At 41.4% G+C, this 72,089-nt stretch overlaps 1 protein-coding gene across 1 annotated transcript; it reads left to right on the plus strand.

The window, feature by feature from the left end:
• The first annotated feature begins 31,943 nt into the window (after positions 1-31,943).
• NDUFS6 (NADH:ubiquinone oxidoreductase subunit S6) lies at positions 31,944-40,988 on the plus strand. The gene is made up of 4 exons (XM_060774616.2): positions 31,944-32,151; positions 35,861-35,914; positions 37,408-37,530; positions 40,844-40,988. The coding sequence occupies exons 1-4, from the start codon at positions 32,014-32,016 to the stop codon at positions 40,910-40,912; spliced, it is 384 nt and encodes a 127-aa protein (XP_060630599.1). The 5' UTR covers positions 31,944-32,013; the 3' UTR covers positions 40,913-40,988.
• Positions 40,989-72,089: the final 31,101 nt, after the last annotated feature.

Below are 72,089 nucleotides of genomic sequence, written 5' to 3' on the forward strand. Positions count from 1 at the left end.
GATATTTCAGATGGAGTTCTGTGGATCTGTAGTGCTGTCTTCCCTCAGAGAATTCTTTGAGAACTTCAGGGCTGTTTTCCCTCTGATTGCTGTGAGGCTGAGAGGCTGTGAGCTCTCAGCCAAAGCCTTGGGATCTTTTCCCTGGAATGTCTGTTTCTGTTTCCCTGGATGTTCTTGAGAAAAGAAGCTTTTCTACAGGACGAGCTGGTCTACGTCCTATAGTTTAGCTTACTTATGTGAGACTGCCCCAAAAATGGCTCCTTTCCCTCTCAGAGCCCTGAACAATGGGCGGAACCAAAGCTTAATTATGATGGACAGGAGGCTTGCCCTATGACTGCAAACAGATAACAGAAAGAAAATAAAGTTGGAGTTCCTGGTACAGCCCTACCAGCAGTCACATTTCTGACAAAGAGATGACTTTTCACTCCACAATAACTAAGTTCCTAGGAGGAATTTTGTACTTTGGTTGGCCAACTTGGGGGCTAGAAACAACTGAATTCAACTATAGTAAATTTGCATGCATAGACACAGAGACAGTTGCCCATGTTTGCAAAAGAATACAAAATAATCATTACTCTTGGAGTAAGGCAACAAGATTTCAGAAGTAGGATGTGATATGTTTAGAATTAATATAGTAGAATTACCCAGCTTCACTATGCATATAAGACTTACACCCCTTACACACAGCTAAATAAAATCCCATAGTATCTTCTTTGAACTGAAATATATGGCAGTGTGGACTCAGATAACCCAGTTCAAAGTAGATATTGTGGAATTTTCTGCCTTGATATTCTGGGTTATGTGACTGTGTGGAAGGACCCTTTGTTTGATGTATCAAAGCCTTCAAGCAATGTGATACAGCTGTCAGAGTTGGATATATTGTGCACATCCCACCTGTATGAACCCATAGCTTTTGGGACCCATAGACACACCTTTGCATCTCTTTAGGGAGCTCTGGATTCCCTCCATACCTATATGGAGTGGATCCTTTTGGAGAGTAGTTTTTGGAGAATAGTCACATAATCTTATGCTATTGCTCCCCTCAACGTTCTTGTCCTAGGAGTCCACCCCCCCTCCCCTTTGTACAAATGTCAGTCTATCACCCTGTCTCACTCATAAATAATTCTGCTCCTTTATCTCACCCTGAGTTTTTATGTACTGTTATTATGTTTGGTTTACTGTGCTTTTTTGTATATTGTTTATTATATTCTTATGTTTTGTACTTCATTGTGATGTTATTTTATTGTAACTTGTATTTTATTTTATTGTAATTTGTTATTTGGGCTTGGCCTCATGTAAGCCACCCCGAGTCCCCGTTGGGGGAGATGGTGGTGGGGTATAAATAAAGATTATTATTATTATTATTATTATTATTATTATTATTATTACTAGCTGTCCCCTGCCACGCATTGCTGTGGCCCAGTCTAGTGATCTCGAAAATAAAGTAATGGTTTCTAATCTATGTAATTTCTTTACACTTGTGGGTAAACAGTATTTCTTGTTGTTTCTTTGTCAGTGTTGATGTGGAAAGTGTCTGGTTTGCCTACTCTGGAACATGCAACATATCATTGTCTTTCTTTAGGGGTCCCTTTCAAATCTATGATATTATATCTCTCTGTGTGTGAATCATATATATCTATCTCTATCTATGGGTGGATGGTTCTTTGTCAGAAGGGCTTTGATTAGATTTTCTTGCCCTGGTGAAGAGATTTGGACTGGATGGCCTTAAGTATGGAGGGGTTGCGAGGGGGTGTCAAAAGCGTTGCCAAAGACCACCAGAAAACACAGTATTTTCTGTTGGTTGTGGGGGTTCTGTGTGGGAAATTTGCCCCAATTCTGTCGTTTGCGGGGTTCAGAATATTCTTTGATTGTAGGTGGAGCTATAAATCCCAGTAACTATAAATCCCAAATGTCAAGGTCTATTTCCCCCAAACTCAATCTGTGTTCATATTTGGGCATATGGAATATTTGTGCCAAGTTTGGTCCAGATCCATTTTGTTTGAGTCCACAGTGGTCTCTGGATGTAGGTGAACTGCAACTACCAAACTCAAGGTTAATGCCCACCAAACCCTTTCAGTGTTTTCTGTTGGTCATGGGAGTCCTGTGTGCCATGTTTGGTTCAATGCCATCATTAGTAGAGTTCAGAATGCTCTTTGATTGTAGGTGAACTATAAATCCCAAGAACTACAATTCCCAAATGACAAAATCAAAAAATGTTGAGTGAAGGACATACATTGGGTTGTTAGGTGTATGCTGTCCAAATTTGGTGTCAATTCGCCCAGTGGTATTTGAATTCTGTTCATCCCACAAACAAACATTACATTTTTATTTATATAGATATGGGCAGTAGCTGGAGGTCTGACAGTAGCTGGAGGTAGGGGTAGGGGTTCCAGGAGTTGGAGGCCTAAACATCTGGAGGACCATAGTTTTAAGATGGCTTGGAATAACTTAAACTTTTAATTTGGATGATTACTCATTCACTTGCAATGGTATGAGATGCAAAACTATGTGCTAGTTATGGTAGTCTTCCATCTAGTGACTGATAAAGATACTGCAGACATCACACAATAGCAGTTTATTTGTATAGCATCTCCAATGTATATGGCACTTTACAAGTAAAACAGCAAATAACAGCCAGCTCTGCCAGAGCTTTACAATCGAAAATACATGGATGCAGAGGGGAAGACCAAAAAACTTTGATGGCTGAAAGCGAGGAAGAGCTGAGGAGCCTTCTAACCAAGGTGAAAGAAGAAAGCGCAAAAGCTGGGTTGGAGCTAAACATAAAAAAAAACAAACAGGATTATGGCAACCCGACTGATCAATAACTGGCAAATAGAGGGAGAAAATGTGGAGCTAGTGTCAGATTTTGTCTTTCTAGGTACAAAGATCACTGCAGATGCAGACTGCAGCCAGGAAAAGCAATGGCAGATGCTTACTTCTTGGGAGGAGAGCAATGACCAATCTAGATAAAATAGTGAAGAGTAGAGACATCACACTGGCATTGAAGATCCGCATAGTTAAAGCAATGGTATTCCCCGTAGTAACCTATGGATGTGAGAGCTGAACCATAGGGAAGGCTGAGCAAAGGAAGATAGATGCTTTTGAACTGTGGTGCTGGAGGAAAATTCTGAGAGTGCCTTGGACTGTGAGAAGATCCAATCAGCCCATGCTTCAGGAAACAAAGCCTGACTGCTCATTGGAGGGAAGGATAGTAGAGGCAAAGATGAAGTACTTTGGCCACATCATGAGAAGACAGGAAAGCTTAGAGAAGACAATTATGCTGGGGAAAATGAAAGGAAAAAGGAAGAGAGGCTGACCAAGGGCAAGTTGGATGGATGGCACCCTTAAAGTGACTGGCTTGACTCTGAAGGAGCTGGGGGTGGTGACGGCCAACAGGGAGCTCTGGCATGGGCTGGTCCATGAGGTCACAAAGAGTTAGAAGCGACTGGACGAATAAACAACTGTCTTGAATGAAGAGGCCTGATCTGAAGAAACTAGTTTGTATTCTTCCACTGGTTTTTGATACTTGCTATCATAAGAATATAAAAAGTTGGGTTTGTGAAATGTAACAGGTTTTTTTTCTTTACGAAGTAAGAGTTTGGATAACATTTCTTGTTTGGTCTTGATTGAACTTTGTCTTACAGCCTTTGCTGAATAGTTATCAAGAACTAATCAGTAGCAGCTTCCTCCCACTTCCTTTTTATACCTGGCATGTATCATAAATGAAAAGACAAGTGGTGGGATTATTGTGCTAAACATAACACCAAGGTATACAAATAACAAACATTAAATAAGGAAACACTGCACCTTTCGAAGATTAACTAAGAGAATAATGCTGACGGTGCCGGCAGTTAAGATCTCTTCAACCGAGAATAATCTTTCTCTCTGGAGACGGAGGTGCAAGATAACCTCATTCTCGGAGCTGTAGATGGAAGAAGTCCAGGCACTCCTTCACAATTTATTACTTGGGATGCTCTCAAAGTCTGCTGCAGCAATTGCTCCCTACAGGATCACAGTCACTCAAACAAGCTCAGGGGGAAACTTGTGTAGCGAAACTGAATGAAACTTGATTAAAGACCTTGGAGGCTTTGGGCAGAACCAGGCTAGATACTTCTAGTGGTGAGAAGTTTCTCCATTAGTGAAAGATCCCTCAAAATGGTGAACTAAATAAGTTCTTGCTTTTAATCCAGATTTATTTTAATGTATAGCTTTATCATTTAACAACTATCTGCAGTATGTTCTAATGGGAAAAGCAATCTCTTTATATTTATTTATTTTATTTATTTGTCGTGTCAGGAGCGACTTGAGAAACTGCAAGTCGCTTCTGGTGTGAGAGAATTGGCCGTCTGCAAGGACGTTGCCCAGGGGACACCTGGATGATTTGATGTTTTTGTCATCTTTGTGGGGGGCTTCCCTCATGTCCCCGTATGAGGAGCTGAAGCTGGTAGAGGGAGCTCATCTGCATCTCCCCGGATTCAAACCTGCGACCTGTTGGTCTTCAGTCCTGCTAGCACAGGGGTTTAATCCACTGCGTCACCGGGGGCTCCATCTCTTTATATTAAGTATGGGAAAATGTTGTACATGGGGTCTACTGAGTAGTCCCCCATTCTCTAGATAATCTTTCACACTCACATCTTGAAAGTATCTGGATAATTTTCTGGAATATATATATATATATATATATATATATATATATATATATACACACACACACACACACACACACGAGGGATATTTTTTAAGTAAGTTCAGTTTGAACATAAGTACACAACGAAAGATTATTTCAAAAAAGTAAATTTATTTTCAGAAAGTACATACTTTACTCTATTTTTCGACATAGTTGCCAAGTTTGTTCAAACACTTATCATACCTCTGAACCAATTTTAAAATACCCTCTTCATAAAAACTTGCCGCCTGCTCCGATAACCAAGAGTTCACTCAATTCTTTGGTTTTTGTGGTCCTCTGTTAGGGGTTTTGGGACCCAATGGGAGCACAGTTTCCTAAACTTTAGGTGTTCAGAAACAATGTTGTAAAGCACTGATCTCGACATGTCAGGAAATTCGTTTGAGAGACCTGTTATTGTGAAGTGCCTGTTCTCACGAATCCTCGCTTCAACTGAAGCCACCAAATCATCTGTAATCAAAGAAGGGCGACTGGAGCGGTCCTCATCATGGACGTTGTCACGGCCATCTTTGAACTGTCGTACCCACTTACGCATTTTGCTTTCACTCATAACAGTATCACCGTACACTTCACAAATCTGTTGCTGACAAAAACCATATCACTGAGCGAACCTCACATGCGGAGGGTGAGTTGATAGTCTTAAACATTTTAAAGCACAGAACACAACCGTACAGGTTAGCTACAGAGCGGAAACTGAGCACAGTTGTTCCCGAGGCATGCCGATACATGACGCATGCGCTCTTTGTAGTATGCACGCGAACTACTCGTGTCTACAACAAAACGGACCTTACTTAAAAAATACCCCTCGTATATTCCAGAAAATGATCCGAAATGCAAGAAAACTGCTTGCAGATGCAGTGATACCCCAAAACTATGAGTGATGTCTGAAGTCCCTTCTAAATTTCCATACATTTCCATAAATTTCCATAAAAAGAGAGAAGTGGCCAGGAGGGCAGTTCCATCTTGTCTCCTGCATATGCCATCAGTTGGGGACCTCTCCACCCCAGCGCCAACTGCTGCTCTGGGCCAGAGTGAAGGGTGGGGTGGGGGGGGGGGCAGGAGGACAGTTCCATCTTGTCTCCTGTGCTATGCTAATAATATAATATATTGTATATTCATATAATATTTATAATATTAAAATGTAATACAATATAATACTGATAATAATACAATATTACAATTATATATTTTATATTACATGTAATATTACTAATAATATTACTATATAATGGTATAGTACAATATAGTAATATATAATATTGATATTGTGCTATGCTAATGATAAAATATATTGTGTGTATATATATATCTTGGAAGCTGCTCTGAGTCCCCTTTGTGTTGAGAAGAGCAGCATATAAATGGCATAAATAAATAAATAAATAAATAAATAAAATAAAATATAATCCAGATGATCAAATCAGTCAATTCTAACTCTGGGGATTGGTGCTCATCTCTATTTCCAACTCCCAGAACCCTGGCCAGCTTGTCCAATTTTCAGGAATTCTGGGAACTGAAATCCAAAACACCTGCAAGACCAAAGGCTGGACACCACTGGTCTAAGCAACCAGAGAAATATATTATTTGGATGACAGAGTTCTGGGCACAGATGGAAGAGCTGAAGTGTCATGCAAAGGACAGAGGACATATCTTTGTTGTTGTTGTCCATTTGTTCAGTTGCTTCCGACTCTTCATGACCTCATGAACCAGCCCACGCCAGAGCTCCCTGTCGGCCGTCACCACCCCCAGCTCCTTCAAGGTCAATCCAGTCACTTCAAGGATGCCATCCATCCATTTTGCCCTTGGTTGGCCCCTCTTCCTTTTTCCTTCAATTTTCCCCAACATAATTGTTTCCTCTAAGCTTTCCTGCCTTCTCATGTGGCCAAATGCTTTATCTTTGCCTCTAATATCCTTCCCTCCAGTGAGCAGTCGGGCTTTATTTCCGGAAGTATGGACTGGTTGGATCTTCTCATAGTCCAAGGCACTCTCAGAACTTTCCTCCAACACCACAATCCAAAAGCATTTATCTTCCTGCATTCAGCCTTCCTTATGGTCCAGCTCTCACATCCGTAAGTGACTACGGGGAATACCATTGCTTTTATTATGCGGATCTTCATTGCCAGTGTGATGTCTCTACTCGTCACTATTTTATCGAGATTGGCCATTGCTCTCCTCCCAAGAAGGAAGCGTCTTCTGATTTCCTGGCTGCAGTTTGCGTCTGCAGTAATCTTTGCACCTAGAAATAGAAGCCTGTCACTGCTTCCACGCTTTCTCCCTCTATTGGCCAGTTATCAATCATTCCTGTTGCCATAATCTTGGTTTTTTAATGTTTAGATGCAACCCAGCTTTTACACTTTCTTCTTTCACCTTGATTAGAAGGCTCCTCAGCTCCTCCTCACTTTCAGCCATCAAAGTGGTATCATCTGCATATCTAAGGTTGTTAATGTTTCTTCCAGCAATTTTTACCCCAGCCTTGCATTCATCAAGCCCCACACATTGCATAGAGGACATCTCTAGATGGGGAAAAGCTTAGCAGCAAGCAACCTCTGTTGAGTCTCCTTTGGGGAGATATAGTGGGGTATAAATAATCCCCTTTTTATACACATACACACACACCTTTCTCTCTCTCTCTCTCTCTTTCTTTTCTTCTCTTCCTTTCCTCTATTCCGATCCCTTTCTTTCCCCCACTGGATCCCTCCCAAGGATTTTATATACATTGTTGCTTTTAATGAAAACTCTTAAGGACATGATCCTTAGGACAAATTCATGACACTCAGTGTTGTCTTCTCTAACTAGAAGTGGTTCCTCAAGGCTGCAGTTCAATGTGTTCTCCATCACCAGCTACCTGATCCTTTCTTAGCTGGAGATGCCAAGGTTGGAAAACGGAAACATCTGAATGCAAAGTATGCCTGAAAAACTGGGCTCTGAACAACCTGAAAAGGTGTTCTCATCATCTCCTTCCCTGTTTTACCCCATGTCCTTCCAGATCAGGGGTCCTCAAACTTTTTAAGCTGAGGGCTGGTTCACGGTCCCTCAAACTGTTGGGGGACAGACTATAGTTTGAAAAAAACAACACACAAACAAATTCCTATGCACTCTGCACATATATTATTTGTACTACAAAACCCCCATAAAGGAACAATACAATATTTAAAATGAAGAACAATTTTAACCAATATAAACTTATTAGTGTTTCAATGGGAAGTGTGGGCCTGCTTTTGGCTGACACCTTTTGGCTGCTTGTGCAGGTACAGCTGTACCAGGAGCTCCAATTTTATTTGCTTTGCATTGAATGTTTGTTGTAGTCCTAAGTTTCAGGGACTCTGCAGATGGGTGGCTTCTTTTGGCTGCAATCATAGGGCAAGCCACCTGTCAATTGTGGTTAGGTTCCCTGGTCCAGCCCCCTTTGGGTTTTGGAAGGAGTGGGAGCCAGTTTGGGTTCAGTCCACACAGAGAAGCTTTCCATGCAGGACATAATACCAAGAGCTCCTGTAGAAAGCTTTGTCTTTTGTAAACCTTTCCCAGCTGTGCCCTCCAGGTTTTGGAGTGCATCAACAGGCCAGACAAGGGGGGCGGGGAGGAGGGGTCGCAGTGGTCTTCCGGCAATCCATCGCCGTGACCAGATGCGTTGTCCCGCAAGCTTCTGGGTTTGAGTGCGTCCACTTGAAGGTGGGGAGCCGTGACAGTGTGGGGTTCCTGCTGGTGTATCGCCCACCACGAGATCCAGCAGCTTCCCTGTCTGAGTTAGCGGAGGTGGTCTCTAATTCGGCCTTGGTCTCCCAGCGCCTGGTGGTGCTGGGAGACTTTAACATTCATGCCGAGACCACCTTATCTGGCGCAGCTCAGGACTTTATGGCCACCATGACAGCCATAGGACTGTCACAGATAATATCCGGCCCCACGCATCAAGCTGGGCACACTCTCGACCTTGTCTTTGTGGCGGACGACGAATTGATCAGAGTGGAAGATCAAAACATCCTTCCAGTGTCATGGTCTGACCATCATCTGATCGCATTTAGACTTACTGCGACCCTAAACCTCCGCAGGGGTGGAGGACAAATTAAGATGGTCCGCCCTAGGAGACTGATGGATCCGGACGGATTCCTGAGGAATCTTAGGGTTCTTCCTGCCTTGGAGCCTGGCGATTCCATCGACGCCTTGGTAACTCTCTATAACGGGGAGATGGCCAGGGCGTTAGATATGATCGCACCCGAACGCCCCATCTCGTTGCGTCGTGACAGGCCATCCCCTTGGTTCACCGAGGAGCTGGCTGTGATGAAGCATACGAGAAGGGGGCTAGAGCGCAAATGGAGGAAATCTCGAGATGTGTCTGATCGAACACGGGCTAGAGCCTCTCTTAAGGCATACTCCGTGGCCATATGGGTGGCCAGGAAGTCATTCACGACCGCTCATATAGCATCTGCAGCAAATAGATCATCGGAGCTGTTTCGGGTCGTGGGAGAACTCCTCCACCCACCTGCGGTGGAGGAGGTCCCTGACGACCCCGCAGCTCGGTGTCGCGATTTCGCACACCATTTTGCAGATAAAGTCGCCCAGATACGTCTCGAGCTCGACTCCAATTCCATCGCAGTGCCAGGAGAGGTGACGGAGGCACCTGCTTGTCCAATTTTGTGGGATTCTTTTAGGCTTGTTCTTCCTGAAACCGTGGAGGAGATTATTGGGGCTGTGAGAGCGACCACCTCATCTCTGGACCCATGCCCATCTTGGCTCATTAAATCAGCCAGAGGGGGGTTGCTTGACTGGTTTGTACCGATTATCAATGCATCGTTGGAGCAAGGAATTTTTCCATCTAATTTGAAGCAGGCCGTGGTTCGCCCACTTATCAAAAAAGCTTCCCTTGACTCCACGGTGCTGAATAATTACAGGCCGATCTCCAACCTCCCCTTTTTGGGTAAGGTGCTGGAGAGGGTGGTCACCTCTCAGCTCCAGGGTTTCCTAGACGATACCAACTACCTAGATCAGTCACAGTCTGGTTTCAGGCCTGGTCATGGCACCGAGACAGCCTTGGTCGCCTTGGTGGATGACCTCCGCAGAGAGCTGGACAGGGGGAGTGTGACCCTGCTGGTTCTCTTGGACATCTCAGCGGCTTTCGATACCATCGATCATGGTATCCTTCTGGGTCGTCTCTCCGGGATGGGCCTTGGGGGCACGGTTTTGTCGTGGCTCCAGTCCTTCCTGGAGGGACGAACTCAGATGGTGAAGCTGGGAGACGCCTGCTCGGACCCCTGGCCTTTGACCTGTGGGGTCCCGCAAGGCTCTATTCTGTCTCCCATGCTTTTTAACATCTACATGAAACCGCTGGGAGAGGTCATCCGGAGTTTTGGAGTTGGGTGCCATCTCTACGCGGATGACACACAACTCTACTACTCTTTTCCACCTAATTCCAAGGAGGCTTCTCAGGTGCTAGACGAGTGCCTGGCCGCTGTGTCGATCTGGATGAGGAAGAACAAGCTGAAGATCAATCCCGACAAGACAGAGGTCCTCCTGGTCGATCGTAAACCGGATCGGGGTATAGGGTGGTCACCTGTGTTGGACGGGGTTACACTCCCCCTAAAGCCACAGGTCCGCAGTTTGGGCGTCCTCTTGGATTCTTCGCTTACACTTGAGGCTCAGGTGTCGGCGGTATCCGGGAGGGCCTTTGCGCAACTGAGACTTGCGCGCCAACTGCGACCATACCTCGTGAAGGCTGATCTGGCCGGGGTGGTCCATGCCTTGGTCACCTCTAGAATGGATTACTGCAATGCGCTCTACGCGGGGCTGCCCTTGAAGACGGCTCGGAAACCTCAATTGGTCCAGCGGGCAGCAGCCAGGATGCTAACCGGGGCTCATTATCAAGAGAGGTCTACCCCTCTGTTCAAGGAGCTCCACTGGCTGCCATTTATTTTCCGAGCCCAATTCAAGGTGCAGGTGCTTACCTACAAAGCCCTAAACGGTTTGGGACCACCCTACCTGCGTGACCGCATCACCATCTACGAACCCACACGCTCGCTTCGGTCATCTGGAGAGGCCCTGCTCATGATCCCACCCACATCGCAAGCGCGCTTGGTGGGGACACGGGACAGGGCCTTTTCTGTGGCGGCCCCCCGACTTTGGAACGCCCTCCCAAAAGATCTCAGACAGGCCCCTACTCTTGCCGTTTTCAGAAGGAATTTAAAAACTTGGCTGTTCCGTTGTGCCTTCTCAGACTAGGAATCCCCACCCCAAGTCCTAGTAGCACCTTAGCATAACTAATTGTCGCTGCACACTGCACTTTTAATCCCACGTGCCTCCTGCCATTTCAGCACTTTTAACCCTTGTACCCCAGTGCGCCGGCCGAACCAGTTTTAATAATGTCTTGATGTACTGCTACTGTTGTTATTTTGCTTATTGTTTGATTTGCTTAGTTATTGTGGTGTTATGCTATTTTGTTTATTGCTGATTTGCTTGCTATTGTGATGTTATGCTCTCTATTGTATTGTTGTTTTGAGGCTTCGGCCTGTGTAAGCCGCATCGAGTCCTTCGGGAGATGCTAGCGGGGTACAAATAAAGTTAATAATAATAATAATAATAATAATAATAATTGTCTTCTACAGCTTGGCCGGGGTTATACAGCCCACAGCTTGGCCGAGTATCATACAGCCTTACAGCTCCTTTGCTGAGGGACTTCAGTCAATCATCACTGAAACCTGAACTCCTTTTCCCCTGGAGGTCTACAAAGCTCTGCTTGGTAAGGGTCACTCGTGGAAGCCAGAAGTAGTTGGTACCAGGTGCAGGGGCTCCACGCCAACAGAGGCAAAGACAGACTGCCCAGATTAGAAGTTAAGGATTTCCCCATTAGTTACAGTTATGAAGATAGTGCCTGTTCCCTGTGGACAAGATTGAGAGAGAGCCAATAGACTGTTAAGAAAGCCTTAAAGTACCTGTTTGTTTTCAATAATAAAGAACTTTGTTGAAGCTTTAAGCAATCTAAAGACTCTGTTTTAAGGAAATCCAAAGGCCTTTAATCTGAGGCAGCTCCGACATCCTGTTGGGTACACAGAATTTATGTCCTGTCTACAGTGTTATGCACATGCCCAGTGTGCGACAGCACACTGCTTTTGGCTGTTGTTGTTCTCTGATTTCAAGTTATTCCAGGGTTAGGGCTACCCTAAGTTTAATGTTTAGAATGGGGCTGGGTAAATGTCATTGGAGGGATGCATCTGGTCCGTGGGCCTTAGTTTGGGAACCTCTCTTCCAGATCCTTGAGTCAGCATCGACGTAAACTCACCTCTTAAACAGTTTTGCATGGACAGGATTCTCTGTGTTGGCTGTAAGTGTTTGGAACACCTTGGCCTATTTTAAGCAAATGTAACAATTGTGTGTAAAATCCTTCCCATACGCCTCCACCACTCTCTGTCTGAGTGCCTTCAGAGAGAATATAAAATTAGGCTGCATGATCAAAATAAAGGGTTTCAAAGCCACTGAAATGCAAAGTATTCTAAAAACAATTAAAAATTAAATGAATTATACTGTCTGTGGTGTGTTGCTAATTGAATGCATTTTTTGTTCCTTCTAAAAGAGGATGAATGTTTCTCTTCTGAATGACAACCTTCCCTTAAAGGGGAACCACAGTGACAAGAGAAAGTAGATGCCGCGGACTTGTAATCACCCGTCAGACACAATGTACCAATTTTGCCCTTTCTCCGCAGTAGGAATTGTGAGGAAATTGGACCGAATGGGCTCTGCAAATTGTTTTCCATGACAGAAGTTAATTCTAAACGAAGTATTCCCTGAAACAGGAACAGAGAAAACATTTTTACATGTCTATCATTTGTCCTTAGAGGACATGAAACAAATATGTTTTATAAAGCTTGACACTGGTATTATTCTGTGTGGCCTCCGGCTATATGCTTTTCGTTCCCGGTTTGCAGAATGGAAAGGATAAGAAAACAGCTTCGCATTAAGAGGAACAGAGTGTACAGGTTAATCATACCATGCAGAAATCAAAATGCTGCCAAGAAAAAGAATGGTATGTGAGCAGCAAGGGAATAGAAATAAAATAAAATAAAACAAGTTTTGCAGGAGAAGCAATGGGATGCTAGTTCTTCTGTTGCATTTCAGACATACATTTCTCAATGAATCATTGATGGGGCTGTATGGGGAAGTTTTTACAACTGTTGACAAGAGAAAACACTTGTAAAATTTTCATCGGCTAAAAAGTTAATTCCTGCACTTCTTAATCAAGAAATCCACTAATTGGGGTTGGAAGTGAGATTCTAGATGATGTTTAAATTTTTAAAAGGAAGTCAATTAAAAGCAGAACAAGACAGGGGAATTTAGCGAATGTAATAATGCCTTCAGAGATAAAAGTCATTAGTCAGTCAATCTTTCAAGAATTCATAACTCTCTTGTTTGCCATAAAAGCAAAACAGACAAATGTATGGCACTTATAGAATCCCTGAATTACTTCTTAGCTGCAGTTTTAACAAGATAACCAGGTTGTCAGTCTATTCTTTTCATGGCCTATCTGGCATTCTCTCATCTATAATTTGCAATCCTATGATCACATAATTGCGAATAAGTCCTTTGAATTAAATTGTACTTGCCTTTGAGTAAACATATAAGGGACTAGCCATCCCCTGCCACGCGTTGCTCTGGCCCAGTCTGGGGATCTGGCAAATAAAGTAATGAGAATGTGTTGGTTTCTAATATATGTAATTTTTTAATATTTGCGGGTAAACAGTATTTCTTGTTGTTTTGTCAGTGTTGATGTAGCGATTAGCTGGTTTGCCTACTCTGGAATGTGCAACATATAATTGTCCTTTCAGATCTATGATACTGTATCTGTCATATACATATATGTGTGTGTGAATCATATATATATATATATATATATATATATATATATCTCCATATCTATGGCTGGATGGCTCTTTGTCAGAAGGGCTTTGATTATGTTTTTTTGCCCTCGTGAAGGGAGTTGGACTGGATGGCCTTAAGACAGCATTTGCCAGTCTGGGGGTTGGGATCCCTGGGGGGGGGGGGGGGGGGGGAGGGAGGTCATGTGGGGGTGTCAGAAGGATTGCCAAAGACCATCAGAAAACACAGTATTTTCTGTTGGTCATGGGGGTTCTGAGTGGAAAGTTTGGTGGGGTTCAGGATGCTCTTTGATTGTAGGTGAACTATAAATCCCAGTAACAACAACTCCCAAATATCAAGGTCTCTTTCCCCCAAACTCTATCTGTGTTCATATTTAGGCATATGGAGTATTTGTACCAAGTTTGGTCTAGATCCTTCATTGTTTGAGTCCACAGTATTCTCTGAATGTAGGTGAACTACAACTCTCAAACTCAAGGTCAATGCCCACCAAACCCTTCTAGTTTTTTCTGTTGGTCATGGGAATCCTGTGTGCCAAGTTTGGGTCAGTTCCATCATTGGTGGCATTCAGAATGCTCTTTGAATGTAGGAAAACTATTAATCCCAGCAACTATAACTCCCAAATGACAAAATCAGTATTTTTTGAGTGATGGTCACTCATTGGGTTCTTAGGTGTATTGTGTCCAAATTTGGTGTCAATTCGTCCAGTGGTTTTTGAGTTCTGTTAATCCCACAAACGAACATTACATTTTTATTTATATAGATTTGGCACGTATGGCAATATTTTATGACTGTCCCAGTCCTAGATTGATGCAGATGGACACGGTGCTGCCAATACCAACATCTGCTGAATTTCCTTCTTCTACACACAACCAACACCTGCTGAATTTCCTTCTTCTACACACAACCAGCACCTGCTGAATTTCCTTCTTCTACACACAACCAGCACCTGCTGAATTTCCTTCTTCTACACACAACCAGCACCTGCTGAATTTCCTTCTTCTACACACAACCAGCACCTGCTGAATTTCCTTCTTCTACATACAACCAGCACCTGCTGAATTTCCTTCTTCTACACACAACCAGCACCTGCTGAATTTCCTTCTTCTACACACAACCAACACCTGCTGAATTTCCTTCTTCTACACACAACCAGCACCTGCTGAATTTCCTTCTTCTACCCACAACCAACACCTGCTGAATTTCCTTCTTCTACACACAACCAGCACCTGCTGAATTTCCTTCTTCTACACACAACCAACACCTGTTGGAGTTCAGCATGTGATTGTGTTTCACGATCAGGGTGCTTTGGATGTGGGGAATGATATAAATGAGGTTCAAGATGGCAATGGTTTGGTCAGTGATATTGTTGCAGAGAATGACAGAGAGACACCTGTTTGAAGTGTAGTTTCCCATGAGAATGTTCCTACATGGTATAGGGATGATGGTTTACTCCCTGAATTGCTCCCAGAGAGTTCCCAGGATTTGGGGCTTGAAAACAACTCCTCACCTGCGGAGACTAAGGAGCATATAGATAAGTGGGCGGAAATTAGTCAAAACAGACAGGCCGAGCAAGGTCTTCGGCGTTCTGCCAGGATTCAACAGAAAAAGATAAAGGCCGCTAAAGGAAAGTGAAAACAGTTTCTGAGTCCTTGGAAAGGTTTAAAAGTTCCAAGCATGGAAAATATTACCAGATGAAGCATAGTTTAGCATCCTGCTAAGTTCTTGTCCTCGTCTCATAGAAGCCTTGCTTGGAAGATTTATGCTTAAAGATTTCTTGTTTCCTGTTTGGTTTTTTGTCTCTTGTAATTACCTGCTCATGCCTTGGATAAACATTTCCTGGTTCTTTGGATTTTCTTAGAGACTTTTGGACTTTGCTTTTGGACATTGCTAAACTCTACCTTGGACTAATTTGTTCCTGCTTATCTTTTTACCTAATTAGATTTATCTATCCCTTTAAAGTGCTTTTTATTTTTCTGCTTTTACTTATCTTCAAAAAAAGGATTGTTTTCCCTACTTAATGTGTGGTGTTTTAAAGTCAGATGGTTATTCCTGTTCTGGAGTGCAACAACACCTGCTGAATTTCCTTCTTCTACACACAACTAACACCTGCTGAATTTCCTTCTTCTACACAACCATGAATGGGACAACATCCCTATATTATTTCATTAGACAACTCTATCTCCAGCAGGTATAAGGTAGTAAGTTTACATTGGTTGGGCAGGGCTGTGTGGTGCCACTTTTGCAACAAAACATGTATACTGTCATAAAATCATTGTAGGAGAAGCGGAATATATTAAACTAGCCAACAAGAAAGGATTTTTTTTAAAACTAATCGTATCTGTTAAGTATTCCACTCAAAGAAAATTTAGTATACAATTGAACAACTTTCGGCCAGTTTCCAATCTCCCCTTTTTGGGCAAAGTCTTGGAACGTGTGGTGGCCACACAACTCCAGGTGTTCTTGGAGGAAACTGATTATCTGGATCCAGTGCAGTCTCGCTTTAGACCAAATCATGGAACTGAAACAGCTTTGGTCACCTTAGTGGATGATCAACACAGAGATCTGGATGGATCAATGTGTACCTGTTGGTTCTCTTGGACCTCTCAGTGGACTTCAATACAGTAGGCCACATTATCCTTCTGGGATGCCTCGTGGGAATGGGGTTTGGAGGCACTGTTTTGCAGTGGTTCCAGTCCTTCCTGGTGGGCTGATCTCAGAAGGTGTTGTTGGAGGACACCTGCTTGATCCTACAGCTTTTGTCTTGTGGAGTCCAGCAGGGCTCAGTATTGTCCCCCATGTTGTTTAACATCTACATGAAGCCAGTGGGAGAAATGGTGCTTGGCCACTGTGATGATTTGGATGAGGGAAAACAAATTGAGATTGAATCCAGACAAGACAGAGGCACTCCCGGTCAGTCAAAAGGCCGAACAGGGTATAGGGTTACAGCTTGTGCTGGATGGGATTATACTCCCCCTGAAGACACAGGTTTGCAGCTTGGGAGTTCTTCTGGACTCATCGCTGAGCCTGGAACCCCAGGTTTTGGCAGTGGCCCGGTGGGGGTGGGGGTGGGGGCTTTTGCACAATTAAAACTTGTGTGCCAGTTGTGCTCGTACCTTGGGAAGTCGGATTTAGCCATAGTGGTCCATGCTCTTGTTACACCCTGAATAGACTACTGCAATGTGCTCTACGTGGGGTTGCCCTTGAAGACTGTTTGAAAGCTCCAAGAGGTCCAATGGGTGGCAGCCAGATTTCTCACTAGAGTGGCATACTGGGAGCATACAACCCCCCTGTTGCATCAGCTCTACTGGCTACCAGTCTGCTACCGAACACAATTCAAAGTTCTGGCTTTAGCCTACAAAGCCCTAAACCAGTGGTTCTCAACCTGGGGTCCTCAGATGTTTTTGGCCTTCAACTCCCAGAAATCCTAACAGCTGGTAAACTGGCTAGGATTTCTGGGAGTTATAGGCCAAAAACATCTGGGGACCCCAGGTTGAGAACCACAGCCCTAAATGGTTCTGGCCCAGGGCCTTCTCAGTGGTGGCCTCTCAGCTATGGAAATCCCGCCCCAGTGAAATCAGGTCAGCTCCCTCCCTTCTGACCTTCAAAAAGCATGTAAAAACAAGGCTTTGTTTTGGCCAATGGTGCAGTGCAGTAAGTGATGATGGAAAATGTGCAATGAGAATTAGAATGGCTTTTTGACTATGATCTTGGATTGCATGGTTTTAATAATGTATTGTAATCTTTATATGATTTTAAATTCATGTTTTAATGCATATATTTATTTTCTATCTGTTGTGCATATGGTTTCAAATAGTTGCCTTTGTAAGGCCGCTCTGAGTCCCCTTTGGTGTGTGTGTGTGTATGTGTATGTATATATATACACACAGAGAGAGGATTAGGTCTCGTTTTCTTAAATAAAATTTGAAGAAAACGGCACTCTCTAACTTGACACTTTCCAAAAGTCTTGGGCAAATGCCCCCATGATTCCCAAGTCACATGGCCAGTGACCAATAAAATTTTGGGGTACCCCCCACCCTGAGTAACACAATGTGCAAATGTGCATTTAAAAAAAATGCTGTTTGGCACCATTATGCTCCCATTCATCTTCCTCCAAAATGTGACCCCCCCCCACCAACCCAATGTAGGATGGCCAGATGAACTGAAAGAGAACTCTACTGTCCCATATTTCCAGTTCTCCTGGAAGACCATGCACATAGAAGTAATCTGTATCAGTTTCCCTTTTTCCTAAATTAATTTAACAATGCGGGTATTATGTATCATATTGGGTATTATGTATCATAGGAATTCCCGGTGGCACAATGGTTTAAACCCTTGTGCTGGCAGGACTGAAGACTGCCAGGTCGGAGGTTCAAATCTGGGGAGATTTGTGTGCGGATGAGCTCCTTCTGTCAACTCCAGCTCCACATGTGGTGACATGAGAGAAGCCCCTCCACAAGGATGGTAAAACATTAAAATATCTGGGCGTCCTCTGGGTAATGTCCTTGCAGATGGCCAGTTCTCTCACACCAGAAGCAACTTGCAGTTTCTCAAGTCACTCTTGACAAGAAAAAAAATTACGGTATGTCTGTTATTTGGAGTTCTACTATTTCAATTTGTCCAGCTAAGAACAGAGGCAATTGAAATAAATGGGCGAACATTTTCTCAGATTGTCAAAACCCAGTTAAAGTGGGGAGACTTTTTTTTTTCACTTTGAGAGATGTTAGTGAAACACAATAAAGGTTTTGAATTCTTATCTCCAGAGAGCACATGGTAAGTTGTCATCCAAACATGGTAGAACTGTGTAGAAGTATGGGATATGGGTATGTGTCTAATAAGGCCATGGTCTAGAGGCATTCTCTCCTGACGTTTCGCCTGCATCTATGGCAAGCATCCTCAGAGGTAGTGAGGATGCTTGCTACCTCTGAGGATGCTTGCCATAGATGCAGGCGAAACGTCAGGAGAGAATGCCTCTAGACCATGGCCATATAGCCCGAAAAAACCTACAACAACCCAGTGATTCTGGCCATGAAAGCCTTCGACAAGTAATTTATCCATCATCTATCTCCTTATCCTAGCAACTTATAGTAGAAAACACAAAGTCTAAGTCTAGAACTCAACATAACTAGGAAAGATGTGCTTCCTGCTGAATCAGGTTTGGCTTACTTATTAATAGAGCAGGTTTGGGAAGTAGCAATTTATGAGTGCCAAGGCACTGCTTTTTGTGTGGAAAAGCAGCTCGGTGGGTTAATACATTCACCTATAAATAAAAGCAGTGACAGCTCTCCTGTCAGTACAGGCTGATGTACGGTTCCCTTTTTTTGCCATTATAGCCTTGTGAATGTGGGAAAATTAATTTAAGTGGTAGTTAATTTCTAATGAATTCCATTCAACCGGTTAATATGGTCCCTTGATGTTATGGTAACCTTCATGGATCATTGCATTATGTAAATATATTCTTACTTTATTCTGGTTTAATACAACGAAAAACAGATTGTTGAGTTTCGTCAAACCATGCACAAATACAAATATACACATGCAGAGGGAAAAAATTAAATCACTGTAAGCTAAGTTATTTAATACTCTTAATAGCTAATTACGCTTCCTTAAACTAATCCCAAAGGGGGAAACTGTTCATTTTTCAGGCAACCACAATTCATCTATCAGTGAAGTATTTTGCCATTACTTTTACTCTGAGCAAGATTTGAAAGAGTCCTAAAAGGACACTTAGAACAAATTTCCCTTAGAACCTTAATAGCATGACTCTAAGCATGTTTGCTCAGGACACTGGCGTGAGTTCAATGGGATTCCGTTTCAAAAATGTACATCAATCTATGTAAATAAAAATGTAATGTTCGTTTGTGGAATTAACATAACTCAAAAACCACTGGACGAATTGCCCCCAAATTTGGCCATAAGACACCTACTAACCCAAGAAGTGACCATCACTAAAAAAAACCACATTGATTTTGTCACTTGGGAGTTGTAGCTGCTGGAATTTATAGTTAGCCTACAATCAAAGAGCATTCTGAACTCCACCAATGATGGAATTGAACCAAACTTGGCACACAGGACTCCCATGACCAACAGAAAACACTAGAAGGGTTTGGTGCGCATTTACCTTGAGTTTACGAGTTGAAGTTCACCTACATCCAGAGAGCGCTGTGGACTCAAACAATGATGGATCAGGACCAAACTTAGCACGAATACTCCATATGCCCAAATATGAACACAGACGGAGTTTGGGGGAAATAGACCTTGACATTTGGGAGTTGTAGTTGCTGGGATTTATAGTTCACCTACAATCAAAGAGCATTCTGAACCCCACGAACGATAGAATTGGGACAAACTTCCCACACAGAACCCCCACAATCAACAGAAAATACTTAAGGCTATTAAGTCCAACTCCCTTCACCAGGCCAAGAAAATGTAACCAAAGCCCTCCTCACAAAGAGCCATCCAGCTATAGCTATTCATAGATATATATGATTCACACACACACACACACGCAGTTATAGTATCATAGTTTTGAAAGGGATCCCTAAAGAAGGACAATTATATGTTGCATGTTCCTGAGTAGGCAAAGCAGACATCACACTGACAAAGAAACCACAAGAAATACTGTTTACCCACAAGCATACAGAAATTACGTATATGAGAAACCAACACTTTCTCATTCCTTTATTTTCCAGATCACCAGACTGGACCACAGCAACACGTATAAATACAAATGTAACGTATAAATACAAATGTAATGTTTGTTTGTGGGAACATAATTCAAAAACAACTGGACGAACCAACACCAAATTTGGACACAAGACACCTATCAGACCACTGAGTGACTATCACTCATAAAAACACTGGAAAACACAGTGGAAGGGACTGGAAAACACAGTGGAAGCAAAAAAATAAAAAATACATTACAATGCATGTGCAAAACCACATATATATACGCAAACACATGCATATACAGATATACACAAATACATACACACACACACATAAAGCACATATACACAGCCTGGGCCACAGCAACACGTGGCAGGGGAACAGCTAGTCTATATAAATACAAATGTAATGTCCATTTGTGGGATTGATGTAACTCAAAAACCACTGGATGAAACAACACCAAATTTGGACACAATACACATATCAGGCCAACGAGTGACCATCACTCATAAAAACACTGAAAAACACAGCAGAAGAGACTTAAAAAGCAAAAAAAACCCCAAAAACCATTACAATGCATGCGCATAACCACATATATATATATGCAAACACATGCATATACAAATACACACACACACACACACACACATATATACATACATACATACACACACACACACGCACACGCACACACAAAGCACATATACACAGACTGGGCCACAGAAACGCGTGGCAGGGGATGGCTAGTTCAGAATAAGTTTGGAATAATTTAAGTGCCACAGTCATTGGGTTCCTAAGGAAGAGAGCAGTCTGTGGCAAGATCTGGAGATCTGGATGCAAACTACTAATTCTGGAAAGTCTTCCTTTTTTCCTCCAGAAAGCTCTGGAAGTGGCATACATAGGATTGACATGCAATCCTCCATCTTGTCATTGATTAAATTGAAATTTACCTTTTTCATGGTCTCATAATGTGCATTATGATAGTCATAAAGGCTTCTGGGAGGTCTTTGGTGATTGTCATAATACTCATCCATGTCATCTACGCAGACAGAAAGATATAAGAATCGATCTCTCTGACCAGACTGGAGTGATTGCCTTTTCCACCAATCAGTGATAGGATCACATGTACATAGATTTAAAACCACCACCTGAATTTGTTATCAGATGCACACCTATACATTCTGCCCCCCTGGAAATAATATTTCTCGTCCTGTAAGTTGTTTAATATGCGAAACAAAAGGAAGGAACCCAAGGCTCTTTTGCCATGCATGGCATCGGCTGGGGCCAGGTGTCTGGAAAGGAGTCATCTGTCAGTTAGCTAACCTCAGCGTATCCCCCACTGATCCAGTCAGACAGAGCTCCCCAAGCAGTAAGGTTCAGACAGATTTTCCCCTCACCTGTCATTATTAAAGAGACATTGTCCTTACTTCAGCAACTAGAGCGCTGTTCCTTATGCACTCGGCTGCCGTTGAAGCCTTACACTCATTAATATACATAAGCTGCAGGATTCTTTCAGTTGACCTAGTTACATATCCACCTGTTGGAGGGCAGAAAGTTGGAGCGGGAGGTAAAAACCCTTCTTTGGAACAAGCACATACCACATTGATATCATTATACCAAGACATAGTATTGATTGGGAGTTGGCGATCAGTTCCATTGCAATTATAGTCAGTTCTTCATATTTATTATTATTATTTGAAACACAATAAGATGAGTCCACAGCAGTTGTATTGGATCACACGTCGGACACTTCCCAAGTATCTAGGACTGTGTGATGTATCAGCAAATAATACGTGCAGATGGTCTTCATAAGGTGGTCTTCTTCAGCTGGCAGATGATAATTTTGTCAGCGCAGATTGTGTTTAAGTGCAGGCCAAGGTCTTTAGGCACTGCACCTAGTGTGTCAATCACCACTGGGACCACCTTGACTGGCTTGTGCCAGAGTCTTTGCAGTTCGAACTTTAAATCCTCATATTGTGTCAGGTTTTCCAGTTGTTTCTCTTCAATCCTGCTGTCACCTGGGATTGCAACATCGACAATCCATACTTTGTTTTTTAACATGATCATGAGGTGAGGAGTATTGTGCTCCAAAACTCTGTCTGAATTCGGAAGTCCCAGAGTAGGTTGACGTGTTCCTTCTCTGTAATTGTATCTGGCTTGTGATTCCACCAGTTCTTTGTCGCAGGCAGATGATATTTATGATATTCCAATTAATCATCTGAGCAACGGTGTTATGCCTCTGCTTGTAGTTTGTCGGCGTGATCTCCTTGCAGCAGCTGAGGATGTGATCTATTGTTTCATCTGCTCCCTTGCAGAGTCTGCAATTGGGATCTGTCATCGACTTTTCAATTCTGGCTTTGATGGCATTTGTTCTAATGGCTTGTTCTTGGGCTGCCAGAATCAGGCCCTCCATCTCCTTTTTCAGAGTTCCATTTGTGAGCCACATTCATGTTTTTTCTTTGACAATTTTGCTCTCAATTTTTCCCAGGAACTGTCCAGGGAGAGTCTTCTTTTACTAGTTTTCTCTCCTGCCCTGGATTGTGTTTTTATGGTATTCACTCTTTGTCTTTTGCATTTTAAGCAGTTTACTACTATTGACTTCCCTCAATGTTGGTTGTCGCATATTATTATTATTATTATTAATAATAATAATTTCCCACATTTCTAACCTGCCCTTCTCAACCCTCGAGGGGGGACTCAGGCTGGCTAACATCGGCAACAATTCGATACCACAAGATAATACAAACATAACCAAATATAGCAACAGTTTAAAACAGTAAATAGAACCTTAAGTTTAAAACTCATTTAAAACATTGTCATCAATCCATATAGTCAATTCCAGGCTGATTCATCATCCAAAGTGATGTCATGCTTACTTTCCAAAGGCCTGGTCCCAGAACCACGATTTAACCTTCATTGGGGAGCGAGTTCCATAGGTGTGGGGCTACCGCCGAGAAGGCCCTGTCCCTCGGCCCCCCAAGCACTCTTGCGAAGCTGGCGGGATCAAGAGCAGGGCCTCCCCAGACGATCTTAAACTGCGAGTTGAGACATAGAGGGAGATACGTTCAGACAGGTAAGCTTGGACGGGACTGTATGGGGCTTTATAGGTCAAGACCAGCACTTTGAATTGTGCTCGGAAGTGGACCAGCAGCCAGTGGAGCTGGCAGAACAAGGGGGTGGTATGCTCCCTGTATGTTGCTCCAGTAAGTAACCTGGCTGCTGCCCTTTGGAGTAATTAAAGTTTCTGAACAGTCTTCAAAGGTAATCCCACATAGAGCGTGTTGCAGTAGTCTATTTGGGATGTAAACAGAGCATGGAACACCGTGACCAGATCAGACTTCCCAAGGTACGGGAGCAAAAGCTCCCCTGGCCACCGCCAAAACCTGGGGTTCCTGGCTCTGTTATGACGTTTGTGAGTTTGACTTATTATCATTTTTGGATTTGATTAAGGTGTTCTAAGACTTTCTAGGTCCTCCTGTGTGACTTTATAGTCAGCTTCTGGCGGATGTTAACCACAGAGTTTGATCTAGAGGATCTAGAGATTTCTAGAGAGATGTTCTTTCAGATACAAAAATTTGCTTTTTTATTTGGTTTCCCCATTTTCTTGTGAGTCTGTTATCCCTAACTCTGGTGAATGTGGAGAGCGGACGATACTTACTTTTGTCATCGTCAAAGCAAATACAAAAAAATGACTTTAAAATGTTTCCTACTTTGGATCTTTGTTAGTTTTGCTATGCCTGTCCCCAAGGTGAAGAATCCCCCTCAATCTCTACTGCAAATTGTACATTGCTGTATTTCTACTGATGTAATTTTCTTGCATTTTCTTTATTGTACTGGCCTGTTTCCACCTACCTGGTAGTAGGAATATTGCCCTAGTTTTCCGGAGCGTTCGTTTCTTCTCTTTTTTACCTGTCACGTTGCCAGGGCTCTGCCTTATTCAGGTAGAGATAAACCAAACTCCCAGTTTGTGTTAAACGGTTTAATTAAAACAGCACTTACTTTCTGGCTGTTTTAATAGTCCAAAATATAAAACAAAAGATAGCACTCAGCTACAGAATACAAAACAAAAACAGCAAACACTGTTGCAGGTTCAAGATAACTCTGTAGTCAAAAGGTCCAATCCAGTGCTCAAACGCCACGAGTTCAATAAACAAAGTCCAGGGATCAAGAGTCTATACCGTAGTCAAAAGCCAGTCCAAAGATTCAAGGTTCCATGATTCCAAAGGTTCAGGAGACAGGTCAGGACACCGAAAATCCACAAACCTGGGGGAAAACCAGCAGCAACTACCACCAAGATAAAACAAATACATTTCTTCCGAAGATCAGTCCCAAGGCTAGCTCATTATATCCAGAAACACCCAGCTGCAACCTATCTCTTGCAAACCTCCACTCTTAATTGCTTTCACCCATGAACTCTTACTTACAGATTACTCAACCCTTTAGAACTAAGACTTACATTATCCTTCCATCTCCAACTGCTAGTCCTACCACCACCAACCACCATCAACTGCAGAACATGATACATGACAGTATCCTGAAAGCTACAATGGAAATTTTGATGCTGCTGGGCTCTCTTGCAAGCACTGTATTTGTGATATGGTTGTCAGGTAACTAGAACACTAAATGTTCCCGTGTTCCTTAGATCTGAGTTACATCTAAGCAAATACAAGGAAACTGGAATCATAGAATCAAAAAGTTGGAAGAGACCTCATGGGCCATCCAGTCCAACCCCCTGCCAAGAAGCAGGAATATTGCATTCAAATCACCCCTGACAGACAGCCATCAAGCCTTTGTTCAAAAGCTTCCAAAGAAGGAGCCTCCACCATGCTCCGGGGCAGAGAGTTCCACTGCTGAACGGCTCTCACAGTCAAGAAGTTCTTCCTCATGTTCAGATGGAAACTCCTTTCTTGTAGTTTGAAGCCATTGTTCCGCGTCCTAGTCTCCAGGGAAGCAGCAAACAAGCTTGCTCCCTCCTCCCTGTGGCTTCCTCTCACATATTTATACATGGCTATATCTCCTCTCAGCCTTTTCTTCTTCAGGTTAAACATGACCAGCTCCTTAAGCCGCTCCTCATAGGGCTTGTTCTCCAGACCCTTGATCATTTTAGTCGCCCTCCTCTGGACACATACTAACCATGATGTCTCGTACCAAGACTCCAATGCCTTGGACAACTTATATTTCCAAGGAATCTGAGCTAGTTCATGATTATCTTCTGGACATACATTCAGTGTCTCCTCCTTTTTACTCTGTTGAGTGCAATCTACTTTTGCAATTTGAACTCACTGAAGTAAAAAATGTAAGAGGAACAGGGATATTTCAAAAGCAACTGAAAAAAGTAGGATAACAGAATTGATTGGGATTTTCCTTGCTAAATTGGGACAGGTCGAGGCTATGTGATCCAGGATTGAAGGTACGTTTCTTTTTCCAGGCCAACTTGGAAATGTCAGGAACTGGGGAGCTTTTGCATGCCAGCACGCTTCAACTGAACTGCATTTCCACGTAGCCATCTTTTCTATTTTGTAAGCACTTTACTTCTAAGATCAGCTGGGAATGTCTTATTGACTATGACAACGATAGTTCTGGTTCAAATCGCAACAGCATGGATTGGAAACCTCTCAGCAGTCCCTCCGCCATTGGGGAGATTCCATCTCCTATGAATCCCTTAAGTCTCTCTCTTTTTTTATTTTTGAAACAAGTTTTAAAACTTTTGGGGGGATAACCTTCATTACCAAGGATTAGGGCAGTGGTTCTCAACCTGTGGGTCCCCAGAGGTTTGGGCCTTTAACTCCCAGAAATCCTAATAGTTGGTAAACTGGCTGGGATTTCTGGGAGTTGTAGGCTAAAACACCTGGGGACCCACAGGTTGAGAACCACTGGATTAGAGAAATAAAGGGTATTTTAATATAAATGGGAAGTTGCTTTTCTCTGGTTCTATGGTCTTGATCCTAAATGCTTGCATTTAAAGCACTTGGTCCACAGGTGAAAGACTCTATAGCAGCGATGGACAAAGTATATCTCAAGAGTCTCAGGCAGCCCCACCAGACTAAAAATTCAAAACACCTCACTGCAGTGTGCACGTAGGACAATTTCACTATGCTATTTGGGGAGGGTCTGCAGTTTTTTTAGCCTAAGACAAGCCTTTATTTAAACAGTATGTGAACAAAAAGCTGCTTTATGGTTCACTTCCAGGTAAATACAGAACTCGCTTGAGGCTAAACAACTCAAGAGAAGATATGGGGACACAGGGCGTTTGTGTGTGACCAGTCTAAGGTTTTCTAGGGAGCCAATGGCACAATTTCAGCTGTTATCCTGCTATATAACTTAGTGGGCAATCATCCCCACCTATTGTTAATTTCAGATGCATTATTTTTGCAGTCCAACTAAAAAATAAAGCAGAAAGACTATGGCCCAGATCTAACAACAGGTCTGAATATTTGAATCTTGTACCAAAATTGGGAGGCGAAAAGTGTTTAACTTGTGCTGAACCATGTCATTTGCTTTGATGTTCTGATTTAGAACACATTACTTGATAGTCAGCGTGCTGGAAGAAGCAAAGACCATCAGCACTGAAGCGATGGTCCTTCGCTATCAACTCCACTGGACCAGCCACGTTGTCCGGATGCCTTACCACCATCTCCCAAAGCTGTTGCTCTACTCCGAACTCAAGAACGGAAAATGGAATGTTGGTGGACAGGAAAAGAGATTTAAAGATGGGCTCAAAGCCAACCTTAAAAACTCTGGCATAGACACTGAGAACTAGGAAGCCCTGGCCCTTGAGCGCTCCAGCTGGAGGTCAGCTGTGACCAGCAGTGCTGCAGAATTTGAAGAGGCATAAATGGAGGGCGAAAGAAAGAAAAGTGCCAAGAGGAAGGTGTGTCAAGCCAACCCCAACTGGGACCATCTTCCACCCGGAAACCAATGCCCTCACTGCAGGAGAAGATGCAGATCAAGAATGGGGCTCCACAATCACCTACGGACCCACCCTGGAGGATTATCCTACTCGGACAACGAGGGATCACCTAAGTAAGTAAGTTACTTGATAGTAAGAATTACCAAGATGAATATGCCAGGTTTCTAACATGATTTTTATGATGGTGAAAGCACATTAAAAGGTTAGATAAAATCATGGAAATAAAGGACATGGATAATCTTTTATATCAAGTCTATTGGAATATATCTCATTCATAATTTCTAAACAATCATGTTGAAGCATTTCCCTTTCAACAGGCAGGAGTGAACCAGGATTTAATGTACTGCAAATCCTTAACTTGATTTAAGGCTTTTCATATAAAATCTGATATTTTTGCATACGGCCATTTGTGAACTAATGATATCCTCTATAGTCCAAGATAGCCATTACTGAATGAGGGGTTTTTTTTAACTATCAACTCTTGTCCCAAAGTCAATTTATCAGCTTCCTGAGTCAGCAGGGCCATAGTAGCTACAGCACATAGACAAGTTGGTCATCCTTTTGCTACATGGTCAATTTGCTTAGACAAGTAGGCTACTGGTCTCGGACTTTTTGTTGAAGAAAAATACTGGTAATACTTTAAAAAGAACAAATTGGGACCCTCTCCACAGCTATCTGGAAAATTTGCAAAAATAGAAGACACAATAGACGTTTTTACTTAATACTTTTTTTGATAATAGAAAGATATCAACCAAGAAAATGGAATGGAAGTCAATTTTTGTGCTTTTTAACCTTTTTATTTTTATTTTGCTTTTTGTACTTTTTATCTTTTATTATTCTATTTTTTTCTTACATACTTCTACCTTTTCCCTCTCTATATTGTTATTGTTCTCACTCTTTCGTTGTATTGTGATAAAATCTAATAAAATTCTTTTTTTAAAAAAGAAAGCACATTAAAAGGTTTTTTGAAAACAGAGTATTTGATAAGGTCTGATTATATATAAATAATAAAGTTTTCAGAATAAGGAACACTTTAAAACCAAATTATTGCTTTTATTTCTAGTTTGTTAATAACATGGTTTGTACAGAAAATGTCTTTTCCAGGCAAGTTCCATCAAAATGTTCCTCTGTGAGAGGCAATGCAATTCTTTATTCCGTGAACGAGCAGGGTTACAACTTCCTCTGCTTGTGCCGAGGGTGAGTCTTACAGTATACATACATGCGCCCACGCCTGCGGACAAAGAAGCAGTCCTTGCAGCGCCTTTTGATGAAACCCTTGGTTTTCATGCCAGCAACAGGTTGGAAGTTGAGAGCAGGGAAACCTGTGAAAACAGGCGTTGCAGCCATGCTCTGTGGCTTGATGGCAGCTAAACCTTGCAATGGGCTAACAAGCTTTGAGTGTCCCAGTAGCCAAGAAGAGAAGGAGCAGGAGAATGGGTGGCCATTCAGGAGCCGAACCGACTTGATTGCAGAGGTCATTGCATTCCTTAAGAGCAGAGCAGCCATTGTGTTGAATCTTAGAAAAGGAGAAGAGATAATGTCAACATTAGGCTGTGTGATCAATGAAAAAAAGTTTCAATACTCAATACTACATTGGGGAGGGAGGTGGATTGTTTTTGAGGGTGTTTCTGAAATTATGGACCTTTGCTGGGCAGCATTTACAGTGATAGCCCAAATAAATATATGATGGCAACAACAACAGGCATTTAAAATCTAATCAGGGGATGATGTGGTTTTTATCTTTGAATATGTTTTTGATAATAAATAATAATAAACTTTATTTATACCCCGCCACCATCTCCCCGATGGGGACTCGGAGTGGCTTACATGAGGCCAAGTCCAAACAACATTACAATAAGGAAAAACCGAAAATGCAAAGCGAAAACGCAAACAATAAACAACAACATCATAGTTACATAAAACATGTGAATACATAACAATGTAAAAATTACAATAAGCACAAGCACAATGACAATGGGCGGGCTACATGTAATGATTAAAAGACAAACTGATTAAAACTAATTAATTAATTTGATGGATATTAACTGTGTTTTTTTAGTGCTGTTTCTGTTTAATTCTGTTTTAATCTTTGTATATTTCTATATATAATGGATGATGAGACTGGATTCTGATTTTACTGTTGAGGCGCTAATGATTGATATATGGATGTTTAATGATTTATGTTACAATTGTTTTTAATTGCCCTATACTTGTCTCGTGATGTTTTGTATTGATGTTGTTCACCACTTTGAGTCGTCTGAGGGCTGAGAAAAGCAGTATATAAATCAAGTAACTAAATAAATAAATAAATAAATTTTAAATTGCATACTAAGGGTTTTATGCCAAGCTGTTCTGAGTCACCTTTGGGGAGATAAAGCAGGAGTTTAATTTATTTTGTGTCAAAAGCATTGCATAAATAAACAAGTATAAAACTGATAACAGAGGGAATGCAAGCAGCTAAATAATTTTAGATCCGAAATGGGCAACAGCAACTGCATTGTCTGTAGCTTTGAGCAGGTCCTCCTCTGTGCATGAGGCAGGGCATTGTGGACAGGCATACAAATACGGAATTTTTTGGATGTTTGATGTTTTACCATCCTTGTGGAAGGCTTCTCTCATGTCCCCGCACGGGGAGCTGGAGCTGACAGAGCGAGCTCAATCCGCTCACCCTGGATTCGAACCGCTGACTTCGGTCAGCAGTCCTGCCAGCACAAGAGTTTAACCCACTGCACCACCGGGGGCTTCATCCTGTGATTATTTAACATGTTTCATTCCATGTTATATTCACCTGCTTCGCATGATAAAATTATAAAACTATTATAAAACTATGTCTTTTGTTCCATTCCTTATCCGTTTACATCATATTAGCCATTGCTTGTTCATATTCCAATTTGAGTTTATCTGGTCATGCTGAAGTTACAAACGCTTGCTCAAAGAGCCAAGTTTTCACTCTTTTCCGAAAGGTCAGGAGAGAGGGGTCCCGATCTAGTATCCCTAGGCAGGGAGTTCCACAGCCGAGAGGCCACCACAGAGAAGGCCCTGTCTCTCGTCCTCACCAGACACACATGTGAGACAAGTGCGATCGAGAGCAGGGCCTCTTCAGATGATCTCAACTTCCTAGAAGGTTCATAGGGAGAGATGCGTTTAGATAAATAAGCTTGTTTATACTATCGACTGTTTTATTTTATGATTGTAAGCTGCTCTGAGTCCCTTTTTGGGAAATGGGGCTGGGAATAAAGAAAGAGCCCTTTCACACAGCTATATAACCCACAATATCAAGGCAGAAAAATCCACAATATCTGCTTTGAACTGGGTTGTCTGAGTCCACACTGCCATACATTCCAGGTCAAAGCAGATAACGTGGGATTTTATTCAGCAGTGTGGAAGGGGCCAAAATATTATTATTATTATTATTATTATTAACTAGTTGTCCCCTGCCACGCGTTGCTGTGGCCCACATGGGGGTTCTGTGTGGGAGGTTTGGCCCAATTCTATTGTTGATGGGGTTCAGAATGCTGTGATTGTTGGTGAACTACAAATCCAAGCAACTACAACTCCCAAATGTCAAGATTCTATTTTCCCAAACTCTGCCAGTGTTCACATTTGGGCATATTGAGTATTCGTGTAGAGTTTGGTCCAGATTCATCATTATTTGAGTCCACAGTGATCTCTGGATGTAGGTGAACTACAACTCCCAAAGCAAAGGACACTGCCCATCAAACCCTTCCAGTATTTTCTGTTGGTCATGGGAGAACTGTGTACCAAGTTTGGTTCAATTCCATCATTGGTGGGGTTCAGAATGCTCTTTGATTGTAGGTGAACTATAAATCCCAGAAACTACAATTCCCAAATGACAAAATGAATTTTTTTTTTGAGTGAAGGACATACATTGGGTTGTTGGGTGTCTTGTGTCCAAATTTGGTGTCAATACGTCCAGTGGGTTGTGAGTTCCGTTAATTCCACAAATGAACATTACATTTTTAATGTATTGTCGAAGGCTTTCATGGCTGGAATCACTAGGTTCTTGTGGGGTTTTTTTTCGGGCTATATGGCCATGTTCTAGAGCCATTTCTCCTGACGTTTCGCCTGCATCTATGGCAAACATCCTCAGAGGTAATGAGATCTGTTGGAATTAGGAATATGGGCTTATATATCTGTGGAATGACTGGGGTGGGGCAAAGAGCTCTTCTCTGCTGGAGCTAGGTGTGAATGTTTCAACTGACCACCTTCATTAGCATTTGAAGGCCTGGCTGAGCCTGGGGGAATCTTTTGTTGAGAGGTGTTAAGATTACATTTTTATTTATACAGGCTTTAATTTTTATTATTAACTTTAACGAATTGTTCAGAGTCCATGCATCATTATTGGAATAGCGCTGCCCTTGACAGGTAAGGCAACCTAGCTTTCTGGTGTGTTTGACCACAACCTCCCGGTGGGATGATAGTATCTGTAGCCCTACACACCAGCATAAGAGGATCAGATGGGGCCGGGAGGCACCCTATATTAACCAACGAGGAAGAAGCCTGACGCGCATGCGCAGTATATTTTTTAAAAAACCATGAGTGCATGCGCGAACTTTCTCATAGAAACACCTTCAAGTTCTGTACGTAAATCCCTCTTCCAACCAGAATGCCTGCGTCGGAGTTTCAACTGCATAGTCCTGAAGAAGGGGGAAATAACACAATTCCACTAACCTTCCAAAAATCCCGCAGGAAGAGACTCTTGGGTAGCGGCGAACCACGGAACGTCGCCTTCCCTGAAGGCTTTTCTACGAGCTGACGTCATTCCACGCCGAGTGACGTCGGACGCAATTATTATGGGCGGGGCTTGAGGAACCGCAGCAGTTCGCGCGTGCGCACTGGCTTGTGTTGTGTTGCTGAGGGAAGCCGACTAAAAAAAATGGCGGCGGCCACTCTGTCCTTGCGAGGGGTGCTGCGGGCGGGTTTCTCGGCGACGAAGAGGGCCGGCCTTGCGTCTAGGAGGAGCTACGCTTCGGCCGCTTCCCCGACCGGCGAGAAAGTGACGCACACGGGGCAGGTGAATAGATAGCGTTTGGGGTGTCCTTGGGGGGCCTCTCTTCAATACTCCCCTTGCTCTCTCTTCTAACTTTAGACCAGGCTGAGGGGAAAAGGAAAGGCCCTGAGGCTGTTAGGAATTCATAGAATCAAAGAGTTGGAAGAGACCTCATGGGCCATCCAGTCCAACCCCCTGCCAAGAAGCAGGAATATTGCACTGAAAGCACCCCTGACAGATGGCCATCCAGCCTCTGTTTAAAAGTTTCCAAAGAAGAAGCCTCCACCACACTCCAGGGCAGAGAGTTCCACTGCTGAACGGCTCTCACAGTCAGGAAGTTCTTCCTCATGTTCAGATGGAATCTCCTCCCTTGTAGTTTGAAGCCATTGTTCCGCGTCCTAGTCTCCAAGGAAGCAGAAAACAAGCTTGCTCCCTCCTCCCTGTGGCTTCCTCTCACATATTTATACATGGCTATCATATCCCCTCTCAGCCTTCTCTTCTTCAGCCTAAACGTGCCCTTTTCCTTAAGCCGCTCCTCATAGGGCTTGTTCTCCAGACCCTTGATCATTTTAGTCGCCCTCCTCTGGACACATTCCAGCTTGTCAATATCTCTCTTGAATTGTGGTGCCCAGAATTGGACACAATATTCCAGATGTGGTCTAACCAAAACGGAATAGAGGGGTAGCATTACTTCCCTAGATCTAGACACTATGCTCCTATTGATGCAGGCCAAAATCCCATTGGCTTTTTTTGCCGCCACATCACATTGTTGGCTCATGTTTAACTTGTTGTCCACGAGGACTCCAAGATCTTTTTCACACGTACTGCTCTCGAGCCAGGCATTGTCCCCCATTCTGTATCTTTCCATTTCGTTTTTCCTGCCAAAGTGGAGTATCTTGTATTTGTCACTGTTGAACTTCATTTTGTTAGTTTTGGCCCATCTCTCTAATCTGTCAAGATCGTTTTGAATCCTGCTCCTGTCCTCTGGAGTATTGGCTATCCCTCCCAATTTTGTGTCATCTGCAAACTTGATGATCCTGCCTTCTAGCCCTTCATCTAAGTCATTAATAAAGATGTTGAACAGGACTGGGCCCAGGACGGAACCCTGCGGCAAGCCGCTCATCACAGATGAAGAGGAAGCATTGGTGAGCACCCTCTGGGTTCGTCCATTTAACCAATTACAGATCCACCTCACCATAGTTTTGCTTAGCCCACATTGGACTACTTTGTTTGCCAGAAGGTCATGGGGGACCTTGTCGAAGGCCTTACTGAAATCCAGGTACGCTATATCCACAACATTCCCTGCATCTATCCAGCTTGTAACTCTATCGAAAAAAGAGATCAGATTAGTCTGGCATGACTTGTTTTTTATAAATCCATGTTGACTATTAGTGATGACCGCATTTGTTTCTAAGTGTTTGCAGACCACTTCCTTAACAATCTTTTCCAGAATCTTGCCTGGTATCGACGTGAGGCTGGCTGGACAGTAGTTGTTTGGGTCATCCTATTTCCCTTTTTGAGGATTTTGACCACATTGGCCCTCCTCCAGTCTGCTGGAACTTCTCCCGTTCTCCAAGAACTCTCAAAGATGGTTGCCAATGGTTCCGAAATGACTTCCGCTAGTTCCTTCAGTACTCTTGGGTGTAGTTGATCTGGCCCTGGGGACTTGAACTCCTTTAGAGCGGCCAGGTATTCCTGGACGACTTGTTTCCCAATTTGGGGTTGGATGTCCTCTAATCTCTTATCCACTCCATCTTGCTGAGGTTGAAGATGACTTTCTTTCTGTGAGAAGACCGAGGCAAAGAAGGCATTAAGTAGTTTTGCCTTTTCCCTACCTTCTGTCATCATTGCCCCATCTTGTCCTCAAATAGGCCCTATCGCCTCCTTGTGGGAATTGTGGGAGTTGAAGTCCAAAACACCAGGAGGCCCGAAGTGTGCCCATGTCTGGTCCAGACGCACTGTTTCCTTCCTGCAAGGGCTCTCCTTTGGATTGTCCTGCGCCTGCTGCCCTTTCATTTGTTATTAATGCACTCATGTATTTATATGCAACCCATCAGTTTGCAAAGTTGCCAGGCTGCCTACTTTATTTTTGTTTATTCGTTTAGTCGCTTCCGACTTTTTGTGACCTCATGGACCAGCCCACGCCAGAGCTCAAAAGTTCAAAAGTTATTTTTTTGCTAATCGTGAGATCTCTGGATATAGTATGTAATATAAATAGTTGGATATAAGTAAATGCATAATTTTTATTATAATTTATGTTAAAATTAAATTATACTTTTTTCTTAGTTTGCCAGTATATCAAACAATAATGTTTTGTCTCCTGTATTGCACATTTTCTAAAACACTATTAAGGAACTTGTCCATAAAGGTTCAAGTCTTGTAAGTAAAGTTAGCATTGAATGTTTGGATCTTTTTAGGAAACACTTCCAAGTCATGATATCCAATAAAAAAGCATAATATGGCCCAGTTTGTCCATAAATCAGGGGTCTGAATTCATCTTGGCCTATTGTTTATTATAGCTTCTGCTGTAAATGGGAGTGGTCAGGTGGCAATGGCTTTTCATCCAGTCTCTTTTTAACATAGCAGCTTTAACTTGGTTTTTCCTCAGCAGAAATACTTTTGGCTTATTCCTGGCAGGAGGGGAGGCAAGAGAGTTCTGGGCTTATAAATTAGGCCACATGAGGAGTGTGCAGTCTGTGGAATATAGGTTATCACACATAAAGTGTTACCAGTTGTCTTCCAGCTACTGCATTTCTTACTCAGTTTTGACTCCATTTGCTACTCTGGCTGATGATTCTGTTGATATCGGGTTTGTTTAGTTGCATCCACTGGCAGGAGGAGCTAAGTGGGCACAGCCAAGCAATATGCATCAGTGTACTGACCTTTTCATGATAAGTCACACCTATTTCCAATTCTGGATAATTGTGATGTCTAGAAATTCAAATATTTTAATCAAAGAAAACAGATACATAGAATCTTGACATTTGGTATTTCAAATTGCCTCTAACACGATTCATTTCTTCATAAAACAGTGTATATTTGTATCATTGCTGGGTTTTTTTGTAAATACACTAATTTTGACACAAGAGCAATGTGCCATATATTTAAATGTCAACCAGGAAGTAAAAGAACATCAGCCTTTCTGTAATAACTTGTAATATACTCCCGTTTATAGCTAATCATCAGTTACAAATCTGTCTTTAATACTGAGTCTTTCAAGAATAATAGTAAAATCAATTTATAGTAATTAGATAGGACATACTTTATAACATATTCAGACACACCAGTAATCAGTCTATAAAATCATTTATTAAACAGGCAGCTACAAAAGGTGTGGTAAACTTTGGTGACAAGTTGAAGAATTTCCCTGAGTTGTACATTTGTCTTAACCTACAATGTGAAAGATACTCATGGTATGGACTCTGGTAACTTTTTTCTCTTTACTCGGATGAAAATGGATTTTCTCCCAAATGTAGCACTATGTATTCAATAGAATATGTTAATGTATGAATCCTTCCTATCAAGAACTGAATATACTACTATTTCATTGTCTCCGAGTTGTTACTTCTTTGCTCCATGGCCTCGAGATATATAGAAATGTTGTTTCTGACTTTGCTTATATTTTCTAACATTGCTTTTTTTTTTATCCATTTACTTGCATACTGTAACAACCTGAAATCAAAACTAAAGGCCATGTTCTTATGTGATCAATATATTTCTGATTTTATTTCAGGTTTATGAAGAATATGATTACAGACGGGTTCGGTTTGTTGGACGACAGAAAGAGGTAAAGTCATTGTTGGGAACCATTTGTCTTTCTTCTTGGCTTCCTCCAGATATTGACAGAATGTACATTCAGTGTAATTATTAATAAGTATTGCATTTTAACAAACAGAAATTAAAGAATTGTGTTGAAGAACTTGGATTGAAACCAGTTTTATTCCCCCTAATCACAATTCAAATTACACTTTCATTATATGACATAGACCATATATTTCAGCTGATGTATTTTGCAGATTATCTGTAGGTTAAGCTTCATTTTGAAACTTTCCCCTCTGTCATAGATCATCTTAATACTTCTGAAATATTTGAAATGTATAGTCAAAATTGAGCAGATGAAAGCTTTGAAGTGAAATTAATTCAATTGGTGCTTTATTTAAACAATTTGGCTTGGTTCACATGTGATGTAGTGATAATAATAAACTTTATTTGTATTCTGTCTCATTTCCCCAAGGGACTTGTGGCAGCTCACAACATAAATAAATACAATAAGATACATAAAAATAAATAATAACACATAAAATCAATATAAAAACAAACAAAATAAATCAAACAATAAACAAAATTAACAATAAAAATTCTAAAACATTAGTTAAAAACACAATCATTCCTATGAATTAAAAGGGCCTGATATAATGGTGTATAATGGTATGCCAGAGACACATGGCTCACTGGTATGCTTAAGCTTTGCACACATCTGTTGAGGACCATTTTAAAAGGCAATGCCAGCTGCAAGGTATTCTGGATAGGTATAATTTTCTTGTAAAATAAATGTCATGTTTAAATTGGGTCAGTTTGAATCTAGTATGGTACCTGGTGCTGTACTTGTACAAAGCGAATTCCCTATCCTTTGCTCACTGCAGTCTGTGCTTCTTGAAAAATTTGGCTTATTATAATAACCTACTCAATAAACACACTGTGGAAAAATAGTATTATTGTGCCTGCGATAATTGTATTTAATTGTAAGCAGATACCTTTGTCTTAAACAGGCATTTGATCCATTGTAATTCAGCAATATTATGCTCATTTTCCTTTTGAAGTGTTGGGTTTGCCCTCATAACTTTGTCCATTGGGCCAGTAGTGTGTTCCAGTGGTGTCAGTAAAACTGCATTTCCCAAGCAGCTTTTTCACAGTCTTGAGTGCACAAAGGAGGTGCAATGGGAGGAGAAATCCCCTCATTTTCTTCTGTCTGAATAATTATGCTGTTGGTATGCTGAAATTATGCCCTCCTGCAGCTCTCTTGTACTAGGACTGTGGATGCTGTAATGGCCCCTGTAGTGAGATAAAGGGATCCACAGTATTTAATCAGGAAAGGGGAAATAGAATTCCAGTAAGAACTTTCAGTGTTGCATGGATATAATCTTGGAGCCAGCCAGCCAGTTAGTACTGATCTGTTTTAGTTAGATGATTTTGCATTTTCTCTAGTAGCAAAAGCCAGGACTTGTGTCTTTGTTCATATGTGTCTGTGCTGTTGGTGTCATTTCTATTTTATTATTACAGGTCAATGAGAGTTTTGCAATTGATTTAATTGCTGAGCAGCCTGTGAGTGAAGTTGAAACCAGAGTTGTATCCTGTGATGGTGGAGGAGGAGCTCTGGGACATCCTAAAGTTTATATAAATTTGGTAATGTAATCTAATTGTTGCTGCGTGATTCTGTATTGTGTTGTCTGTTGTGTTGAGTACTCTGTTTGAGAGAGAAATATAGTTCAACCCCTGTATCAATCCCTAGTAAAATGAGTCACTTTCATTGAAAATTGCTGTAGTTGTTCTCAACCAGTGGGTCTCCAGCTGGCAAACTGGCTCGGATTTCTGGGAGTTTTAGGCCAAAACACCTGCGGACCCACAGATTGAGAACCACTGCTATAGTGTCTCACTTATAGGCCCTTGTAGTTGAAGCATGCCATAGAATCACCTGAAGGACCTAGAAAATTCTTAGGGAGGCGATATTTTGCCAGAAGCAGGTAGTGACAACAACAACAAAACTTTATATATATTCCCCCCCCCCCCCATCTCCCCGAGGGACTCAGAGCGGTTTCCAAGTAACATCATCAATACATACAGAGTAAACAACATAAACATAAAATTAACGAAGCAATATAAGCATAAAAAATCATAATAGCACATATATATTTAAAATAATCCTGCCTATTCAAGGCAATTTAAAAAGGCCGGCCGAGGCTAGTGCAGTTTCTAGAGGGCCTGGGAAATTAGGTGCAATGCTATGGCAGGCAACAACAATAATAGGTAAAGTCTATGACTGTTCATTTCCAGGGCCTAATAGGAGGAAGTGACCTGGGTAATTGGTAGAAAAAAATATGGCCATGTTCAGCAATATCTGGGGGTGAGCTAGAATCAGTTGTTCTCAAAGGCTTGTTTAAACCACCAAGTCTTCAAGCTCTTACAAAAAGAAGGGAGGGATGGGGCCGTCTTATTTCTCTAGGAAGGGCGTTCCAGAGGCGGGGGGGGGGCACCACTGAGAAGGCCCTCTCTCTTGTCCCCATCAACTGTGCTTGTTACGGTGGTAGGAGCAAAAGGAGGGCCTCCCCGGAAGATCTTAAAGAGGAAGATGCGATCACAAAGATAGGTGGGGCCCGAATTGTTTAGGGCTTTATAGGTCATAACCTGCACCTTGAATTTGGCTCGGCAACTTATTGGCAGCCAGTGAGGCTGTTTTAAAAGGGGCATTGTATGCTCCCTATAGTTTGCTCCAGTAAGGAGCCTGGTTGCTGCCCGTTGTACCAATTGGAGCTTCTGGGCCGTCTTCAAGGGCAGCCTCATGTAGAGTGCATTGCAATAGTCCAATCTGGATGTAACCAAGCATGGACCTGCTGGCCAAGTCAGACTTGACAAGGTATGGTCGCAGCTGGTGCACAAGTTTGAGTTGTGCAAAGGCCCTCTTGGCCACTGCCGACACCTGAGCCTCAAGTGACAGCGTTGAGTCCAGAAGGACCTCCAAGCTACAGACCTGCGCCCTCAGGGAAGCGTAACCCCATTGAGCACAGGTTGCCACCCAATACCCCGGTTGGCCCCACAACTGACCAGGAGGACCTCTGTCTTGTCTGGATTAAGCTTCAACCTGTTAGCCATCATCCAGTCTATCACAGTAGTCAGACACTGGTTTGGGTCAGGGAGGCTTTCTTGGAGTTTGGTGAAAATGAGTAGTAGTGACATATGAGTATGGCATCCAAGGGTATGGAGTTTGTACTGTGTAAAACAGAGACCAAATAGTAGGGCCTTGATACGCCAGTTGTTTTGCTGCATATAAAGTACACTGCAATAATGAAGCATCCACAGCCTCTGAGTGGCCATAATACACTTATGTCTATATATAATTTTATTGTGGAGACTTAGTTTTGGGTTACGTTTTAATGATGGACTAAATGAGTAAGTGAGGGAGACACTCGTATATGGGCATTTTAAAGATAAAAGTGTGTGCATGTTTGTCTTTTCTGTGTTGTATCTATGGTTGATTCTTAATGTAGTTCCAGCCATTAATGTCAGTCTTCATTCTCTTTGTTTTGCTTTAATTATTGCTTGTTAGCGTATCTCACCTGTAAATTCAAATATTTTATGGGATGTATTATTGAATAGATTGCTTTCTTTTAATTGTATGTATCTTGTTAGCACATCAGATGGAAGCACTTTGCTCATCTGAAGTCTTGTCACTTTTTATGGTTTAATTGCCTCTTCAAATTGGTACAGGAAAGTGAAGCCTAATTGATTAAAAAAAGGAGAATTGATAGTCAGGGGTGACTGCTAGACAGATAATGGGCAATTGTTAGAGCTGTTGGATAGCATCCATATATTCCATGACTAGCCTTAGTCCTTTGGAATAGATAACCAGCGTCACTCTTTGTTCACATCAAAAATGGTATAATTCAAAGACTTTACTTTGTTTTGCATTTTCAGATGAAGATGGGCTGTTTTCCAGCCCCTCTTTACCTAATGTTTTGAAATCCAGAAATATCTTAAACTGAAAGTAAATAATTAGAACTGTCCCCCCCCCCCCCCCCAATCATTTGATTGTCACTTTCCTGTTCGAATATCACGGTACTGTTTGAATAGGAGATGTATTTAGTAATGGTTTTTAATGAGTATATGGCAGCCACTCAATGAAATCCATTATCATTTTTGCAGCATATTTCTGTCCCCAGAAGCAGACATTGCTGAGTTCACAGTGTGTATGACGTAAAATACACCTTCGATTAGGCCTAATGGAACCCCCATACTCAGCAGTAAACATGGAAAAATAAAGCTGTGTGCCACCTTTCTACAGGGTGAAGCAGCATAACTTCCTTTTTTCAAAACTTAGTAAAATCCATTGTATGAATCAGAAAATTTAATTTTTTTTTTGTAATGTAGGCACATACTTAAAGTTTTGTTTTACGTAGTTTTGAAGATCAAATTAGATAGGTGACGTCCCCCATTCTCCATACACTGATTTCTGGCGTTTGCCATGACTTGCCAGCATAGCAGGCGTTATGTTGGCAATTTCTTCCTGGATGTTGGTCTTCAAATCTTGTAGGGTCCTTGGACGGTTCACATAAACATGGGATTTCAAAAAACCCCATCGAAAAAAATCACAAGGGGCCAAATCTGGAGAGCGGGCCGGCCACTCCAAATCCACTCGAAAAGTAGGCCTCAACGGCAAAAGCACGCTCCTCACTGTTCCAACGCATGATAGCGACTGAACTGTGTCAGGACAAAACTTTATACTCCCACCTCTTGAATGAGACCAGTAGCACTCTGCTACGTCTTCAACCGACTGAATGGCGTGCATTTTTAAAAAGGAAGCTACGCTGCCTCACCCTGTAGTTTTCATATGCAAACAAAAGTGTTGCATATGAAAACTCAAAGTATTTGTTCTGAAAGTTTGTGCAAGTGGGCTTACTTTAGTAACTTTATTTTTTCACCTTCACCTCTTTCCCGTTTGCAGGATAAAGACACGAAGACAGGAACATGTGGCTACTGTGGACTTCAGTTTAAGCAGAAGCACCATCACTGAAACGCTTTTTCTCACTGCCTCCTTCAGAACTGTTAGCTTTCTATCTTCTAAAATTAAATATGTATTTTAAAGGGCATTGTGAGTTTTATCTGTTTTTAATCCAATATTGTTCTTCTGGGAGTCCATAACTGCTGAAAGTTTTCTCTGGGAAAAGATGGACCAACTTATAATCATAAAAAAATATGTATGGTATCAAAATGGAGAATAAGATTATTTCATTTCCATGCTGTTGATCAGAAACTGTTTGCAACCTGTTTTATTTGTAGTTTAATAGTAAGTATGAATCTTGAAACAGGTACATTTTAAAAATATTAACTTTACCCTACTGTTTCAACAAGGAGGCAAGTCAAGTCTTACTGAAATCAGCCATCATCAAGCTACAGTGTGTTAAGATAACTTATTAAAATTAACTACAGTTTAAGGCTCAATCATACTAAGCAGCCACAATGGAAGGAGAGGGAAGGATGCATAGATCATTTAACTGTAAATTGTGTAGTGCCTGAATGAACTTATCTGACATTCTTGAAGTTGGGATCCCAGTGTAAAATTTCTAGTAGTATCTGTTCTTTCAAGTATTCTTTATTTATTTATATATGACATTAATACCCTGCCCTTCTCACCCTGAAGGGGACTCAGAGCGGCTTACAGAATACACATATGGCAAACATTCAATGCCGATTATACAGTTAACAAGGACAGACAACACAAAAAGAGGTAAAGGCAGTTTTCCCCATTTTATTTCTGGCTTCTTGGAGGCTGTGCTCGACTCCAGCCATGGGGGGTGTTGTTGCATCATCTTAATAATAATAATAATAATAATAATAAACCTTTATTTGTACCCCACTACCATCTCCCGAAGGACTCGGTGCGGCTTACAAGAGGCTGAGCCCAAATACAACAATAAAACAACAACAACAACACAATAACTCAAAAAACAAAGCAATAGCAAAGAATAGCAATACATTAACAACATCCAATGACGCAATTAAAAATAATGGCCGGGCCAAATGTAATAATTAAAATTAAAAATGCTGGGCATGACAAGGTGGCGTGTTTGGAGGGGGATGGGCATGCAGATATCCTAGATCTCTAATAAAGTGCATTGGGACATAATGCTAGGAGTTTCCTTATTTTGGAAAAGCACACCGGAACAACCACGTTTTCAAGCTCCTCCTAAAGATTGCTAGCGATGGGGCCTGCCTGATGTCCTTAGGGAGAGAATTCCAGAGTCGAGGGGCCACCACCGAGAAGGCCCTATCCCTCGTCCCCACCAGTCACGCTTGCGATGCCGGTGGGATCGTCAGCAGGGCCTCTCCAGATGAACGAAGAGATCGTGTGGGTTCGTACACAGAGATGCGGTCATGCAGGTAGTCGGGTCCCAAACCGTTTAGGGCTTTGTAGGTAAGCACCTGCACCTTGAATTGGGACCGGAAAATGAAAGGCAGCCAGTGGAGCTCCTTAAAAAGGAGGGTTGACCTCTCCCTGTAAGGAGCACCAGTTAACAACCTGGCCGCCACCCGTTGGACAAATTGAAATTTCCGGGCCGTTTTCAAGGGCAGCCCCACGTAGAGTGCATTACAGTAGTCCAACCTGGAAGTGACTAAGGCGTGGACCACCCTGGCCAGATCCGCCTTCACGAGGTCCGGTGCAGTTGGCGCACGAGTCTTAGTTGTGCGAAGGCTCTCCCAGCCACCACCGACGCCTGAGCTTCAAGCGACAGTGATGAGTCCAGGAGGACACCCAAACTGCGGACCTGTGACTTCAGGGGGAGTGTAATCCTGTCCAGCGTAGGTTGCCACCCTATACCCCAATCCGGTTTACGATCGACCAGGACCTCTGTCTTGTCGGGATTGATCTTCAGCTTGTTCTTCCTCATCCAGACAGCCACAGTGGTCAGGCACTCGTCCAGCACCCGAGGGGCTTCCTTGGAGTTAGGTGGAAAAGAGTAGTAGAGTTGTGTGTCATCTGCATAGAGATGGCAACCAACTCCAAAACTCCGGATGACCTCACCCACTCCGGATGACCTCACCCTCTTCAATGCCAAGGAGCTGTCCTATCAGTGTCCTTAAGGGTGCCTTTATTACCTCTCCGCTAAAAGTGGTACGTATTTTATCTGCTCGCATTTCTGCTTTCGACCTGCTAAATGGGCAGATGAGCTGGGGCTAAGGGCGGGTGCTCACCCATACCCAGACTCAAACTGCCGACCTTCCGATTGGCAGGATTTTTCTGCAGCACAGCGTTTTAGCCTGCTGTGCTAAGCCCGGCCTCTACTTAATAGAGTTTCAAATCTCCTATTTAATTAAATCACTTTACACATCAATTGATGTGTTGAACAAGGGGGCATTGTGAATTGTATCTGTGTTAATCCAATATTGTTCCTTTGGAATTCCATATGTGTTGAAGAGTCAATTAAGATGAGAATATTACTATTTCTTATACGTTTCTTTTTTAGGCAGGCATGTTTGCCAGCCATGGCCTTCTCACTGAGGAGACACTAATGAACTTTTGGTCTGCAATGTTTACACGAAAATACTTGAACATTTATTGGGGAGAAATTATTGAGAAATAGATTTTTTTTAAGTCAGAAATTTTATTTATTGGTGTCTTGCAATTTTTAAGGAGGACATATAAAGGATAACTTTGAAGAGTTCTTGCAAATTGTGATCCTGTATGCACTGTTGGTCTTTACGTATTTGAGCTGTAGGGGATTTTAAATATTTTATATGATTATATTTATAGAGCACTTGATGGCAACCTTAATCAGTTTTCACGACTTTCTATTATTTAACTGAAATAGGAACCTTGCAACAAAGGTCCCAAAGGAACAGGAACCTGCAGTCTAGGAATGTCACACGATACTATACAGCAACAATACACAAAATAGCATTGTCCCCTTGCTGCATTTGTCATGAAAACTTCTGACCACATGTCATGGTTAAGAGAGCAGATTTGTCATGTAGACACTTCACAAACTGACTTCAAAAGAGTATCTTGTAACTCTAGTTGCCTTATTGCTTTACATTACAGTTTGAAAATTTCATCCCTTTCCCATATAACCAGATATCACTGCTTATATTCATATGTTTGTGAGATGCAAAAGGGATGGAAGTAAGGATGAAAAAAATATTCAAAAATGGTGGAAAAACATGTTTCCTGGATGTTATGAAACCTTTATGAGGAGAATCCTAAACTGACAAAAAATCTTTACATTTTGGGCCTTATTCTGTGCAGAATTTGTGTACTACATGTTGTATGGAGAAAAAAGTATTTCTCTAATGGGTTCAGACATGGAGCCTTTTTTGAAGCAAAAGTTTCTTGAGGAGTCCCAAGAAATGTTAATATATATTTTATTATATATAATGTATATATACCCAGCATGGGCTGGGCCAGTGGCAGATGGATGGAGAGTGTTTGTGTGAACTAATTCACACAGTGCAAAAATTAAAATATTTAAAATGAAGAGCACTTTTAACCAACATAAACTTAACAGTATTTCAGTGGAAGACCCCTGAGGCTATCCAGTATTTCAGTGGAAGACCCCTGAGGCTATCCTGTTCAACCTGCTTCTGCCATGTACTAAAAACACAATCAAAGCACCCCCAACAGATGACCATCTAGCCTTTGCAATACTACTACTACTACTTCTATAAAAATAAAAATGTAATGTTCGTTTGTGGGATTAACATAACTCTAAAACCACTGGGTGAATTGACACCAAATTTGGACACAATACAACTATCACGCCAACGAGTGACCATCTATATAAATAAAAATGTAATGTTCGTTTGTGAGATTAACAGAACTCAAAAACCACTGGACGAATTGACATCAAATTTGGACACAAGACACCTAACAACCCAATGTATGTCCTTCACTTAAAAAAATGATTTTGTCATTTGGAAGTTGTAGTTGCTGGGATTTATAGTTCACCTGCAATCAAAGAACATTCTTAACCCCACCAACGATGGAATTGAATTAAACTTGGCACACAGTTTTTCCATGACCAACAGAAAATACTGGAAGGGTTTGGTGGGCATTGACCTTGAGTTTTGGAGTTGTAGTTCACCTACATCCAGAGATCACTGTGAACTCAAACAATGATGGATCTGGACCAAACTCCACAAGAATACTCAATATGCCCAAATGTGAATATTGGGGGAATTTGGGGAAAATAGAATCTTGGCATTTGGGAATTGTAGTTGCTGGGATTTATAGTTCATTTAACAATCACAGAGCATTCTGAACACCACCAATGATAGAATTGGGCCAAACCTCCCACACCGAACCCCCATGTGGGCCACAGCAACGCGTGGCAGGGGACGGCTAGTCACTCATAAAAATACTGAAAAACACAGCAGAAGAGACTTAAAAAGCCAAAAAATAAAAAATACATTACAATGCATGCACAAAATCACATATATACATACACAAAACACATGCACAGACTGGGCCACAGCAATGAGTGGCAGGGGACAGCTAGAAATAATAATAACAGAAACCCCAGAGGAGGTGGAGTGCCCGCGGAACCCCACAGCACCTCTCATGGAGCCCCAAAGGCTCCCTGGAGCCCAGTTTGAGAACAGCTATTCTATAGAAATACTATTTTCTGTTTAGAAAATGCTGTTTTCAGCACAAAAATCAAGGTGAACATTTTGCATAAAATAAGTCCTGAACTATGAATAATATTTGAAAATTTGAGGAGTTGTATGCTCCCTGTAGCAAGCCCCAGTTAGCACTCTGGTTGCCGCTCTTTGAATCAACTGAAGTTTCCACGTGTTTTTCAAAGGCAGCCCCACGTAGAGCGCATTAGAGTTGTTCAACAGATTTAATGAAGTCATGTATCACCATGGCCAGAACTGACTTCTCCAGGAACAGATGTAGTAGCTTTAACTGTGCAAAAGCACTCTTTGTGCCTGAAGCTCTGGAGCTGATCTACATTTTGGGCCAGTGTGTAAACAGTTGGGCTGCTTCCTTTTTGGAAGCAGCCATGGTTGTTCACATCACCATCCTGCTTTTCTTGGACACGGGGAAAGGGAATGGCACTTCCCTTGCCCCTGTCGTTCTGAACTGTGTAGTATCTACTGAGCATGAAAATAATGCTGGTCCCTGTTTGTAACCTGTAATGGTGATAACTGGAGCAATGAGTCAATTGGAGAAGGCAAGGCAGAGAAGAATTGTTCCCTCATTTCCCTCCTCCATTCTCCAATCACCTTGTTTTGTTGCTCTGACTGTTGTCATTGCAGGCACCTATCAGTGACCAGTGCCATTTTTGTGTCCAGAAGGCACAGCAAATCCTAGAATGACGGGATGGCGGTTTGGAGGCACTGAGCTTGCTCCATTGCCACTGGGCTGTGCAGACACCATCCAGCTGCCAGATTGAGGACATGCAGTGTGGCCATGGCAATGCTGATCCAGAGTATCCCAGAGTATCATTCCATCAATGAGAAGAATCATCCAGTGTTTGGTCTGTCTCATGCCTGCTCTTTGTTTCTCCCTGGAAGATGTGATGTCAGGTTGCTAGTGCATCTCCAGCCTGGGTATTAAAAAGTAGACTTCACTGAAAATCTGGGAAGCCTGATAATCTGGGATAAGAAAGTAATGAAGCGAGGACAAATGGAATTAAACAAGACCAAGTCTTGTAGATAGCAGCTTATATGAAAGGTAGAGCTTGCTTCATTGGCCCTTCATCAGCCTTAGTGCTTATTTATTTATTATTATTTATTTACTATATTTGTATATCGTCCTTCTCAGCCCTCAGGCGCCTCAGGGCGGTTTACAGAGGCAACGATTCGATGCCCAAGAACATCATAAAACATTTAAAACATTAATACATAGTATAAAACCATAGCAAGAGTAATAAAAACATAAGCCACTTGCGTCTTCTAATTAAAAACATTATCCATCTCTGGGTTGTTGTAGGTTTTTCAGGCTATATGGCCATGGTCTAGAGGCATTCTCTCCTGACGTTTCGCCTGCATCTATGGCAAGCATCCTCAGAAGCAGGCAGGGACATCTAATTACCTTTCAACAAAAGTTTGCCCCAGGCACAGGCAGGCCATTGTATGCTAATCAAGGTGGTCAGTTGAAACATTCACACCTAGCTCCAGCAGATAATAGTCCTTTGTCTCACCCTGGTCATTCCACAGATATATAAACCCTTTTTCCTAGTTCTAACAGACCTCACTACCTCTAAGGATGCTTGCCATAGATGCAGGCGAAATGTCAGGAGATAATGCCTCTAGACCATGGCCGTATAGCCCGAAAACCTACAACAACCCAGTGATTCCGGCCATGAAAGCCTTCGACAATACATTATCCATCTCGTCATCCAGTCGTTCCAAGTTCCTATGCATTTTCAATCACTTGCTCGAACAACCAAGTCTTGACTCTTTTCTGGAATGTTAAGAGGGTGGGGGTTGATCTAATGTCCCTAGGAAGGGCTTTCCATAGCTGAGGGGCCACCACTGAGAAGGTCCTGACTCTCGTCCCCGCCAAACGTATTTGTAACACAGGCAGGATCGAGAGCAGGACCTCCCCAGACAATCTTAAAGTCCTAGCAGGTTTCTGCTTTCTGTTAGGCCTTAATATTTCAGGCACCAATGCCTACCAGAAACTAGGCTATTTGCACCCCACTGAGAAGCATGCAGAAAAGAAGGGAATATATACGTGTGTGGAACGGGGAGAAGGAGATGCTACATTGAGGGAATGCTGACAGGTGACATGGAGTATGTACCAGTGTGTAAAATCCCCTAGAAATGCATGTTCGAGTAGATGAAAGAATTCTCATGGTGGGAGAAATCACTCCCACCAAGAAAACGGCAGTGAGGACAGGATGTCCCTTGAGTCTGAGGGAATGAACCTCTCAAGCTTGACATGGTGGAACCATCCAAGCAAGGAATGTGCTCCATTGAGGAAGTGTTTTTTCCTCCTGAAATCCACCGATTAGAATAAATCTATGCTAAACCAAAGCGATTGCCGTCTGGTGCACTTAGATGTCCAGGATTGCAAATGCAATGGACGCATCATCTTGAGCAATTAAGTTCAGAACTTTTCAGTGGCGAACAACTACCTCAAGATGAGGGACTCGTGTGATGACAGATAGCTGGAGCATTCATATTTGATAGGGACTCTTTAGTCATGCTAAACTGAGTTTGATTCCTGAGAGGGTAATCTCAGTGTTACAGGACTAATTTATTAGACATGGTTAGATTTACAATTTCATTTTTTGTGCTACTATAAGAAATGATAAGGTTTAAACTAATTACGTTTCATTGGCTCATCTTCCCTCCCCCTCTTCAACCCCCCCTCAAAACACTGTAAAATTCATAAAGGGAGTCAGAAGCACTTTTTGAACAATTTAATTTTTGTGGAGCTGATGAGATTTTTAAATTGCCATGTCTCATGACAAATTATCTACAATGTCAGTTCCGTTCCTCCCTGAGCTACAATACCAGGAACAGATACAACCCTAAAAAACAGGTCCTTGCAAACTCATTCAACGGTGAACTTGGTTGCCTCTACTATTCAGGCGGGTGTGTTTTATTAATCACATATCCCCCCACTTCTGAGTAATGTAACTTCTTAGGCTGAGAAGTTTTCTCTACCTCAGTGATAATGAAAACATGTGTTAGGAACTAAGTCACCTGGATTTGTTTGAAAAGTATCATTATCACTATTATCTCACATACATCTTGCCTTTCCCCAAATACTGGGATTCAAGGCAGCTTATGGAATATTAGAACAAATATACCGTATATTCTGGTGTATAAGACTACTTTTTAACCCAAGAAAATCTTCTCAAAAGCCAGGGGTCATCTTATATGCGGGAGTTGTCTTTTACCCAGGAGTCGTCTTATACGCTGGAGTAGCCTTATGCATGGGAGTCATCTTATATGCGGGAGTAGTCTTATATGCTGGGAGTCGTCTTATAGAGTGGGTGCTGAAACTTCCAATCTGGATTGGAGAATCTGTGGTTGCTGCATATTGTAGGTGGAGCTCAAAAATGGCAGTGGCCGCATCCCATATGCAGCGACTGTATGGAAGCATTAAGGGTGACGCTGTACAAGTACGGTAGAAGAAAATCCAATCATCAGGATTCGTGGACTTAATGCGGTTGTGATGGTGAGGTGAAGGGGTGCCTCACCGGGAAGGTGTAAGCTGCAGGCGTCCGAGGTGCCCGGGGTATGGAAAAAAGAGATAGAGTGGCTCTGGGCCCAGAAAAACACAACTATTTTACCTGTCTGGCCTGCCCTTGTATCCTATTACCATACCTCCTCCTCTGCCTCTCAGATCTCGCTCCTAAAGACTGCAGTGAAGCGGTGCAGGTGCACAGGTACGAGATCTGAGAGGCAGAGAAGGAGGTACAGTAATAGGAAAATTACCATATTAAAATCAAATCTGATGCTTTTAAAAATTTTATTTGGTGTGTGTTTTATTTACTATAGGTTTATGTTTTGCTTTCTCATTTGAATGACGATGAAGAAGCCTTATTCTGTGTTACTTACAAGGACTATGTAAGTTTATTGCACTGTTTGATTTTGTATGAAACACTGCAAGTTTATGCCTCTACTGATAAGAGTAGTTTTTCTATTCCTTTTTTTCCTCTTGCCTGTGTGACTTTTGCATGGGACTTGGCTAAAACATTCTCTGTGCAACATCTATTACCTCTGCTGAATCTTTTGAATGATGTTGCGGATCATAGACATGTGAATGAATGTGCTATGCTATTCAGCCCTTGGATGAAATAATGAGTCTATCCCTTCACTCCAATCCTACTTTTGCTGTGAGTCCTAAGCAACTCACATGTCTAACTGAGATTGCCAGATCTGTCTTTTAACCTAACTCTCCTTAAGTTCTCCAGCATAAAGATCTCAGGCCGGGAGGCTCATACTTCCCCATAGGTTCACTTTCATGTTACATAAGCTCCACCTGATCCAGTTTGTTGCAATCTGTAGCTGTTCATAGAATCATAGAGTTGGAAGAGACCTCATAGACCATCGAGTCCAACCCCCTACCAAGAAGCAGGAAATTTGCATTCAAAGCAACCCCGACAGATGGTCATCCAGCCTCTGTTTAAAAGCTTCCAAAGAAGGAGCCTTTACCACACTCCGGGGCAGAGAGTTCCACTGCTGAACAGCTCTCACAGTCAGGAAATTCTTCCTAATGTTCAGATGGAATCTCCTTTCTTGTAGTTTGAAGCCATTGTTCCGCATCCTAGTCTCCAGGGCAGCAGAAAACAAGTTTGCTCTCTCCTATGACTTCCTCTCACATATTTATACGTGGCTATCATGTCTCCTCTCAACCTTCTCTTCTTCAGGCTAAACATGCCCAGCTCTTTAAGCCGTTCCTCATAGGGCTTTTTCTCCAGACCCTTGATCATTTGAGTCACCCTCCTCTGGACACATTCCAGCTTGTCAATATCTCAAGTGTTGCAAAGCAATCCTATCTTAGTTGTTCAGGATGATAAAACATCAAATCATCCGGGCGTCCCCTGGGCAACGTCTTTGCAGACCGCCAATTCTCTCACACCAGAAGCGACTTTCAGTTTCTCAGGTCGCTTCCGACACGACAAAAAAAAAATATCCATAATGACTGGGCTGGCTCTGCTCCTTGTCTGTGAGGCACCATCCTTTTTGCGTCTCATCACCTGAACTTTGCCAATCCCATGTCTGACACTCAGTGCTGACAACTAAATGCTGCCAATGTGATTGAAACATGCTTCTAAGAAAGATACTTAATACTTACAATTGAGTACCAAATAGTTTCCTTTACAGCAAAGCTGAGGCAAGCTTTATTCAAGCCATTGGTTTAAGTGAAATGATAATAATGGCTATTTTTACCCACACCTCTCGTTTGTATTCTTTTTTCTTTCTTGTGCATGAGCCACAGTAATGACTTTCTTATTACCTGCAGATAGGCAAACATTCCTCTTTGTCTGGGTTGCGGGTCTTTGGGTTTGTCACTAGCAGGCCTCTTAGCTTGCTGATCCCCACTCATTAATGTGGTAGCTTATCCTCCTTCAAATGTCTCTGCACTCTGTCACCGACACTTATTTGTTCTCCAGCCATCAAAGTGTATTAAAATTAACCGCAGTCATCACATGCGAAGACAATCGCCATACTTAGACACTGAGATAGTTATACACCCTCAGCAGGAAACTTGCAATCAAATTCAAACGAAAGGTCACATTTGCAATAAGTAAAGGAGAATATGGGTAATTGGTTATGGAATTGGCTAATACCTTGAAAGGCAGTCTGATGGGCTTGAAACCTTTGAGTTCAGGTAATTAAAATGAACCTCTGTTATAGCCTTCAAAAGTAAAAGAACAGTATATACTGTAAAATAATACTCTTAAAACAGAGCTTCTATTGTTTCAACTTTCTTCAGAACAATTATCTGAACAAACACAGCACTGTGGATGAATTTGGGAGCAAAGAGGAACCTAGTTATTTAATGCCTAGTGTTTGTATGAGGTATCTTTTTAAAAATTAAATTTGCTAGCAAGTGTTAGTACTGAGGGTGACTAAAATGATCAAGGGTCTGGAGAACAAGCCCTATGAGGAGCGGCTTAAGGAGCTTGGCATGTTTAGCCTGAAGAAGAGAAGGCTGAGAGGAGATATGATAGCCATGTATAAATATGTGAGAGGAAGCCACAGGGAGGAGGGAGCAAGCTTGTTTTCTGCTGCCCTGGAGACTAGGATGTGGAACAATGGCTTCAAACTACAAGAGAGGAGATTCCATCTGAACATGATTAAGAACTTCCTGACAGTGAGAGCCGTTCAGCAGTGGAACTCTCTGCCCCGGAGTGTGGTGGAGGCTCCTTCTTTGGAAGCTTTTAAACAGGGGCTGGATGGCCATCTGTCAGGGGTGATTTGAATGCAATATTCCTGCTTCTTGGCAGGGGGTTGGACTGGATGGCCCATGAGGTCTCTTCCAACTCTTTGATTCTATGATTCTATGATTCTATCTCAGAGGAAAGAAAGTGAGCCAGTTACAGGTATCTTTCAGTTTCATACAAACACACACTTCAAGTATCACTGCACCGGGACTGTGGCGCAGCTGGTTGGGAATCAGCTGCATTAAGATCACTACTGACCAAAAGATAATGAGTTCGAAGCCAGCCTGGGTCAGAGTGAGCTTCTGACCAATTTGTGTAGCTTGTTGTCGACCTTTGCAGCCTGAAAGACAGTTGCATCTGTCAAGTAGGAAATTTAGGTACCACTTATGCAGGAAGGCTAATTTAACTAATTTACGAGGCCATAAAAATCTCCAGCAAGCATGCAAAGAATGAGAAAGTATTTCATCAGTGTCACAAATGGACAGTGAAGCAACAGCTCCCCTGGTGGCCAGAATACCCTCAGGGAAAAAAAACAACTGGATTGTTAAATAGCCTCTGAGTGTCTGTCTATATATGTTGTGTGTCTATGGCATTGAATGTTTGCCATGTATATGTACATTGTAATCCACCCTGAGTCCCCTGCGGGGTGGGAAGGGTGGAATATAAATACTGTAAATAAATAAATAAACAAATAATCACAAGTCTGTAATATTGACCAGAAAGCTTGAATAAGCAAAGGCTAAACATTTTACCTTTAGCAGTTCAAAAACATGTAAATGTGAGAGTAGATAGGTACCACTCTGGTGGGAAGGTAAAGGTGCTCCATGCAGTTGTGCTGGCCACATGACCTTGGAGATGTCTACAGACAATGCCGGCTCTTCGGCTTGGAAATGGAGAAATGGAGATGAGCACCAACTTCCAGAGTAGGATACGACTGGACTTAATGTCAGGGAAAAACCTTTACCTTTTGCCTATTATCTTTAAACATTTTAACTCAGATCATTGTCACCCCAGCTTCTAATCTAATTGCTTTGTGTGGCTCCCAACTGTTTTAGTAGGATTAGTATAGGGGAATTTCCTAACGGATCATGCCCTTTAGCTGTAACCATTTGTTGTTTCATCACAGCTATATTAAAAAGGGTTCCAGCATATACAGACACAAGGCAAACATTCAATGCCTTGGAACAATGAAACACAGATAAATAAATACACAGATAAAGTTAAAGACTTCATCTCCAGCTCTGGGGGTGGTGCTCATCTCCATTTCTAAGCTAAAGAGCCTGTGTTGTCCTTTGACATCTCCTAGGTCATGTGGTTGACATAACTGCATGGAGCACTGTTTACCTTCCCACCAAGGTGTTACCTATTGATCTACTCATATTTGCATTATTTCGAGCTGGGGCTAACAGGAGAAGCTCACCCCATCCCACAGTTTCGAACCCCCAACCTTTCAGTCAGCAACTTCAACAGATCAATGGTTTAACCGTTGTGCCACCGTGGCCCCTGCTCCACTATTATGTAGACTTCAAACATTGTATAGTACTATTTGGTGCTCCATGTGGCCCCCAGATATTCCCGAAGATAGAATGCTGGTCTCTATATTGAACCCATTTACACTGATCCAAGTAAAATTTAACGTGTTTTTTCTAATCTCTGATAGTGACTTCTAGTAGTTTGTTGAGCCTTGTAGGGAGAAGTGAATAAATGAACTTGACCATAAAATTAACTCGTTGATTCCAAACTCATGTTTTTGTGATAATGTTACTTGCTGGGGAACTGGAGGTCTGCATTTTCCATGAAACACTCTTCATTATATGAAAAAACATCAGCACTTGCAATTAATTCAATTCACTATGAACTGAAGTTAATTGAGACAAATCTAGCCAAGAACAGACAAACAAATACAACCAAATTTCACACATATGCTTTCTTCTGCACTTATGAAATGAACCCACGGAAGCTATTGATTCATTTTAATTCATTTTTAGTCTATCTATTAATTAAAATATTTATATCCTGCCCTTATCCAAAGATCCCAGGGTGGCTTACAATAAAATCAACTTAAGACAAGAATTTAAAACCTCTCAAAAATTTAAATTTTTTAATTTAAAACCAGTTAAAACAATTGTGAACAATATACAGTAGCTATAAAACATGTGCAGCTTAGATAAAATCACTTTGGCCTGAAGGCTTTAATTGAAAAGTCAGGTTGTAACTTAGCACCAAAATGATTCTAATATCAGTGCCAATTAGGTTACTAGAGGGAGAGAATTCCACAACTAAGGAAACTTCCCTCAGGATCTAAGTTGATTTACAAAAAAATTAAAATGACACAACTAGGAGGCAAAGAGACATAAAATGTTGTTGTTCATTCGTTCAGTTGTCTCCGACTCTTTGTGACCTCATGGACCAGCCCACACCAGAGCTCCCTGTCGGCTGTCACCACCCCCAGCTCTTTCAAGGTCAGTCCAGTCACTTCAAGGATGCCATCCATCCATTTTGCCCTTGGTTGGCCCCTCTTCCTTTTACCTTCCACTTTCCCCAGCATCATTGTCTTCTCTAGGCTTTGCTGTCTCCTCATGATGTGGCCAAAGCACTTCAACTTTGTCTCTAGTATTCTTCCCTCCAATGAGCAGTCGGGCTTTATTTCCTGGAGGATGGACTGGTTGGATCTTCTCGCAGTCCAAGGCACTCGCAGAACTTTCCTCCAACACCACAGTTCAAAAGCATCTATCTTCCTTCGCTCAGCCTTCCCTAAGGTCCAGCTCTCACATCCGTAGGTTACTACAGGGAATACCATGGCTTTGACTATGCGGATCTTTGTTGCCAGTGTGATGTCTCTGCTCTTTACTATTTTATTGAGACTGGACATTGATCTCCTCCCAAGAAGTAAGCGTCTTCTGGTTCCCTGGCCACAGTCTGCATCTGCAGTAATCTTTGCACCTAGAAATACAAAGTCTGTCATGGCCTCCACATTTTCTCCCTCTATTTTCCAGTTGTCAATCATTCTTGTTGCCATGATCTTGGTTTTTTTGATGTTTAGCTGCAACCCAGCTTTTGCGCTTTCTTCTTTCACTTTGATTAGAAGGTGAAAGATTAGAAGGTGCCACGACCGTCCCATCTTGGGTGGCCCTTCACGGTTTCGCTCATGACATCATTGAGGTGCTCAAGCTCCAGCGCCATGACAAGGCGGTGATCCTTTGCTGGAGGAGACATAAAATATAGACTGGGAAATAGGACCCAAAGGACTACTAAGTTTAATAGAACCCTCATCTTTTGTTTTGCTTACAAACTTCTTTTGAAACTGAGGACTTCCTAATCTGCCAGGAGGACCTTCTCCACCAATTGGAGTGGGGAGGAAGGTGCAAAAACAATCCGTCCTCATTGGGAAAATTCATTCATTTCAGGTACTCCATCCTATGGTTTCTGGTCTGTCTTTTTCGAGAGTTAATAAATTTTGTGGATTAATGAGTCGGAAATCGGAAATGAGTTAGCATCTTGTGCATTATAGATTACTTAGTTTCCTTAATCATAATATAACATTTGTTTTGCTTCCATTACTGCTTTTCAATACTTTTAATTTCATATTTTAGTCTGAAAGCTTTACCTGTTCAGAATTATATCATATGCCCTCAGGCAGCTATAGAGGGAAATGTTGGAAACATTAGACATTCAACAACACCAAACAAAAATGCATAATACTTTCTTTCCAGATTAAAAAAAGTACATTTTTATCATAATACTTAATTATTCTTATTTCTCTGCCGCATACTATTACTTGCACTGGACCATAAAACCTACTCTAATAATACTAATTTGTCTTCCATTATAGATTGCTCTATTAACTTTAACAAATCGGTTCTCCACAGGCACTGATTGATAGGTACATTGTTCCCAACCTCGTTTTCTTCCTTATAAACAATTATCCACATACAGCATTGTCTCTCTCTCTCTTTTTGTCTTACATTGGGGAAACCAAGTTCTTTGCCTAATTCCTAACTATTTACACTGACATAGATGCTTGGAAATGCTTCAGCAACATCATGTTTTTGACAATATGCTGGTGTAGCTGTTAGAATGCCCTTAAGCACTCATGTGATATTGAAGACCAGTGTGACTTTGGATGAAGCTGATAGTCTTGACACTTCATAGAATTACCAAACTTCAATAGATTACCTGAATTGAACCACCTCAGATTACAGAGGATAGTTAGAGGACATGTGTGTGTTTGATCTACCATGACAAATGGATACTTGGGCACACAGAAAACTGGGCAACTTGGAAGGTGCTGGACAGACTGCGCTCTGGCACCACAAGGTGCAGAGCCAACCTTAAGAAATGGGGCTACAAAGTGGAGTCCATGACATATGAGTGTGGAGAAGAGCAAACCACAGACCACCTACTGCAATGCAACCTGAGCCCTGCCACATGCACAATGGAGGACCTTCTTGCGGCAACACCAGAGGCACTCCAAGTGGCCAGCCACTGGTCAAAGGACATTTAATAGAATACCAAGTCTGCAAACTTTGTTTCTGTCTGTTTTTTAATGCAATACAACTGTTTTGGTTCGCTCCTGACATGATAAATAAATACCAGGTCAGATAGATGATGCAGTCATGAATTAGAAAGTAAAATTGTCCCTCCACATTTGTGATGATTTGTGGATTGTGTTTCCCACTAACTCTGCTGCTTCCCTTTATGTTATTGAAAAAACTATTTTCTCTCTAGGCATTTTGATGTTCTCCAGCATGATTCTATGATGAACATCCACTGTATGTTCTCCAGATGTACAAAAGAACTCTTACAATTTTAGTGGGTATGTTACCTAGACTTCTTCATATTGGATACATGCTTATGTTTCTCTCTGGATATTATTATTGTTCAAAAATGCACATATGAGAAATTATGGATATGGACAGACTTACCTTTTTATTAAAAACATAATGGAAGACCTATCAAACCAACTGATTGCCAGCTATTTAGAGACTATATGAATAAGGAGAATTCAGAAGATAAACATTTGAGAATATTAAAAGATGACTAGAGAATTGCGATTTTGCTAGATGAAACAAAAGGAGGAAGGAGAATGGAATCAATGTAAGACCATAAGAGGATATATAAAAACCGAGGAAGAAGATTGGAAGACCTGAGAAAGACCCCATCCTTTTTTCCTTTTTTTCCTTTTTTCCTTTTCCTTTTATTCTTTTTTACTTTGTTAGTGTTTTCCCCCATGCCCCCTAACTCTTTCCCCAATATTTTTCCTGAGAATCTCTTTCTTCCCCTACGTTCCCCATACCTGCCCCCCAGACCCTTCCCAACACTACCCCAACCCTGCCTCTACTACAGCTTTTATTAATATCTCCTCCCACCCCAAAATGTTCTCAATAAAGCTTTTTTTTAAAATGCACATATACTGTAGTTACATTTTTTCTCAAATCACAAGACACCATATCAAATAAAGAAGAAAAAAACCCAGAGATGCAGTCCATAAAATCTCAGAGAAAACATATTAGGTCTAAGGACCTCATGACATTATCTAAATTTCTCAGTCTACAACACTTCCTTGATGCACGGAGCCCTCCCTATCTCATTCCACTACACACATCTTCTTCTGGCACAGCTCCATGCTGGCTGTATCAAGGAAGCATGGTAAGAGTGGGAAACCTGAAGATGGGAGACTACCCATGTTCACGTAGAGAATCATGGGGACAATGTGGGATCATGTTGGAAAGCTATGCTTTCCAGTGTGTGATGAGCAAGTGGGTGGTGTAGGCAATGTGGGGCATTGGGCAACAGATTTGCCGCACTGCCCTATGGGTCCCCCTCCTGTCCTCTGCATCAAGGATCTCAATGTGATGAGGTCTTCAATCCTGTTGTAAGTTTCAGCTAGAGTAGGTCCACTGAATCAGTGGGATTTGCTTATGTGTTGACTCACCAACCAACAATATATTCAATGGGTTGCTTCTCGATAGAACTAGTCAACAGAAAACACCATGTGTTTTTTTTGTTCTCTCTCTCCCCTCTCTGCAACAGTTTAACTTGGCTGTAATCCAAAAATGTACCATCTGGTATTTGATGAAGCATCTGCTGAGGGGGAAAATCACACAAGTTTTAATGCCCAATTGAATATCCATTAGTATATCTAACAAGCATAGTCCTAAATCCTATTGTTTAGTCCCATCTCTAGAAGTCCCATTGAATCAACTGTTGAATGGTAAATCAAAAATATAGGTAAATCCAATTGACTCAATGGGTTTGCTCTACCTGGGAGTAACAACAGAATTTAGGCAATACCATGCGGATTCTATTGAGCAAGTTGGGGAGATGCAAATGTGTATTCTGACTACATACATTGTTGTTTTTCATCTTGCTGCAAATTAAGCATTATGGTGAAACTAATTCTATGCTTTGACTCTGTCATAGGATGTGGCAAATGGGACAAAAGAGGATATATAAGTGAGGTTATACATATTTAGGCCTTAGTTCAGAGTTACTGTCAACATCACAGATCAAAAGGCATCGTACATCTACTTTCACCACTTTTTTCCAGGTTAGAAAAAGATGATGCAATGATAAAACATAGGAATATTACAATAGATAATGACCCTTGGTAAAATTTTGAGAAAGAAGCAAGTTAATTGCAAGACAAATACTATATCTGAAAATAGATGGAGATATGAGGGTTGAATGAAAAGTAATGCCTCCACCTTCGTTACTTGGGTTTGGATGGGAATATTTTAATAAATCAAACGCAGAAATAATCCTTAGAATGTGCTCTTTAACTACCACTATTCACTTTCCCACATAATCACCAGACAATTGGATACATTTCTGCCAACAATGAACACATTATTTGAAGCCGTCATGGAAGAAGTCGACACTCTGTTTCTGCAACCCATCATGCACAGATCTGATAGCCAAGCAAAGCAATAATGTGACCCACATGTACTTGTGAAATGCCGATTATGCTTGAAATTTCTTTCTGAGTGATAAGATGATCATCCTGAATAAATCTGTCAACCTTTTGCTTGTGAAACTCAGTGGTTGCTGTCACAGGACATCCAACTCTTTGTTTGTCACACAAGTCAGATGTTCCCATCTCAACATCTTTAAACTTACTCGCCCAGTGATGCACAGTACTCACATCAACACAATCATCATAAACAGCTTGCATTCTTTGATGAATCTCCTTTGGCGTGACACCTTCTGCTGTGAAGAATTCAAAGACTGCATGTTACTTAAGTCACATTGACCAACTGTCTGCACAGGGTTCCATACTTTGCAGTTTAACAACACAACTGTTCAATGCTAAGGCTTCCAGCCAAAATGGAACTGTAGATGAGAGGCTACTGAGCAAGCCAGTACCTGCTGCATACCAGTACTGCCATCTGTTGAGGAGTTACGAAGGTGTAGGCATTACTTTTCATTCAACCCTCTTATCTTGAAAGAGTCAGAAAAGTAACTAGGAAAAAGAAGAATGCTATTTCTGACAAAGGAGTCCTTAAAAATGAGTTGCATATATAAGTAGGAAGTAGCGGCTGTTGGTGATGTCTGTGTTAGTGAGGCTGTGAATCTGCACTGGATTTAAACATTAAAGGAACTATCCAAGATACTTAACTGTTTTAGGGGTACATCTCAGTACCCCCAGAGAGCTGCTTTAAAATGAAAGATTAAATCCAGGGTAGATTCATTTCCTGTCTGACATGGTCGCGTTCAGCTGCCACTGAAGAATTGATGGAATTTAAGAGTTTGGGAGATCATAAGCTGAAATGTCCCTTTATTCGACTTCAGTGTGAAGTGGCAGAATAAAAGCAGTCAAGGTTCATAAAAAGGAAAAAAAGAGCACCAGGGAGAAATTGACCATCTCCGTGTTATGAATGGACCTAAACTCCATTGCCAAGAAAATATTTCTTTTTCCATTCATTTTCTAGCTTTCCGTTAAATTACTCACTTAAATGCCAGAACCAGAGATTGCAGAGTTTTCTACACACCAAAAAGCAATTTGTGATTCTGAGCGGAAGCCTCTTTGAACCGAAGAAGCTTTCACAGCTATAATTAAAAGAGAAGCGGGTTTGTCAAAAAGACCTATTTTCTGTGGATATAAACATCTTACATTATTTTCTGGACACACGCATTCTCTCTGTTAGAAAAACTGTGTGGCTTATGAAGTTGTTGTTTTTGCTGTGATTTTAAACACAATGGAAGGGTGAGGAAAAGGTCAGCAATAACTCTGCTGTTGCATTTACACCGGGAAGGGGAGGAAAAAAGCCCCAGCATCCTATTGATCAATAATAAAATGGAAAAAGCACAACTATTAGCTTTTAACTTGATCTTCTCTGACCTTTCCCCTGCCATGTTGGTTTTCTTCTTAAATGTTATGTCTGTTGTTTCAAAGGTTTGTCCCATTTAGTCTTTTATTTAATTAACACATGATCTTCTCAACCAGATCTAATGTTCAAACAAGAAATTCACTTTTATCCCCTTGTTGAACCATTGTTTGGCTCACACCCTACACACTATAAGCCTGGTAACAACAGTTACAAATCATAAGTGTTCTGAATGAATCACTGTGCTTAAAATGACATGGAAGGTGGTGGTGGGTCGGAAGTGCCTTCGGTTTAGAGATATAAAGGTGTACATGTGAAGTACAAACCCTTGGGTTTCAACCTCCTGTTTGTTGCAACGCATAAACAACTTTCACATACAGTATATTGTATTTTCCCCTTTCGGTCTGAATTTTTCTTGCTCCCTTCATGTTGAGACCCTGTTAAAAAAGCAGAATTGGAGTTGCTGTTGTTACTTACCATCCAGTTAGGCTTTGGGAGGGATAGCTGTACAGAGAAGGATGTGCATAGATCCAACATGAGCATTTATGTAGCCCTTCAAGAGAAAGAAAAATAGTGCAAGCTACCCACCTCTCCACAGCATTTCAAAAACTTTGTGAAAAAAGTTTTCGAAAAGCCACTTTTGTTTGAACCCTTTTATATGGGGAGGCTGTTTTATTTCCCCGTAAGGAAAGGAAGGCTGAAACTGACCCGGATCCACTCATATCAGCGGTCAGTTTGCACCAACCAGATTGTTTACTACAGCACCAGATGAAGTAGGCACAGAAAGAAAACAGGAGAAATGAGCCAAAAACATTTTTCTTTTATAATCAGCCTTCCTCCCTTCCCAGATTTGGTGCTGATGGCAATGGAAAAGTATTAAGCCAGAAAATTATTATTTTGGTTTAAAGATACGGCTCTGCGAATCACCATGTTGCCACTTTTGTGCATCATGCATTAATCTACATTAATCCCTTAAATCCAACATGATTTTATGTCTGTCCTTTAATGCAGTCCCCTGTTTGGGAACATGGATGTCGGTGAACAAGGCACATGAACCAAGGCTCAGACTTTCCTCCTCTCCCAGGCTCTCCGCCTCTCCAACACAAAAAAGTTTTCCATTCTTTGGTAACAGAAAGTCTCTTCTTGTTCTTCAATAAGAACTACAACAACAATAATAATAATAAAAAATAATGGACCTTCTGTCCTGAAAAGATTTGTGAAGTGTAGGCTATTCTACAAGCCTCCCTCATTCTGGAAGCACGGTTGATTTCTTGTCTTCGCTGGGGAAAATCCACAAGTCTTCTCCAAGACGGGCTTCAGATGTCCATGTCAAACTGGGCTTCCTCACCTAAGCCTAGCTAATACTCCAGAAGACAGGAGCAGAATTTAAAACAATCTTAACAGATTAGAAAGATGGGCCAAAACTAACAAAATGAAGTTCAACAGTGACAAATGCAAGATACTCCACTTAGGCAGAAAAAATGAAATGCAAAGATACAGAATGGGGGACAATGCCTGGCTCGAGAGCAGTATGTGTGAAAAAGATCTTGGAGTCCTCACGGACAACAAGTTAAACATGAACCAACAATGTCATGCAGCAGCAAAAAAAGCCAATGGGATTTTGGCCTGCGTCAATAGGATTATAGTGTCTAGATCCAGGGAAGTCATGCTACCCCTCTATTCTGCCTTGGTCAGATCACATCTGGAACACTGTGCCCAATTCTGGGCACCACAATTTAAGGGAGATATTGACAAGCTGGAATGTGTCCAGAGGAGGCTGACTAAAATGATCAAGGATCTGGAGAAAAAACCCTATGAGGAGCGGCTTAAAGAGCTGGGCATGTTCAACCTTCAGAAAAGAAGACTGAGAGGAGACATGATAAGCATGTATAAGTATGTGAAAGGAAGTTATAGGGAGGAGAGAGCAAGCTTGTTTTCTGCTGCCTTGGAGACTAGGACGTGGAACAATGGCTTCAAACTACAAGAAAGAAGATTCCATGTGAACATTAGGAAGAACTTCCTGATTGTGAGAGCCGTTCAGCAGTGGAATTCTCTGCCCTGGAGTGTGGTGGAGGCTCCTTCTTTGCAAGCTTTTAAACAGAGGCTGGAAAATAGTCAAACATAGTTTCTTGAGCACTTCCATCTGTTGGGGGTGCTTTGAATGCAATTTTCCTGCTTCTTGGGAGGGGGTTGGACAGGATATTCCATGAAGTCTCTTCCAACTCTATGATTCTAAAGGAGTTTCCTTGTTCTTCATTCATGGTGATCACTTGTGGCTGAGTCTAATTGCCTTCCAGAGGTATAGTCTTAGTAGTGGATCAATAAACAACAATGAAGACCTATTCTGGGTCGACATAGTCTTTCAGATTGAGGACATAGATTTCCAGATGGAAGGCAGTCACAATAAGGGTTTACTTGATACTCCTTCCTCTTGGCATGGCCCTTCCTTACTCCCTGTATTTGTGCCTCTACAAAATCCAGAGCACCATTGGTAACCTTGTTTTTACAATTTTACTGGGCATGTAAATGAAATCCATGCAACTTCATTCACCAGGATTGGTGTTCACAACCACCACTGGTCCCTGCTTTAACCCTTTACTCTTAATGGCATCTGAACTTACAATAATAATAATAATAATAATAATAATAATACTTTATTTGTACCCCGCTACCATCTCCCCAAGGGACTCGGTGCGGCTTACATGAGGCTGAGCCCACAATACATCAGCAAAAAACAACAACAGTAATACAACAATAAAATAAAACTCCTAAACAAAAATAGGCAGTAAACATCAACAATAACACAATAACAATGTACATCTGTCTTACAGAACAACCCCTTGGTTCTTGAACAATCAACTGACCCAGGGATTTCTGAGTTTGAAAAAGTCAGTGGCACCCCAAGGGCTTACAGTATGTAAATGTGATCTTTAGAACATTTCATGACCTGTGTGTTAAAAATGAGCAGATTGCTACTGAATTTATATTGACTGGAGAATGGGTTAGTGGGAGAAGACTGCTGAAACCACTCTACTTTTTAGTTGCTACCTTTTTTCTATCTCCAGCTTTTTTTCTCCCTTGAGTGCAGCACCTGGTTGGTTTGAAAGAAATGCTACTAACAGAAATCGTTTCTGTGAGAGGTGTGTGGTTATGAAATGTTTTTGTTGGCTATCCCTTCTTTTGTCTGTTCTGTTTCATATGTCTTAATTAGAAACGAGCCCAAGATTAATTGACAAAGTGCCTTGTCCTTTGGTAGTCCCCTTCCTCCATCTTGATTCCTCACAATGTACCAGAGTAATGCTATGTCAGGTAGATTTAAAGCTTCACCTACACTTTGGCTTGCAGCTGAAAGTCTAGATTACTCTTGGTCTCTGCTAGGGTCCTGGAGTTGTGTTAGGTGTTGTCCTGGGATGTCTAGTGTTCATGGCTTGGTTTTACTTCAATTTGATATGGTTTGGGAATAAATTTTATTTAAGGACATCAGCTGTACAGTAGTCATATTATTCTCTACTAGCAAGAGGTGCCTTTGGTAAGATGCCCACTGTAACGATTCTGGCTCATCCTAAAAAGGAGAAACATGACTTACCTTAAAGGACTGGCATGTGAGCAGCCATTTTGTGTAGAGGCTATTTGCATGAGAGCAACCTGATTGACCAAATGCAAATGAGTGGGTGCCAAGATTTGAAAGAGGGGAGAGTCAAGGGTGTAAGTTGAAGCAGCCTAACTGAACCTTCAGGGGAGTTAAGGTCATTAGCTGGAAAGCTACTGGAAAAATTAGTGATAGGAATAGGGTGAAGATATTTCGAAATCTGTTTTATGTAGGAATGTAACAGTCCTTTTGGAGAAAAGGAAAAGGCTGAATGAAAGTTATACTGAAACGTTGTTCTGTAACCACCAAGCATTTATACCTTTGTAACCATTACGCTCTTGCCTCAAAACGCTACAAATAAACAAAGTTACTGTTTCATTTTAAACAAAGTTTCTTTTTCATTATCTCACCTCCAACTCAAAAAGTCACAAAAGGTGGAAGAAGAGTTAAACAATCTTATTCTTGAGTGGTATGTTTGCACAGGCTGCTGGCAGCCTGCCCCCTTCCTGACTGTGTTATGTCTTTGGTGAGATAAATAGATAAAATGGCCTTTCCACCAAGCAACAAGTTTGAGTGCTCATATATTTATTGGTGGCAGCGGCGGGATAGAAAAATAAAGGTCCATCCTGCCAGAAGATTGCCCTGCTGTGCGTTTTGTATTTATTAGTAGCAGTGGTGGGATAGAAAAATAAGATCCACTCTGCCACGTGAAAGAACAGAGTGCGTTTCACCCACTTTAACAGCACCTGCAGGGAAAATAGTCAAACATAGTTTCTTGAGCACTTCCATAATGTCCATAATCAGCAAGGTGGTATCATGACATTATTACATAGGAGAGCCAGTGAAGTTGCATTGGGACAGATGCACAGTACGTGGTAATGCACAATACAAAATGCAGACTAATGAGAATCCGCACTTTCTAGTGCATATTGATACAGTCTTACCAGTGTCCCATTACACATCTTCTTCTTTCCAATTCACTAACAGGGTTTTTCTTAAAAACTCCTTTGCTATTTAGCTAAGTATACCTAAGCTTATGTGCATAAATTATGTGATAAAGAATTCCAGCCTCTGTTTTTAATCTAGCCATTTAATTATTTATTTATCTGTGAAAGGTTTTAAGAAATTAGTCTGGTATCATTGTCTCCAGAATTAGAAATTGAAATAATGTTTGTATTGTTGATATTTTCACAACACGACATTAAGAATTTTACCTTTCTTTTATGTATTGAAATACAGATCTGTCTCTAATTAAATGATCCTCTGTAAATGCACACCTTTGGGACCACTAATATATTTGTAGAGCATTATCAACTGACTTCTGGCTTGGCTGAATGGTTCCAGTTTTTCTTTGTTTGTGTTTTCAAACTGAGAGACGTGGCCAAGGTTTCACGACACCTTGAATATCAAGCCATAAAAAATCCCTTTTACCAATCGTAAATGCATAAATGCAATCATGCATACCTTTTTGAGTTATGAGGCGGCTGCACAGTTGGCAGGCTGGCTTGATGCTTTCTTGACAGGTTAGGTTAAAGGATTAAGTCTAGCCTGTCTTCACTTTGCCCTGGTTCTGACATACTCTAAAAAAAGTTCCTGGCTGGCTTCATGCTTAGCGTGACCTCTACATCTCCTCAGAGTGACAACACTTCCCTTCTTGCTCTCCAAAGGTCAAAGCAGATAACTTGTTGAGCCTCCCAGATACTTCCTTATCAGTGGCTTTTTCTTCCTGGCATTACACATTGAAATGAATGCATAAAGCCCTGGAAGCAAGAGAAAAGGAAGCATAGTCTAGCCAATGCTACGCACTTTTAAGACCACTAATTGGAATGAGGAGGAAAGGAAACAAGTGTTGTTTAACTCTCCATAGGATTCATGCTAGCCACTGATTCTCACATAAGGTGATAAGATAGTTTCTGCAAAGCCTCCATTGCTCTTTGTCCTAGGGCATAAGGGATTATTTCTTCATTTGATTTATGCTCCAACTTTCTCTCAATATGGAAACCAAAGTGGCTTTCCATATAGGTCAAAGCAAAACAGCTAAAACAGTTATTTATTTATTTAATAAATCGATTTCCCACCTTTACAAAAATGAAAATAAAAATGTAGCTAAAAGGCACCATTACAAAAGTTTTAAAACTGCAGAACATCAGTGTATTGTCGAAGGCTTTCATGGCTGGAATCACAGAGGTGTTGCATAGTTGTTTTCTAGGAGCATTTTCTCTTGATGTTTCGCCTGCATCTGTGGCTGTCATTATTATTATTATTATTATTATTATTATTATCTTTATCTGTACCCCGCTAACATCTTCCGAAGGACTCGATGCGGCTTACAAAGGCCAAGGCCTCAATAAAACAACAATACAACAATACACATAAACCATAAAGTAAATCAAAACATTAAAGCAATAACAGTAAATAGTAAAACAGTGCACCATAGCACAATAAAACTAAGGTTGGGCCAAGTGTAAATGGGTACAGATTAAAAGTGCTGAGCATGACAGTTGAAATATAAGGATTTTCGGGTAAGTACAATGTGCGGACAATCTTAAGTCTCTAGTTAAGTGCTTCTGGGACATATTGCTGGGGTTTCCTATTCTGGAAAGGCATACCGGAATAGCCAAGTCTTCAAGCTCTTCCTAAAGACTGCCAATGTAGGGGCCTGTCTGATGTCCTTGGGGAGGGCGTTCCAGAGTCAGGGGGCTACCACAGAGAAGGCCCTGTCCCTCGTCCCCACCAACCGCGCTTGCAACACAGGTGGAATCGTGAGCAGGGCCTCTCCAGATGAACGAAGGGAGCGTGCGGGTTCATAAACGTCATCTTCAGATTATCTATTAAACATCAATTCTATTTAAATGGTTTTGAAATACACTATTTTTAAAAAACGTTGAGCCTTTTTAAAAAAAATAGTTTGAGTTGGTGATTATCTTACTCACAGTGGCAAGAATTATAATCACAAGGAATTGGACAACTACTCTTACATTGGAAGCATGGTATAGATTAGGGAGGTATGGAACATAGCCTTAAATGATAAACTATAAATTGAAATGAGGGTATTCATGGGGAAACTAACAGATCAGATTCTGGTTGGTCTTTATTAAATATGCTTTAGAGAATGAACATGGAAAACAATATACCCTTGTTGGTCAGGAATTTTGGATATGACATTTGTTTAATTAATGGTTGACTTATAAATATATGGCAAAGGAAAGGATACTTGTTCAGGTCTTGGTGGTGGGGCTATGTGTTTGTAAAATGTTCATTGTTTTGGGTTTTGTTTACACTGCAAGTTGTTAATGTATGTAAATAAAAATAAAATAAAAATAGTTTGAATTTGTTAAAAAATATATTAAATACAGTATATGCCTTTACCATGTTTTTACCTTTGTATCTATATTTAACATTTGGATTGTGTGTTCATGTGTTGTAAGCCGCCTTGGGTCCACTTGCAGAGAAAGGCAGGGTACAAATATCTTAAATAAATAGATAAAGCAGAAAGGGATTATGTAATAGATAAAGCAGTGGATTATGGAATTCTTTTCTCACTTATATTTATTATCCTGGCAGGAAAAGGGCCTAAATATCCCAAAAGGGACTAGATCCTGTCTGAGCTCAGAAGCTAAGCAAGATCAGTTTGATTTTTTACCTGAATGGAGGCCCACCAGGGAATACTAGGTTTTGTAGACTATATGTTAGAAGAAGGAACTGACAATACCACTTTTAAATATTCATTTCATAAGGAAACCCTATGAATCCATAGGTTGCCATAGGACAACAGGTAACTTGAAGGCACCCCGACAAAGACAGAGAGATGACTGGATGGGGGCACTCAATTGGTCCCACCTACTAGGCTCAAATTTAGCTCTTTGTGTGGCCACTGTACCAGAAAGAAGTATATTCCATGTGGCTCTGAGTGATCCCAGTGCAAACAATTTAATTTTCAGTAGTGTGGTCTTGACTCTGAAGCTCATCAGGTACATTGGTCATAGCAAGAACTACTCATTTATTTTTTCTTCCTTGGTCACTGTTTGCTTCTCTAATTGCCTAGGTTTTTTAAAAAAGCAATTCCTAGGCAGAGATTCAATCACATGAAGTCTCCTTCTCCAAAAGAAATAGCAGCTGTTGAAACTCTGGGTGGAGCTGAAGTCTGGAGGTGGTGACAGAGTGGAATTTTACCTTCTAACTCTTCAGATGAGGAATTCTAACCATAGTTCTTACTTATCTGGCATTGATCAGGAGATATCACATATGACACTTCCAAACTGCAAAAGTCTTCTAAAGAATCAAACATGAATCTGTATTTTCGGGCTTGTCCCCTTGTAAGCCACTTTGAGTCCCTTCGGGGAGATGGTGGAGTGGTATAAAAATAAAGTTGTTGTTGTTGTTGTTATTATTATTATTATTATTATTATTATTACCCTGATAAGGACTCTCAAGAAGATTATCAAACTGCCAGACTTGCTAAGAGCTCCAGAATAAAACGCTTTGCAGAGTATACTTATCAACAAAGACTAGTTGATCCACTTCTCAAGAACATTGTTGGTGAATCACTTACCTCAAAAGTTGAGCTTTTTTTGATAAATGAGCCTTTGTTGTTAAATGAACCCAACTGCCTGATGAAGGCTCTTGTGAGTCGAAACCAGTTGCAGGTTGGAGTCAACTCGTGTGTAACGAAGGAAATAGGACACCTATTGTGATTACTGGAGTCTACTCGTATGCAATAAAGAATAGGACATTTATTGACATTCAAGGACTGTTCTTACTCACATGAAGATTTTGTTTCATACTTCAAGAGAAGAACCAATTGCTTCTGCTTAATGTGAATATGGCAGCTTTGGGCTTTGTTGATATGTGCATTTGTTAGTATACATTGAGTTAATTTAGTTACACTCGCATTACCATAATTAGTGGATTTTGGTCTCTACAGACTTGCAAAGAGCAACAGGATTGAAATAATATATTGGAATCTTCTTTTTTTAAAAAAAGAATCAAAACTTTCCACAGTCATGTGAAACAATACACACAGACATGCAAACATTGATTTGTTCTTGCAGCCTTCCTCTTACATTATCTTGTCCATGTTCTGAGATCTTTAGAGGAGTCCGATCTCCAATAGTCATGCTGCCTAGACTGTAGTCTAACACCTGGAAGGAATTAAATTGGAAAAGACTTACCGTAACCTAAATTTGACTATAAGTGGCTCAGCCACTCTTGGACAGTGCTTGGAGTACCAGCCATGCCAGCTGGAAGGATTCTGGGAGTGGAAATCAAAAAGAATAACTTTTTCCAAGTTATTGGTTGAGGAGAAGAAAGACTGATGGACTTGGGTATAGCACAGAGCTGCCCTCTGGGCTGTTCTCCTAGTATGTGGTGACTGCTTAATTTCTGGATCAGAACACTGAGACAAAAGCACTCTAAGAATCATGTCCTAAACATGAGCTGCCCTAACTCAAAGTTTTGTTCTTGGTCTGGAAAACAGTAATTGGAAAGTCTCACTGCTAATGCCCTAATTCCTACACAAAAGGGAGAAATGCTACTGATGTCACTATCACTATTTTACAGGTGCTGTCTAAGGTGCTGAACATATTTTGGTGTATGAGTCAGTGTGTTTTCTATCTCCTGTAAAGTTTGGACTAAAACTAGAAAAGATTCTCTGATCCACTGATATGGAAGCCACCACTGATTTTCTTATCATTATGACTTTTCTCTGTTGTTATGCAGGACTTTTGGGGGCAGCTTGCTCCCAAATGGTCAATTGAGACCCATTTATTTTACGCATGGTGGAGGTAACAGCTACTAGAACCGGTTTCTTGCCAGCATTTTTGGACTCTTCATGGAAATGTTGCTAAAGAGGCTGTCATAATGAGTTCCTACACTTTAGATACTTTAGCTTTCTTCGGCTTCTCCTGCAATCATGTTGTCGAAATGGGCATGGTAAGTAAGACCACTTTCCAAGTGGATTAATCCAATGAAGAAAATGAAAAAGGCTCCTGAAAAGTTATCATGAATGATGAGGAAGGCAGTTTTGTTAAGGGATGACCTCTGACTTGACCTTTAGAAGTATTGTCCTTAGGTGAGGAGACAGTCTGAGGGGGAAGGCTGTAGATATCTGAATATAACTGTGATCAATTGGGGAAAAATAAGAAGACTGAAAGACAGCCAATATTGTGCCAATGCAAATGAAAAAGTTGGATAGGTTTTATAACTGCACATCAATGTGATTCTGATCTCATCTCCCTCCCCACCAGTGGAAAATCTGATCCAAAGCTTGACTAATTTTTAAAGAATGGAAATTTAATTAATGTTGCCACTCATTTTATGGGAAGAAGTCTGGGGCCTTGTCATTCAGGTTTTGTTTGTTATTGGATTGAACACAACCCCCATAAAATGAGTTACTTATGTAAAGCATTTGATTCTGTGCCACAAGCTATTCTTATTTAAAATTCGCACTTGAGAATATTATTATATTGTGTTTGGAGTTTGCTTTGCCCATTGTCTGCAATGCTGCCAGTTTGTTAGTGAGCCAATGCACAAGACTGATAGTATCAAATACCCAGGAGCTTTGCAAGTAGCTCTGAGGTGGTCCGAGCAGGGCATTGCTTCACCATGAATACTTGCCAATGATGATCATCATTTGTTCATCTGAAGCTGCCTCATTTCATTCAAACTAGCAAACAATAAGAAGATTGTGGTTAGCTAAGTAGCTTGTTTTGGATCAGAATTGAGGAAGATGCATGCATTTTAATGGATTCCAATGTTATTCCACAGCAGAGCACAGTGCTCTGCTTTAAATAGTCTGTTCCCCTTCATCTCCAGTACACTGAGGACTAAGATGACATGTGGCAAAGCTTTTTTTAAAGGCAAACATAAGGAAGCAAAACAAATGGTCAGAAATCCATTAGTTATTGACCATGAGGTCTATTTTGATCTGAGGCAATGCACTGAATTTGAAAAGCTCACTCTTTGGAGCACAACTTTTAGGAGTCAATCTCTAGTTCTCATCTCTTTCCCTTTTGGTTTAGGATAAAGAATAATGATTCAAGTCTTTCCTGCTTCTTTAGCCACGTGCCTTCCAGACATAGTGGACTAGAACTCACACTATGATCAGATTGGACAGCCAGTACAACCAAGAGCCCATTGACACTACACAGCAACAGCACCATGATCCCACTTGAACTCGGGTTTCTTGTTTGGCGAAGCACTGGAGGAATTCTGTAGTTAAGACTTCAAAAACATTCTTCTCTACACCTCACATCCTAAGATTCCAGGGAGTATTGCCATGGCAGTCAAGATGGAAAAATAATACTACAATTATGTAGTGTGAATGTGCACTTGAAAGGAGAAGTCTGATTTACACACAGTTCAGAGCAATTGGAATGGCTATGTGTATCAGAAAGTATTCATAATCATATGTTACTTCACTTTTGAAACATTTCTGATAAGGAAATGCATTTTATAGTGAACAATAATTCATCATGTACAAGACCTTCATGAATAAATTGAATAAAAAACACACAACTACCTTTTTACCTGAGAGAACATCACTGTAGGAATCTTTTAGGGTCCTTCCACAGAGTCATATAACCCAGAATATCAAGGCAGATAATCCACAATATCTGCTTTGAACTGGATTATCCGAGACCACACTGTCATATAATCCAGTTCAATGTGGATTTTATACAGCTGTGTGAAAGGGGCCCTTGTCACAATTCTATGATCAACTGCCAATAGAATTGTTCTGGAGGACATATAAATGCCTAAATCAATGGTTCTCAACATGTGGGTCCCCAGATGTTTTGGCCTTCAACTCCCAGAAATCCTAACATCTGGTAAACTGGCTGGGATTTCTGGGAGTTGTAGGCCAACACACCTGGGGACCTACAGGTTGAGAACTACTGGCCTAAAGAAATGTTATCTCTATGAATCTCTAGGTCTTCCAGCACTACTCTCTAGTTAATGCCCACAAGAAGTCAGCCATAGTTGTGATGGTGGACCTGGAGATTCCTAGAGAAAACATGTTAATCAAATCCATGAATGATCAATTCTACAAAAGTGAAATATGCAAAACCTACAAGCTATTTGTTTTCTTGGGTCCCTGAATTCATCACCATCTTACTTATTCAGAAACTTCTATTAGTTCCTTCTTCATATAGAAACAAAACAAATTAGGACAACTGGCATAACTAAAAGAGATTACAAAATATTATTGATGCAGTATTTGGATTACTTGTGTGAAGAGTCATAATTTTCTTTTAGATCAGAGAATACAAAGCTTTCAGCATAACTTCTCAGAAGGGTTGATTCCTATGGACTTGTCTTTAAGCATCCCGATGTGTAAATTTTGTCACTTCCTATTTACTGCAATCAAGCTTTCCCCACCCTAGATTACTGATACTAATTGAAAACATTATGCACTGTTTTTCATGC

This window comes from Anolis sagrei, chromosome 4, assembly GCF_037176765.1.
Source record: "Anolis sagrei isolate rAnoSag1 chromosome 4, rAnoSag1.mat, whole genome shotgun sequence".
Classification (NCBI taxonomy): Eukaryota; Metazoa; Chordata; class Lepidosauria; order Squamata; family Dactyloidae; genus Anolis; species Anolis sagrei.

Bases quoted from the DNA above. Each gene is read 5' to 3' on its own strand.
- NDUFS6 (XM_060774616.2), top strand. From the start codon at position 32,014: ATGGCGGCGGCCACTCTGTCCTTGCGAGGGGTGCTGCGGGCGGGTTTC. The intron at 32,152-35,860 runs GTGAATAGATAG...ATTTTATTTCAG, and splicing joins AAGTGACGCACACGGGGCAG to GTTTATGAAGAATATGATTA. The intron at 37,531-40,843 runs GTAATGTAATCT...TCCCGTTTGCAG, and splicing joins CTAAAGTTTATATAAATTTG to GATAAAGACACGAAGACAGG.